The sequence below is a fragment of the Eubalaena glacialis genome, chromosome 12 (assembly GCF_028564815.1).
Source record: "Eubalaena glacialis isolate mEubGla1 chromosome 12, mEubGla1.1.hap2.+ XY, whole genome shotgun sequence".
Taxonomy (NCBI): Eukaryota; Metazoa; Chordata; class Mammalia; order Artiodactyla; family Balaenidae; genus Eubalaena; species Eubalaena glacialis.
Window position 1 is genome coordinate 30,533,489 of NC_083727.1, and position 72,089 is coordinate 30,605,577.

Genomic DNA, 72,089 nt, shown 5'->3' on the forward strand with positions numbered 1-72,089 from the left:
AAGTCAAAATATGGATATAACATGACCATTTAGCTTTCAGTTCTCTAACAATTCACATATCTTTTAGCATTTTGATCTCTGAAAAAAACATATATTTATTTTCCATAGTCTATGTTTCTATTAGCTGGGCTGAAGCAAGTGGCTGTAAATTGAGTTTTATATATTTGAAAAACATATCTCTTTCTTCTCCTACATGATATTTATCTCAACAAGTAGTAACACATTTTCTGAAGATTCAGCATTTTTAGTCTATCCATTTTTCTATTCTTCATGGCCATCTGGCTGGCTCACAGCCTTATCTGAGAAAGAAAGATTCCAGTCTCATTCTTCATTTCAGGCTGTGTGGAGAAAAGTCCTATTTTAATTGAAATTGAAATCCCACAGTTAGATTAGAAGAGCACTTTCTCAATGGATTTTTTGGAAGGTTATCTTTTTCTAAGTTGTATAACTAGGAAATGAAATAGATCATCTAGGAAACTCCTTAGGTCTTTTGCACTACCCATCAAGGAAATGTTTAGCTCATGCACCAATTCACTTTTTCCTTCTTTTCTCTCCTTTTTGAATTAATTGATTTTTATCTACAAAATAAGATGCCCTAGGGCACTACAAAATGACTTGTAAGTTGATAACAGAGAGTAAGAAAAAGAAGGAATTTTAAACAAGGTAAGTGTAGGAGACTGAATACCAATTCCTGAGTAAGGCACCTACATTTTACCCTACGTAGAAAATCAACAATGCGTGTGTTAAAAAAAAAAAAAAAAACTACCATATATTTAGTGAGTGTTTGGAAATGAAATGAGAATATTAAACTTTATAAAGTGTTTGGTTGGTTGCATTAGATGGGTACCACTACCTCATGAGATGGATTGATGAAACACCTTTATTGCTGTCAGAACTCAATACAACAGTTCTCATCGAGTAAAAAAACACTACAGAAGTATTGTTTGGCAAGAAATCTAAAGTCATGTTTCATATCAGTAGAAATTATGCCTAAGGGCTTGTGTGCATACGTGTTGACTATGTATTAACTACAAAACCGTGTTACGGTTCTACCCTGAAAAGACACTCAAAACCAGGATATTGCAACACTTGAATGTTCATGAGAATGTTAACATATAAATGACTCCCAACCTGAATGAGAAAGGGAATAATGTCTAGGCTTCCCGTAACATCCTGAGCACTTTCTAGGAAAGTACATGCTGTAATCTCTTTATTTGTCTGTCTCCTCTACTAAACTTTAAGTTCCTTTATATTAGGGGTTGTGTCTTTTTAAATTTCTATCCCTAGTGCTAGCATACTCCAAGACACATTGGGAATTTTAATCATGGTTTTGAAATAATGGAATGAGAAAATAAAAGGATTATATTTACTTGCATTAAAACCTTTCATAAATATAATCTGAAAAAGTATTATTATGGAATCTAATCCTCAGATTTGGGCTGAAACACTGGCTTTATGAGGTAATATCAACATGTATTCTATTTGCTTAGGGAATTTTCACAGTGTTATTGACATTGGCCATGGAAATTAGTCCCCTGGATAATTGCACAAGATTCAATTTTGTTTTGTTCAAGCAAATAATTAAATATATGAATTGAACAAAGTCATTACTTAAATTTCTTATCTCAGTTTATGAATCAGTAAGATTTGTGACTTGCAATAAGATATTTAGAGACAATAAATCATAGTAATTGGCCAACACAGATCATTGTCATTTAGAATTTATAAGAAATTCAAATTTTTAATTGGTATGTGGACAAATTAATGTTGCTATAAATTTTTATTAAAGAGATTTAACAACACTGTTTAAATTGTCATCTTAAATGCTATTTTTCCATCTTTTTTGATTTTTAATTTTGTGAAGAGTTACCTATTACATTTCTTGAAGCAAAAATGTATCATATTACACACACTGTGAAGAATTTCTGGTTCTCAAAAATATATAACAGAGTGTTAAATAATCTGCGTATTTTGCACCTGGAGGTCAAATTTGCTAATGACATCTGATTATTTCAATGCCAAACTTTCCTAAACTGAGCAAAACCAGTTTCCCTGCTGAATATGGTTCTGTTGCCTCTTCTTTCCAGATTTCCAAGGTTACCCAGTTATATAAGGGAAATTCTGATATGTTCTTCCCCAAATTGTTAAATGAATAGCCATAGGAAGTAAATAAGAGTCACTATACTATAGTTTTAATTGCCAAATGGCTGATCCCTGCCTACCCACCAGAATGTCCTTGTAAAGGATATGGCCTTGCTTCCAAGCTATTTGAGGGACTGGCCTGGGTGGCCTGGGTATCTTGAAATACCCTAATCAGCCCCAGTAATTGTATTGAGTGAGCACCTGATCCAAGGATAACCAAGCCACAAGCCTGTCAATGACATTTTGACAGGGTTTAGGTTGAAGAACAGATAACTTGGGTCAATGATTCCTTTTCTCCATGATCTTAAGAAGAAAATACCCAGAGAGCAGTAAGACCAGTTACCATAAATGCAGAAATGGCACCATGACGGCATGGGTCATGACTAACCAAAGCCATGGGCAAACCAAAGTAATGGCAGAGCACAACACATTAGCATTAAAAGGGAGAACAGAGTGGTTGCCCAGCAGGAGCAGAGATGCTCCAGTGAGGCTGTAAAGTCTGTGGGAAGCCTGAGGAGTCTCAGAATCCCTTTCTTTCCATCCCGCTTCATTCAGCTCCAGTTCCTGTACGTCCTCCCAACAGTTTCCCAGAAGGAAAATAGCTTTGCTGCTTTCCTAGCAGTAAAAATAAGATGTTGTAAAGCAAACAAAATATTTAAATACGATAAAGATTTTTTTAAAAAAAACCAGTGTAATGGTAATAATGTTTTGTTGAATAGCTATTAGACCTCTCTTCACACATATGAAAAGCATTCACATATGATTTTTCACGGCTGGTTTGTAGCTTGCATTTTTTTAACTTAAATGTCATGAACACATTTCCATGCTCATAAATATAACTTTGTAATATTCCTTCTAATGGCTCATAGTTTTCCATTGTATCCATGTAACATAAACTCTAACAGAAATGCCTTCATGATAGACATATTTGTTTCCAATTATACTCTATAATAAGTAATGTGGCAATAAATCTGCTTGAACATTCTAAGTATCTTGTAACATATTTTTATTTAATTGTATAAGTATTTTCTTAACTTAAGATTTTTAAAGTGGAATCATTAGAACCAATGGTATATGTTTTTATTTTTGATTCAGTAGTAGTATTAACAAATTACATTTCATAAGACACCAATTTTTCCCAAACCATTGTTAACAGAAAGCACTGATCTTTTCCTATCTCATTCCTGTTTTAATTTGCTTTTCCTTGATTATTACCGACATTTTTTGGCTGTTTGTATTTCTCCTCTTGAGAGATATTTGTTCTTAAACTTTTCCCACTTTGCTATTAAATTATTGATTTTTAAAATTGACTTGAACAGTCCTTTACATATTAAGATCATTAATACTTCACCTAGCATATATGTTGCAACTATTTTCCTAGTAAGTTGTTTGGCTTTTAAATTATTTACAGTCAAAAGTTTAAAACATTTTACAGTCAAGGTTATCAACATGTTCTTTTATGATTCCTGGTTCTCTTGTCATAGTTAAAATAGTCTTCCCAAGAATATAAAAATATTCATTTTAATTTTTGTTTAGGACCTTTATGGATTCATTATTTATATTTATATATTTGATCCATCTGGAATTTATTTGGGTGTGATTAAACTAAATACTCAACTGATAGAGTTATCCTAGCACCACTTATTGAATAACGTTTTGTTTTTCCTCTGGCTGACTTAAAATGCTACTTCTTATCGTGTACTAAATTCCATGAAGCACTGGAGAAACTGTGCACATAAGGGTAAAGCAGTTTGATGCTAGAATTATAAAGACTTATGTTCACACTGACTAACTGTATAACTCTGGACAAGTTACTAAATCTATCTGTCTAAGCTTCAGTTTCCTTTTCTAAAATGTGGAGATAATAATTCCTTCTAGGATCACATGAAGATTAAGTGATTAAAAAGTATACAGAACACTTATCCAGGCATCTGTCATTAAGGAAGTTTCAGTAAAAATAGTTACTAGCTGTTCTTGGGTTTACTACTGAATTTTCTTTTCAGTCCTATCAATCTTCTTATTCCTGTGCCAAAAACTTACTTTTAATGATTATGTCTTTATCATATAGTTTCATACCTATTAAGGCAAGTGTCCTGCACTACTTTTTTCTTAGAATCATCCTGCCTTTATTATATAATTATTCTTTAGAAAATAATTACCTTCCTTGAAGTAACTTGAGTGGTATAATTAAAACAATAGTAATGACTTAATCTCTCTGAGCTTTTGTTTAAACATATGCAAATTGGGTATAATACCTACTTCTTATAGTTTTTGTGAGGGTTGGGTATTAATGTAAATTAGTTGCCTAATACAGTGTCTGAAGCATAGAAGATGTTCCATAATTGGTAGTATTGTGATTACTGTAATCTTGACTTATTCTCTATCATGGAATTCAGGCAAATTATTACCACAAGAACTTTATGTTTTAGAAAGTGGCAAGCAGAATGCTAGATTGACAATGGCTATTGTACAAAAATAAATTCCAATAGTAAACTTAAACTGAACTAGACCAAAAGATTCCTGAAGTGCATACAACCAGAAATGCAGGGCTAGTACTACAGGGGCTGTTTTTTATACAGTAATTAGAAAAATATTGCTGGTGGAGGAGGAAAAGAATGGGCATTTCAACTTCCATTACTCCACTGGGCCCAAGACAAAATCAAAACTTGGTGATGCATTGCAAATCTCTAGGTAGTACTTTACAGACCTTGTACGCCAGGATACGTGAGTAGGGGTACAGATAAGGGATGCTGCGGAGGTTTGTTACTCTTTAGGATACTACATCTAAAAGGCAAATAAAAGTATGCACACCTTGAAGGATGCTGATGGACTCAAAATTGAAATGGCTTTGAGAAAACTGATCAATGAGCCATTTCCTGAGAGCAAGAAGAGATCTGGGGAATAATGAAAGTGACTGGATTTTCCTTGTTTCCTCCCTTCCTACCTTGATTTCTGCCTTCCTTCCCTCACTTATTCCTTTAACAAGCAGGTCCTCCTCTTACAACCCAGTATCTGTCATTAAGAAAAAAGAAAATGTTCACCATCCTCCTTTGCCTCTGACAGAAGAGAGAGCAGAGAATTTCAGAACTCTAGTCAAGATAAATATCAGATGTATTATTATTTTTAATGAGTCTTCCAGGGGAGGGGAGTTTCTCATCCTAACCACCCACGCAAAATACCTAAAGTACAGTATCTTCTCACGATGAGCATAAGTCAAAGAAGTAAAAAAGCAGAAATAAGAAACAAATGCCAAACTCCTTTTTTTTTTTGGTAATTTCCGATTTTTGCAAAGGCATTATAAACAGTTGATGTCAGAGTGTAAGAGTTTAGAATGTCTGTGATACACTGCATAATATGCCATCTGGGCGAGTCTGAATGTTGGAAGCAGTCACCTTACTTTTTGGTCTGAGGTTATGCTCACGAGGAGAACTGCAGTTGGTATCCCATTGCACAAGCTCCCGGAGCTTGGGGGAGAATAATGACAAGAATCAATAATGCTGTCTGGGAAATGGCTTAGAATAAAATATTACAGAAGGGCACGAACATCACCCAGGGGGAGACTTCAGCGTTGATTAAATATGGCTGCCTCAGCTCTCTTCCACGCAGTGACAGATGGAGAAGGAGTACTTACTTTGGCTTTTGCTGCGTTTTTTTTTTTGAACTAGGGTTACTCAGGTAGCATGAAAACGGGGCAGTGCATGCCACTTCAGTTAGCTTCTCTGCGCTTGGCTGCCCCCTGAAGGCCAAAACTGTACACACAGGCAAAGAATTCCCCCATCCCACCAACAAAATCCATAGCTGACTGTAAGTTTCAAACGCTGATTCCTTTCAAAGTAACCTTGTGAAAAGAAATTAATACACAAAATAAAACACTCACATAGAGTTCTCCTCTTCACCAACCCTTACACCCCAAAGGAAATAAAAGGGATAGTTCATTTGTCCAAGTTAACAAAGTATATTAAGTAGTACATGAAGAATTCACCAATTACTTGGAATAAAAATTAGAATTCAAAGTCTATCTAGATAAATGTCAATGTTAAATCACATTTGAATGCATGAAAAAAAAAAAGAATGAACACACATTTGCACCGCCAGTGTCAATAAATCTTTGTTATTTCCTCCATGTATAAACTACCAAGTTTTGAAAACGTACCATGCCATGCCACAAAAAAAGAAATGTAATATTCTCCCTCCATTCTAACCAACTCTACTATGAACTTATCATGCTAAAAAAAAAATTATCCTACCAACTCTTTATTTTGGCCTTTCATAGAGCCCAAATTTAAAAATAAAAACATTTTATCCCTGGAGTAAAAAGTGTGGGTGTCAGAGGCCTTCAGTAGTCTGGGCACTGAATTTCCTCTGTGTGTGAATGCCTGTGTCTCTGGGTGCCCTGAGATTGGAGACACAGGTCCAGAAATGCTTGCTGCCTACTCAGCTCTGTTATAAATTTGATTGAAACCATTAGCTAGAATGTAATGAATTCCATGTGTCCGTCTTCTTTGGCATTTTTTTTAAAAGATAGGATTTTTAGAACACATAATTGTGATAAATCCACTCTGGATAATTTATGTTTTTCTTTTTCTTTTTTTAACTAGGATTCCTTCCACATACAAATTTTAAACAACCAAGCATTTACATATTTACTGTTGGTTATAACTCCTGCTTTATAAATTACACTTTTGGCCACTTTTTCCAATATCTTACTCCTTGGGAATTATTAAAGTAGGAAAACAGATTAACTTTTTCAGGCTACTGAAACCTAAAAACATTTTGTTGATAATTAGTCATCCTTGAAACTCTTTCTCAAATATTGTATTCCTTGAAATTTTTATAATAAATAGAGAGCATTTGGGGCTATCAATCTAATTCCCAAAAACTCAAGCTTAATTAATGTGTTTTTTTAACATTTTTATGTCCTAAAAACTGTCTATTTAAATAAATTACCTTTATTCAAAAGTTTCTTTTAGCCAGTATCATAAATGAAAACCAAAGAACAATTTACCAGAATTTGAAAATACTGAAGGATCCTAAATCTAAATTAAATTGGCCACTCTCTAAAGCTGTGAATCCAAAAATTAGGTAAATATAGTAACTCGCATCTTTTAACAAAAGATTTTCTCCAAGGGTACAGTCATGTTCCTTTAAAATGTGTACATGCACAAATAAAAGGAAGTACCAATCTCTCTTGTATAACATGCGTTGTCCATTCTTGAGAATCAGACATTCTGAAAGAAAATAGTAACTAAAAGCCAATTTCCCATTATTTTAAATGGAAAAAATTAAAACGTGCTACATAATAACCCCCCAAACACCAACCAAATTATCAAAATGCATTGACCCCTATATATAAATAACAAATGAGTACGTTAGAATATAATATGCTGAAAACGTCACTTCTTAATTACTGAACAGTTAATTTTGCTGTTAACACACAGTTGCTTTGTGGAGTACCATGGCCTTCCTTAACCCCAGCAGCTTTTATACACCAATTATATTTGGAATATTACATGAGTCGTCTCCCACACATTTATGAGTTTGGGGGAACATTTTTTTTTTCCTTTACAAACGTCGTCTAAATACTGTTGTATCGAGGAGATATGCATGTTTTGTTATTGAAAGCCAGGAAGCGTTCTGGGAAAATGCTAATGGGAGAACTTGGGCAGAGTGACCCAATAACTCAATGGGCTGCCTCACCAGGCACTATTGTAATTTCCCTCTTACTGGAGAGCAGCAAGCCCAAGCTGGACGACTTTGTGATTGTGATAGCACATGGCCATTGCCATCTGTCTCAGTTTCCTGGAGCTGCCATAACAAACTACCACAAACTTGGTGGCTTAAAACAACAAAATGTTATTTTCTCACAGTTCTGGAGGCTTAGAGCGTGCCCTAATCCATAATGATCTTATCTTGAATTCCTTCACTTAATTACTTCTGCAAAGACCCTTTTCCCAAATAAGCTCAGATTCACAGATACCGGGTGGATATATCTTTCTTGGGCAGTGGGAGGCCCATTCAATCCACTGCACCCTCTGAACTTGAATTTGTAGGATAACATCTCAGCTCTACTGGAAAGGCAGCCAGTTTCCACAAGTCTTCATCCTCTTCAGCCTACATCATAAATTGTCATTTGCTGAATAAAAGGAGGGAACAGAACTCCGTTTACACCTTCACTACAGACCATCTGATGTAACTCATTCTGTAAGATTTCTTTATGCCACCACAGCCTACATGTCTAAAAATGATCTGAAAAAGTCAGGGGCCAGAGAGCCTTCCTAGGAGTAACCCCATGACAGGTACCAGGGAGGGTCTCTGTGGAAACGTGTCAAGAATTCCCGTGGTTCTTCTAACTTCCTCGCCTAGAAACTGCTTCTAATGCACCTTCATTAAAGTGCTCTAATAGAAATCATTCCAGCTGAGAAATCGCGTGTAGAGAAAAAAACAAGGAGCGATACAAAGAAATGGCACGTTTGATGGCTCACTAGATTTTGTCACTTGCAGCTAAGAGGAAAATTCAAGTCCTCAGGTCACAGCCCACCAAGAAATTGAGCTAACAGGCTTTGACCCACTTTTTATTCATGTGTAAAATAAAATTAATTCATGATGTTTGCAGATGTGGACAGATGGGGAGTTTATACAATTTTATAAGCATATATACTTGTTTGTATACTTCCTGTGTGTAACTTACAAACCAATATGCCTGGATGTCGTTGTCAAAGTGTTTGCTCTTATCAATTGACTTCACAGTTCTGCAGTTCCCCCACCCCCGTTCTTGCTTTTTCTTCTTTTTTATTTTTTTAAATAAAGTTTTCTTTCAAGTCCTCTACTGTTACCATGTTTTGGCCATCAAAGTCCCCTCCTAGCCATTTTCATTTACCTTGTGACTCTGACCCTTTGTGAAGCTGAGCATTTTCAGAGTAAGCCGATCCTGAGCGTCCCCAAGGATGTTATTCTCATTTATTCACTCAGCCCTTTGAGTGGAACAGACCTCACTTGGCAGCCATTCAGCAGACCAAGATTCAAAGAGCACACAATCCTTTTTCTTCCAAGGGCCTTTCAAAACCCCGGTCCAGGGTTTGTCGAGGAGCTTTAATGGATGTCAGTCATTTAGCATGTTACATTTCATTCATGGCTGCCAGGGAACGTGATGAGTAGAGAAGGAATAAAAGAAAACAGGCAGACAACAGGGGTAAGGGATAATTTTCTGAGCCTTTTGTGACGTGACATTATAGAGGGCATATTTGAGCTGCCCTTACTCATGGCGGGGAGTTAAAATAGAGCAGGTAACGTGCTCGCATTTAAAGGCCCACCAAAGCCTCCCAAACAACTTCAGAACCAGGATTTCAGGAAACCAGGGATCAATTTGAAATGTGGGTGCTGTGGATCTAAGACAGCTGTCCGGCGGGCCCTACATTCTCCCCAGGTGGGTAATGGAGGAATGGAGTCCTTTTTGTGCCATCTGCCTGGTCACCTCTGACAGCTGGCTCTCCTTTTCTGAACATCAAAATGTTCGGGGACAGTCTCTGGGGACACGGCAGTAAGAAAGGGAAGCTCTGTGAGCATCCCAGGGGGCAGGGAAGGGGGAAAGGAGGCAAAGGCTCAGGACTGCATACCTCTGTACCTGCCAACTGGTGTGTCACAGACGGGCTAAAATTACTGACTAGTCAATTATCTGATTAAAGAGACTCTTTCATTTGAGGCTTTTTTTTAACAATCCAGACTGAAATTTAAACCTTCTAGAAAGTTACCCCCCCTCCAATTTTTTTTAACTTGGGCATAATCAACATTTGAGGGGGAAATGATAAAAAGGTACAGGCAGAAACACTTTGTTACTGGCTACAGGCCATAAATTGTTCTGGGATTTTCTTTCTCTTCTTTTTTTTTTTTTTCCTCTTGGGTCCCACAGCCATGTTATGAACTTACTTGAAACTACTGGCATCAGATTTAATCTGACTTATCTTCACACACACACACACACACACACACACACACACACACAGCTACTAGGCTGATGGTATTTTTAAATGTGTAGCATCAAATGATTAAAAAAGTTACCAGTGTTCCCCCAAAGCATTTCATTTTTTATTCGTTTTACAATCGCCTTGAAATCCCTTTAAATTACAGAGTTCATGAATTATGCCTGTGTCAGGCAGCATCAGACCTATGTCTTTATGGCGCTTGCATTCCACAGAGGCTGCTGTGGTTTGAAAATAACAAGAACAATGTGCTGCTGGTTCACCTGCCGGTACATGACTTGCCCCGTGGTTAAAGGCCCCAAACCGCACAGCGCAAGCTGGGCTGAGCTACCCTGGCCAGGGCTGCCCAGCGGAACCACACAACAATAGGACAAACATTCCGCGTTCATTATTCAACACGTGCTGAGCCCACTTCTTGAAATTTTAGTAATAATTTCTCCGTAGTTTACGCTGTCCTGTTTGCTTTATAGAAAGAAAAATAATACACACCGTAAGGTTGTGGAGTCAGCAAAGAGCCATGCACAGGAAAAAGTTAAAAGGCCGGACCTAAACCCACAAAAAGCGCTCTTAATCTCTAGACTGAAGACCAGTGGGGGAAAGGGGCGGACGCTCAAAAAACAATTGTGCCCCTTTGTTAGAAGAAGAAAAAGAAGGAGCAGGAGGAAGAGGAGGAGAGGGAGGGAGGGAGAGCAGACCCAAGAGGAAATCTCACCTCCACAGTGTCTATTTCTCAATTCATCAATACATGACCTGCTCGTCACATTAAGCGTCAATGAAGGATTTACACTGAAGAATACAATAGTCACTAATACACATGGCCCCAGAGCCTTAGAGAACTGGGTGAAGACAGATGCTGGCCAAAGTACATTTTAGTCTTTTCATATGTTGTTCCTACCCTACAATCCCCAAGAAAATACACATCTGCAACTTTATTTTTTGTAATTTAAGGTCACACCTTCATGACTTCGTTATAGAACAAACGTTAATGTTTACATCTTACTCTGTCTCCGGCATCCCTTTTCCTACACAAAGTACAAGGCAAACAGCCTGCCTGATGTGCGCCACGCTGGATCTTGAACCATTGCAGTTAGAACCAGAAATACACCTGGGGAACATATTTCTGCTACAGTTGCTGAACATGACTTTGATGTAAGCGTATCCTACTGTTACTCATCTACCGACTTTGCCCCCCTTTTTAAAAACTAAGAGACGGCAAAGGAGGAAAGATGTAAAGTATAAGTGTAGAGTGGCGGTGTGTGTGTGGGTGTGTGTGTGTCCGTGTGTGTCGGAGGGAGCCTCGGCTTTAGGGAACCACTAAAAGTATCCTGAGTGGGTTATCACTGAAATGAAAATGGGCCTTCATTACTAAAGGAGAAAATTGTGCCGGAGACCCTGACTACGTTTCTTAGAGCAAGTAAACAAAAGTACCGTCCTAGATTCTACCTCTGCTCCAAAGGCCTTGGCAGCCCTGACCGTCTTTTTTACTGCTCTGACAGGTGGGCACACTGACCCTGCCCACACTCCCAGCAGCCAGCAACTGGCTGTTATTGTCACAGCCTGTGGATGATCATTTGAATTGTCAGGAAAGTAATTTCTTCTGTGAGCTCAAACCTACCACCCTGTGACTACCCCCATTCATTTTTAGTTCTGGAACGCTGCAGAAAAATCGACCTCATCTTCTGTAGAACAGCCTTTGACATTTTTAACACAACTTGTCATTTTCTCAGGTTAAATGAACACATTCCTCCAGGTATTCCTTACGTGATATAGTTTCCAGACCCTTCACCATCCCTCCTTTGAACAAAGTCCAGTTTGCTGTCAACTTCTCCCCTAAAATGTGGTGTCCAGGACTCCATACAGCACTTCCTGTGTGACTGGCAGCAAAGGAGGTTAGACTAATAACTACCTTGATGTGGATGCTATGTTGCAATTAATAGAGGATACGACTGAGCTAGTTAGGTGTTTAGCACACAGCCACACTCTTGGGTTACATGAACTTTCATTAAAACCTAAAATATTTTTACACTTACTAGCAAATGATTTGCACCATTGTCCACACAAGAAATTGATGATTTGAATCTAAATGTAAGGGGTTATTTTGTTTGTACCGTTGCATTTCAACTTCTTTGTTCCAACCAATCTTTCTACCTTATAAAATACGTTTGGTGCATTCTTTTTGTTTTCCAACTCTTTAGCTAATCTTTCTAATTTTGTGTCACTTGTCACTTTTGATAATACTTCCTTCTTTGTCCAAGGCATTGAACAATAGAGAAAAGAACGAGTGCCTTTACAGATGAAGGATTCACTGAAGTACTTGATACCTAACATTTTAGGTTAGTACCTGATAACTAACCTAAAAATGTTAGTTATTATCGTTAAAACTCTTCAGAGCCCTTCCTCTGGTGGGTATCAATTCCCTCTCTCATGACTGTAACTAATAAAGGCTTGTAAAAAAAAAAAAAGAAGGAAACACACACAGAAAACAGAAAAGCAGAAATATTATAGAGGAAAGAGAGAGACCATAATATGAAAATAAAGATGCACCCAATTCACTTACCTTGGGAAAGCCACATCCGTGTTCCCATGGCCGGTTCCTGGTAGCAGCAATTGCTTCTTTGCTTTATACCATTTCGGCTTAGGGAAGGTTTCAAATCAACGATACAGTTTCAAATAGTGGGGAAGTCTGTATTTATTTATGCTTTAGTAAATAACAGTATTTTTATTGTGGTGTGACAACAAACTACAGGATGTTTCCTGCTTCTTAAGTATTTGCATGTTAAGCATTTACTTGAAGCAAATTCCCTTCAGTACGATGTCAAACATTTAATACTGTACATTTTGGAAAATATTTTAAAATATTATCAAAACAAATGAAAACAACAGTTCTGAAATCTGGTAAATGCTGAAACTTTTTTATTATTTGTTCCTTCGATATGTCTGCTTTTATTTTTTATTTATACACAACGTGTATAAATTGCCTTTATAATGTGTGCTTCGGGTATGCATTAAATAAGTCCGAATAAAGGAGGGTTTTATAAACCAACGTACCATCTTTTCTTGTCTGTGTTCCCTAATTGCCTATATATGTTGTAGAGAGAGGTAAAGATAACATTCATTTTGTGAAAATTAGAATTCATAACATAGAAGGAATACAGATTTTATATTTATAAGCTTTAGACCTCTTTTTAAAAGTCTCAAATTATATAGCAAAACTAATTTAATCAGCACCCTAGAAGCAAACTGAGAGGGTAGATGATATTTAAGTATCCAAAAATAAATATAAAACTTACACTTCTACCAATTTCTTGTATTTTTCCACTGTTGTAAGGTACTCAAGAGCCTGATTTCTAAGAGGCTGATTTTCTGCCCATAACCATATTTTCCATATAAAAATAATTTTTATATAAAACAAGGCTCTAATTATGCAACATTTGAATTCATCAAAGTGGGTTCTTAGCTTAGGAGAAACATAAATGGACATGAATTCACACCCTCAGGTATAATAGAATAATATTAAAGATTAGTAAAAATACAGGGCTGTGATATTTTTCAAGAGTCCCACAGCTGAGAGATATGGTAGAAAGGGCTCTTTATTATATCATGGCCCCATGTCATCTATGTCATGGTGGAATCTCCACTTTTTCAATCACCTTAAGCAAGCCATGTACCTGTTCTCTGTGTACCTCTGTAGTTGGAGACTGACCAGGCTCCCGCTGTCACTGGAAGTTCGTTAATCCTGGACCACTGCCTTGTTCACCCACCCTGGGTCCTGAAATTGCTAAGGCTTGAGTAATGGCAGTGAGTGGAAAACAGGAGTCTTCACTGACCTAGGTTCTTCCCCTTCATGACAACTCCCTTCTGGGCCACCTTGGAGATAAAGCACATGGGGTCCCTCTGCTTCACTGTCTTCTGCCTTCACCTACTGATGTTTTTGTGACTCTGGTTATTTAACATGAGCTGACATTAGAACTTTTAATATCTGCCCACGCAATGATGGCTGAGAAAACCAATAAGATAGAAATTCTTCCCAGTTGAGATACCTGACAAAAAAAGAATAGTTTTAAGTAGATATCACTGCACTAGGGGACAGTTTTGATTTTGTAAACTCTTTGAGGGAACAGAGGGACCAGCCTTTGTTAACCCCACTTCTATAAATGTGCTTCAGCCTCATTGGTAAGTTATTTTTTTCTGACTTCTGTGTAAATACTTCCTGGAGAATTAATTATTTACATTTTTCTTTATGAAGATAAAAGGATCTGATTTGTTCATGACTTGATTTTTACTAATTCCTGTATTCTAAACATCTGTTAATCTAGAATTCAAAAATCTCTCCTATAATCCTTATAAATGTTTCCCATTTGCTTTTTTTTACTTTTATTCATTTGAATATTCCCTTATTTTCATTTGATAAAAAACAGTCAACCTACCCACCTCCAAAAACAGAATAAACAGGTTACTTTTTTGAGAGCTTACAGAGCACAGAAGTGAATATTTTCATTTATTACTAACAATCCTGTAACAAAGGTACTATGTTTATATTCCCATTACAGAATAGGATACTGTGCTTTTCTAAGATTGTATAGCTAAAACTTATGGTACTAGGAGACAAAGTATAGAGTTGTTTAGAGTAATACTGATTCCCTTCTATGTTTCCTTCCCTCAAACCAGCCTTTCAAACTCCAGCATGAACCCATATCTAACACTAGCCTTCTTTAGTGCATAAAGAAGTCCAATTCAACAGTCACAACCCTCAGTGACCATCCCCTATAGGAGACATGCCCGTACTTTCCACTGATGTGCTCAGGGGTGTGTGGTGTGTGTGTGTGTGTGTGTGTGTGTGTGTGCGTGTTGCAGAGACAGAGACAGAGAGACAGAGGGAGAGGGAACTTATTTTTATACTTTTCGAGTGTACAGGCAGGGATGGTTATTTGCATTTAAAAAGCACCAGAAGAGATGGGGGGGGAAAAAAGATCTCTTTTTCTTTACTGCCAGAAGAAAAAAAAAACATCCATGTTACCTTAAAGCCTCTATGAACATTACAATGTCAAACTCACCCTGCCCTTTTTCTAACATGCATTCCATTAGGCCATCTTAAAATTTATTCTAACTACAGCACTATACTTTTATGTATTATTGTGTATTTGTAATTAAAGGGTTTACTGCTTTGGCAATTATAGGGAGAATTTAAGCAAAAAACTAAAGTATATTCTACAGAGGACCCAAATTATAGTAGTGACCAGTTGTACATTGATTTAATCTAGACCTCAGGAACAGCAACAGACCTTAAAATATCAACCTTTTATTTGCATAGTAAGGAAGATCAAATATGCACTGTATACAATAAAATCTGAGAAGATGTTGGCATAATGTTGGCAAAATATAGTTATGACAGTGACAGGGTAAAGCAACTATTTAAAAGAATATGTCCTCTGAATGCTATTGGGTCTTATGCAGCTTGTCATCTGTAGAGTATGAGTAAATGGTAAGAAAATGATATCTTGCCATGTAATAAGGTGTCATTCTAAATTCTACTCATTGCTAGGTGGTGTTCTTTAGCAATAGAAGGCATTTAATAGCATCTCTTTGATCTGTACATAAAAAAACATGGCCTTGAGTGGCTCATCCAAGAAAACATAGATAACAAAGGTCTGAGCCAGACCTAAACGAGGACTTCTGATTCTAAATCCAGTGTGCTTTCCCACTGCAGCAGGCTCATGTAAAACTCCAAGACACACATTTCAAACAGGATATGCAATTTGGAAAATTTACTTTGAATTATAACCTGTGCTCTGATTATTTTCCATCAGTGTTTATCTTTGTATGTTTCTCTGTCCCAAGGGTTGTCTCTTTTGGATCACTGTTTTCTGATTTTTCTAAGCATTCCTGTGTGTCTTTCACTCTATCTCCATAACTCCTTTCCACTTTTAGACTTTTGTTTTATTCGAAGTGTTTTTTTCTTTTTTGATTTTCTGAAAATATAAAGTAACATGACTTCATTATCAAGAACTTGGATGCTTCTTATATATTCCAGATACTTATAGTTATCTTTGAATTTGATTTCCTCTTTATAATTTTTATCAAGTTACCTAAGCCCTTTCATCTTTTTGAATATCTGTTTTGAAATTTGCTTTATAGACTATGAGAATCCTGTAGATTAAAAAAAAAAAAATGGGATGAGTGTGGTTAGGATAAAAACAAGACTCTAGTGTGTAATCAATAGGATTAAGTGGATAAGTAGAATTTCCAATTGTTATATCAGTTTTAAGCCAAACTATGCATTTCCTAATTCTGGAAGCTTGATTCTTCCAACATGTTTGAACTATTCTCTAGCAGAGAATTAAGTGCTTTGAGAACAGAACAAAAACCAACAGTGTTTATGGTGTGGTGGTGTCTCAGATCTTCAGAGATTCTGACACAAACAGAGGGCACTTAAAAGGCAAAGGATTTGCTCCACTGGATATATTAATGCTTATAAATATACTATTACCATGCAAAGTTAGCCAGTGTTTTAGATTTTGATAATTTTACCTATTTCAGAATTAGGGACAGTGAAGAATTTTGAAAGAGACGAAGCTGAGTTCAAATTCTACTAGAGTCATCACTTACTAGCCTTGTGTCCTTCAAGCTTCATTTAACTTTCTGAGCCTCATCTGTAAACACTGCAGGGTTGTTTTGACAAAATAATATACACAAAGTGCCTGGCTCATAATGGGTTCCCAGTGAGTGATATGATGATTGATGATGACGATGACAATGACGATGATGACATTACTGAGATCTCTCATTGATTAAAGGAGGAGGAGGAGAAAACCAAACTTTGGGGTAAATCTTAATAGCAGATATAACTAATACAAAATAACATCTGTGAAAATTGTAAAGGGTAACAGCAATTTAGAAATGAGATTGGTGTTTCATTAAATAAGTTTTCTAAGGGAAAAAAAAAAAACTTTACTCTTAAAATAAGACCCACAGACACTAATCTGATAAATCTATAAATATGTATATCCAGCCTTGATGTAATAAATAATTTTAAAAAGCAATTTATGGAACTTTACAGAGATTTATTAGTTTGTTAAAATGTTTTCCCCAAAGTCTTTCATTCTGCACTACATTATTAAAAAAACATAAAATCTCTTTTTTAATAGTTCACCATTTGAAGTAAATGGGAATAAAGCAGAGAGTTTGAAGCATTTGAAATTTGCTGCACAATGTAGTTTCCAGAAAGTTATTTGTCAAGTTTCATTCTACCATGTTGTATTTGTTTCATGATTTTAAACAGTAGATACTCCAGGGAGAATCTGAGCACTGGTAAGAAAAGACACGCACATATTCTACATGTTATGGTCCATACATAGAAATGCTTATCCTCAGAGACAATTTTAGAATAAGCAAAAAATCAGACTAAGGCAAGCAGGATAGCAAGCTCTTGTGGGAGAGCAAACTGGTGAAACTATCCGGAAAAACTGTTTTAGATTTTTGGTTATCAAAGCAAAGTTCTCCATTGTTGCAACGGGTGCCTTGTTTTGTTTATTTTGTTTAGCTCTAAGCCAAAGGTAAAATTGCCAGCAGCCAGTCGTCTCTCTATGTGTTCAACTCTTTACTCGCTTTCCAGGAGAGAAGGGTCCTGGGACCAGGAAGTCACAGCTGGGAAATGGGGACCTTTTTGTGCCCCTCATTGATTCAACTCAGAATGGCTCTCCCTGAGGTTGACACTAAAAAGGACAATAGATGACCCCTTCTGTTTGCTAAACCTAATGCTGTTATTCCTATTATCCTATTTTTTTAATTTTAAAATTTTAAAATAATTATTCGAATCAAGCGACATATCCCTAAAACCGGAAGTAGGGGACATTTTAATACAAACTGCAGTAGAGACATTGTACTCTAGCTCCTTCACTTGGGTCTTAAGTGTTGAACAACAGCTTCCAAATAATTATTTCCTCTACCCCACGCGCTTCTCTCTCTTGGTGCGCTGCCCAGGTAGGCAGCCAGTACTAAGTATCTGATAACATGCCTTGTCGGGCCATGTAGAATAATATTTTGTTCCAAGCCCTGTAATCTTTCTCCTTCACATCTAAGGCTCCACGCCCAGCACATCTCGTCTCTTGGGAAAGCCACAGAGCCTCTGTGGCCAAGGGTTATGCTATTTCTACCTCTTCCAAACCAAGATGAAGATGATGTGAAATTTCTATTTGCTTATTGCCCACTGAACATATTCACACATTCCAGAAATTCTGAAGAAAATGCAAAGATGAAGTCTTCTCTGAATTAAAAGCCAAATGTCTCATCAAAGCTAAATTTTTTAACATCTTTATTGGAGTATAATTGCTTTTACAATGTTGTGTTAGTTTCTGCTGTATAACAAAGTGAATCAGCTATGTGTATACATATATCCCCATATCCACTCCCTGTTGCATCTCCCTCCCACCCTCCCTATCCCACCCCTCTAGGTGGTCACAAAGCACCCAGCTGATCTCCCTGTGCTATGCGGCTGCTTCCCACTAGCTATCTATTTTACATTTGGTAGTGTTTATATGTCCATGTCACTCTCTCACTTCGTCCCAGCTTACCCTTCCCCCTCCCCGTGTCCTCAAGTCCATTCTCTACGTCTGCATCTTTATTCCTGTCCTGCCCCTAGGTTCTTCAGAACCATTTTTTTTAGATTCCATATATATGTCTTAGCATACAGTATTTGTTTTTCTCTTTCTGACTTACTTCAGTCTGTGTGACAGACTCTAGGTCTAGCCACCTCACTACAAATAACTCAATTTCATTTCTTTTTATGGCTGAGTAATATTCCATTGTATATATGTGCCATATCTTCTTTATCCATTCATCTGTTGATAGACACTTAGGTTGCTTCCGTGTCCTGGCTATTGTAAATAGTGCTGTCATGAACATTGTAGTACATGTCTCTTTTTGAATTATGGTTTTCTCAGGATATATGCCCAGTAGTGGGATTGCTGGGTCATAGGGTAGTTCTATTTTTAGTTATTTAAGGAACCTCCATACTGTTCTCCATAGTGACTGTATCAATTTACATTCCCACCAAGAGTGCAAGAGGGTTCCCTTTTCTCCACACCCTCTCCAGCATTTATTGTTTGTAGATTTTTTGATGATGGCCATTCTGACAGATGTGAGGTGATACCTCATTGTGGTTTTGATTTGCATTTCTCTAGTGATTAGTGATGTTGAGCATCCTTTCATGTGTTTGTTGGCAATCTGTATATCTTCTTTGGAGAAATGTCTATTTAGGTCTTCTGCCCATTTTTGGATTGGGTTGTTTGTTTTTTTGATATTGAGCTGCATGAGTTGCTTGTATATTTTGGAGATGATTAATCCTTTGTCAGTTGCTTTGTTTGCAAATATCTTCTCCCATTCTGAGGGTTGTCTTTTCATCTTGTTATGGTTTCCTTTGCTGTGCAAAAGCTTTTAAGTTTCATTAGGTCCCATTTGTTTATTTTTGTTTTTATTTCCATTTTTCTAGGAGGTGGGGCAAAAAGGATTTGTGATTTATGTCATAGAGTCTCAAAGCTAATTTTACTGGGTTGTTATGTTACATGTGTTTGTAAAGACTGTATTATGGGAATTAATTTTACTCACCTCTGCTATCAAATTCAGTAGGTGTTATATTTCTTATATGGACAGATGCAGAACCTTAAATTTATTTGCATATTCTCTGCTAGGTATCTTGGTTTTACACATATATTGAATTCTCTTCTTTACATTTAGCCAGACACTTTTAGTCTTATTTTAGAGATGAAAACGGAAGTCCAGAAAAATGTTACTCATGTTAAAAATACAGTTTTGCTTGGATGCTAAGAATGATGCTTTAAATGTGATCTTTGATGATGTCTCACCCTAAAACTGCTTTTTTTGTTCTTTTTCTTCAATTGCCAGTGACTTCTCATAAGTGATACACAGGTAAAGGTCATGTTATTTGGATAACTGAGTTCTTGAGGGAAAGGTGGGCGACGGAAAAATACTGTGTTGCTTTCTTCTTCCTAGGCTAGCTGCAGAGTGAAAAAGGAGAAGTGAAAATTACCATTAGCTTGATATGCAAATCAGTATTTGATAGTTTCATGGTTCCACCGTACAGAATTCAGGGGAAACTGAGCATCTCAAGTACTGTTCCAACCAACTCAATATCTTCCCCACCTTTGTTCAACTGCTCTCTTTACGTCATTTACAAATTTATTTATAAAATTATTACTATATAAATTTATTTCCATATTCTCTTCTAGGTATCTTTATGCAAGGTATACCTTACTCTGTGACTTAGAGCAGCGGTCCCCGATATTTTTGGCACGAGGGACTGGTTTCATGGAAGACAATTTTTCCACAGACGGGGAGGATTGTTCAGGCGGTAATGCAAGCGATGGGGAGAGATGTGGGGCAGCAGATGAAGCTTCGCTCGCTAGCCCACTGTTCACCTCCTGCTGTGCAGCCGGGTTCCTAACAGGCTGTGGACCTGATCGGTCCACGGCCCAGGGGTTGGGGACCCCTGACTTAGAGTAGTCTGAGACAGACCTCCCTGCAGATTACATTTGTATGAACCAAATCACATTTATTATCCTGCAGCAAATACAACTTAAAAGGACGGATTCCTCAGCACTCTGATTAAGCATTCTCTAATTTACAAACATAATAAATCAAGATGTTGGTACAATTGATTGTCTTCTGGTGCAGAGCACATGTGTTTGCTTCCATCATGATCCAGTGTTTGAGAGATTAAGAAAAGACCAGAAGCCACTGAGAAGGCTCCTTGAGGAACTGCCCAAGTGAAGAGAAGACAGGCAGAGAGAGAGGATGGAGTGCTTGAGTGGCTGGAGGCCTGGGGGTCAGGAGGAGAAGGGGAAGGAGTCAGGGTTAGGACTTGGATAGAGTCCTGCTGCTATTCAGAAACAGTCTCCAACACATCCATTTTATCTCAGTCGAAATTTCTGAATCTCTGAGTTTCCTAAGTCACCGGTGGATGAAATGAAGATAGATAGTAGACAAACTAGGGTGAGAAATAATCTTTAAAGTTTCTTTCAACCTAGGAGCAGGACAGGAGTAAAGATGCAGACGTAGAGAACGGACATGAGGACACGGGGAGGGGGAAGGGTAAGCTGGGACGAAGTGAGAGAGTGGCATGGACATATAAACATTACCAAATATAAAATAGATAGCTAGTGGGAAGCAGCCGCATAGCACAGGGAGATCAGCTGGGTGCTTTGTGACCACCTAGAGGGGTGGGATAGGGAGGGTGGGAGGGAGACGCAAGAGGGAGTGGATATGGGGATATATGTACATGTATAGCTGATTCACTTTGTTATAAAGCAGAAACTAACACACCATTGTAAAGCAATTATACTCCAATAAAGATGTTAAACTAAATAATAAAGTTTCTTTCAATTTTTGCAAATTTTAGATATCCATAATCTTTTTCTGCCCCCATTCAACTCAATAAACACCGTGTCTCCCAGATGACGTATGTAAATCACATTCATGATGCCCCCAAACGTTTATATATAACAGGCCTCCAGTTTGACAGCCAGTAGTGAAGTTGACAGTAAAAGGTTGGTTTTATTTCTCTGCTCCTGATTCAAGGCTGTGTGAGGTGATGACTCCTTATCCCATCCTCCTTCAGCTTCCAGGAATGCAAGGATAGCAGAGCTGACTTCAGTACACTGACCACTGGAAGTTACCTGTGGGGAAGTAGAGGGCTGGGAGAGGAGACAGGAAAGGCAGTGAATGGCTCTCCTGTCCCACAGTCTACACCCTAACTTTTAGGGAAAGGCCTTTGCAGTCAGTCTCCTAGCGCATTGCTTAATTCCTCTGCCCAGTTTCAATTGTTCGCGGGTCAGCAATTGACCTTCTCTGCACAAAACAGGATTGAGAAATCACCTTCTGAGAGGCAGACTGGGCAAGGCTCCATATCCATGGTCCTGTCCTGGAGCAGTGGGACACAGGGAGAGGGACAGAAAACTCAAGTCACTGGTTCCAGGTCACTAAGACCATCGTGACTTCCGCATATCTTGAGAATCAGAAAGTCTGCATAGTTTTTTATTGATGGGAGGAGCTCTCAAGTTTGCCAGTAAAATAAATACAATTTTTCTACTTTCCAGTTGTCTACAGCAAAGTAAGAATTTTCCATTTCTAGGACCAAAGTATGGAAATGGCATCTGATGTAAGACTTCTTTATTTTTCTGCAACTTTTAATTCAGAAGCTCAACTCGTTTCAAACGATTTTAAGACTAAAACAATACAGCAGTTACAGCCCTCTGACATATTGTTTGTAACCAGAAAAATCAGCAAAGCCAGAAGCTTTCTGCTGTGAGCACTTTTGTTTCTCCTCTTTTGTTTTATTAACCTCTCCACAGCTGGTGCAGTTGAAAACGCTCTTTCATCACATACTTAGCAGAAGTTCAAGTGTAGCTGAGAATGCAGCCAAGAATCTGTCTGCTGGATTCACTGTCAGAATGTCATGTTTCACTTCTAACCTAACTCCTATCTGATACAGCTGACGGAAACAGACAAAGAAAACCTGCAACAGGAAAAGCTCTCCGTGGACCCTCTCAAACTGATTATTCCCGAGAAATTGAGGACAAGTTAAGTCTAGCAAAGTAGTAATATTTTCACATTCATATATGAATTCAGGATTCACAGGGTTTTTTGCTTGTCCACTCTTTTATTGATGTAGTAAATAGTCTACAAATCACAGAGCTGCTGGATTATGAAGCAATAATGCACTCTTGTCTGATACTACTTAGAATTTACAAAACAAAATAAAAATTAAAATAGAATAAAAAGTTTACCAGATTTCTTCTTTCTGCTTTATTTTAATAAAGTACTTTATATTCCTAATCTTTATCCCTAAATATCTTTTTGTAATCTAGGGAGTATTCATGATGATTGAATAATTTAGGTAAATACATTTGTTATTGCCGCAAGGTGATTATATTGGCTGCTAGAATGTTTTCTATAAAATGAGATAAGTACTCAAGTTCCTTTTCTTGGAGAAAGGATACATTTTCAGCAGCATTTCCCAAACTGCATAATTCAGGTAAAAAATTGTTTCTGTTATAAGAGAAGTATTTTACATTCTTCTCTAATGTCTTTATAGTTTTTTAAATACTTCAATTTTAGTGAATTATTGAAGGGATCACCTCCCTAATCTAGGTACATATACTTCTTCTGTTGTGATATTCATAAGTACAATGATAGAAATTAAATACCTCCTAGACTTCCCTGGTGGTCCAGTTGTTAAGACTCTGCGCTTCCAATGCAAGAGGTGTGGGTTCAATCCCTGGTCAGGGAACAAAGATCCCACATGCTATGTGGCACGCTCAAAAAAAAAAAAAAAATAGTGAGAGAAATTAAATATCTCCTAACACTTGAGAAATGGTGATACCAAAGTGAAGAATCATAACACTCTGGCTTATGATGCTTATCTGGTTTATTCATTCAATCAAAAGATAAATATTTGTTAAAAGCCTACTATGTGCTGGGCACTGTTCTAGGGGGTCCTGGGGATACTGTTATGAATAAGGGAGATAAATCTCCAGTGTTCTGCTTAATTTAAGTGGGAAGAGTGAGACAGAAGCTAAAAATACAAACACAATTTGTAGCAAGGAGTTCCAGGCAGAGAATTAAAATAGGGAGGTGAGAGGGAGAATGGCTGGCAAAGCTCCTTAATGTTGAGCGGTCAAAAGAGTTGCCCTCTACAAAGGAGTGCGATTACAGCTCAGTTCTTCCCCAAGATAAGAAAAAAGCAGCCACATGAGGATTAGAGAAGAAATATCTAGTTCAAAGACTTTGAGTCAGGAATCCAAAAAGATCTGGAAGGCTGAAAAGTTTTGGGTTTTATTATAAGGGTAATGGGAAGTCCTTTGGGGCATTCCAAATAAGGGAATAACATGATTTGATTATTGTATTTAAATCATCACTCTAGAAATTAGGCAGATAGCGGAAACTAATAGGCCCTGGGAGCAATGATGGTAGCTTAGACTAAGTGGCAGCTGATATTTGGCTGTCGCACACAGATAAAGTCATGATACAATGTGCGGTTGTTAAGATATGGAAATATTTCCCTATGGGTTGATAAGTAGCCTTTGTCCTGTGTCCCCTGAATGCTGCCACCTTCCTGTCGCAAACTTTCTATCCTCTCTCTCAGGACCTCCAAACTGCCTCATGATGGAGTAATGGAAGAATGAAGATCTGGCATAGCAGAGAACTTACAGACTTCAGTATTCCTGCTGATGGTCCAAACTCCTGCCATATATATTGTTAAATATTTTGAATATAACTGCTTGTGTAGGAATGGAAACACTCATTTTACAAGTATTTGTTGAGCACCTACGAAATAATAGATAATCTCCTAGGCCCTAGGAATGCTAGCCCTAAATGAAATAACCAAAATGTTTATACTGTAAAAAAGTTGACAGATTCTGGTTGTTTTAGAAATAAAGTCATCAGGACTTGCCAATGAATTTGATGTGGGGAAAAGAAAAGGAGAGAAATCCTTCCAGGTTTGTTCCTCAGGCAACTGGTAGATGATGGTGCTGTTTATTTAGATGGGGAAAGTGAGAAGGACAAGGTTTAAGAAGAAAAACCATTTCTCATGCTTCAGAGCAGACCTAAATTCACAGAACATATATGGAAAGGCCAATGGGAAATCTTTGAAAAGAACATTTGATCACTTATCCGGCTATGTTCTAATTCTTCATCTGTAAACCTGGAACACTAACATCTACCACACATACATACTTCAGAGGGTTGTGATAATGATCCAACATGTTAAAAGATATGAAGGTTTTTATTTTCTCCAGAAAACTGTGGATCACTATCACTAAAACATCATTAAGAACTTCACACAGATTTCTGAGAATCACCATTCTTGGTTTTTCCATTCTCTCCCCAGATAGGAATGTAGGAGACAGGAGACTCCAAGGATGGGCATAGAAGAGCTGGAACACTGGTAGGTAAGACCAGCAATTAAAAGCTCCTAAAAGTTAAGAGATGGTCTGTATATTAATTTTTACCACTTCAGGAGTGGTTTCTCAATGAATCATTTTCTTATCATAATGAAAAACTCTACCAATTTTGATCTCATTTTATATTGGATAAATAACATTCATTGCAATTAAACACTCTTATCTGATGTAGTTATAAAAATCAAGATGAGGACAGAAAGAAGTAATGTAATTCACATGCTTCATTCATGCTTTGTACATTTTACATCTGCATCTGTAAGACATGGATCATCTATGCTCTACTTACCTTCCAGAGTTGTGGAAGGAATCAAATGAAATAGTGCATGTGAGTATGCTCTTCAAATGTTTGTTGTTACCAGACCAACAGGACATATAGTATATAGTGGAAAAACTATTTGCAGGCTACAAAGAGTTGGTTATTTGTTTTATATCTTCTTACCTCACCCCATGGAAACCACAGCATCTTGTATTTATTCCAAAGCATATACTATCCTTCACTGGATTAAATGAATTATTATTGAAGACAGCAGATGACAAGAATATCATGTGTCTAATTTACTGTACTTAGAGGTTTAAGTTCAAAGCTTTGGCACAATTCCTAAGGTACTCTGCACCCTCCACACCAAACCAAACAGCCCTTAAAATTTCAGTAGTTCAAATTCTCTGCCAGTATTTCTCAGCTGCTTCTTTTTCCCTCTCTTAGGAAATGAATAACATAACTTTCTGAAGCTTAAAAAAAAATAGATAATATGGTATCATAGTGCTTAAAAACACAAAAATTGGAGTCAGGCTACTGGGGGTTGGAAACCTAGTTATGTGACTGACCTTGGACAAATTATTTAAGCATTTTTGTGCCCATGCAAGATGGGAAAATTGATAATACCCATCTCTAGGGTTGTCACGAGGAATAAATAAGTTGTTAGATGTAAACTTCTTAGAACAGTGTTTGGCCATAGTATGAATTCAATGAATGTTATATATTATTATGACCTCAGAATATGACATGGCATCTACAATAGCAAAAGAGAAAAATAAAAAAGAAATTGGGGTAGAAATATCCATGTAACCATATCTTAATACTAGTGTGTAGAAAAATACTATAAAGGATTTTTGTCACTAAATCAATCAAGATCTAGAGCTTGATTAGAAAGCTGATGTATAAAACCCGTTGATGAAACAAACATTGTGAGATGTGCACCGTGTACCAGGTACTGTGGTCACGCAGGGAGTATAAATGCAAACATACGCACACCCTTCCTCAAGTAATTCACACTGTGGTGAGAAGATCTGATTAAAAGTGAGTGAGGACATCATTTGTTGATGCCCACCTAGTTCCCTAGTTCCAAACTTCAGTATATAACAACACAATGTGAAAGGTGCTAGAACAGAGAGAAGCACAGAGTATACTGTTGTGGAATTGTGAGCAGGTTGTATAGCTGGGCGGAGCCTTTGTACAGGGCCCTGAAAAAAGGAGGGGCTTGAAACTGACTTGTGATAGCAGACAAAATAGATCAGAAAGCACTTCTAAGAAGATGTGATGCTAGGTCTGAGTCAAAGGTTAAGAAGGAGCTAACTAGGTAGACAGAATTGGGGAGGAAGGGATAGGTATTTTCAGGCGCATAAAGTAGATACATGGAAGCATGAGATAGCATGACCTAATCTGGGAATTTGTGTAATTAAATATGGCCAAAATGAAGAGCGTTTCTGGTGGCATTGAAGGAGTTGAGAATGGAGAGTTTGTCAAGGGTCAAACCTTACAGGGTGCGGTGTATGAGGCTTGGAAGTGCGATCTTGGTGCTGAAGGTAATGGCGTGGCTTTGAAGGGTTTGAACAAAGGAACATCAAAATCAGATGTGTTTTCAAAATATCTGACTGACAACATCCCCATCTCACCCCCAGCATTCCTATTCCTTTGCCCTCCATGGCGCTTATCACCACCTGACATATTATTTGATTTGTGGGTTGTCAGTCTCCCCCTGCCATAATGTAAGCTCCATAAGGACAGATAGATAAGTTCCTGTCTTGCCTTAAACATTCATTAAATAAATAGCAGATGGAGCAAACTTCATACAACTTCTCACTTTCAGACTCATGCATTTATTTGGTTGCCTTTTCTTCGAGAACCTCTTTTGGTGGAGTAGCCAACATCCTATAAAAATGAGGATTAAAAAATTTAATAAAGATTCTCCTTGTGCTTCCTTTCAGTTGGCATGAAGGAAAGCCACTTAAACACTAGTGATCCATTCCGACTTCTTTTTCAATTAAAGAGGCTTAGCATCTTGAATTATGCAAAATAGATGTCCAAGTCCAAGTGCTTTTATAAACAGGTAGAAATAGCACAATAAAATAGCTTTATTTGACAACATTTTATTTACCGCCCAAAAATAATACTTATGAAAGCTTATCTTTTCTATGAATATTTTTTTAGTTTAATGAGTTCAGGAAGAAATGTAACACAATGAATACTAAATTAGTACATCTTACAATAAGAGTGTTTTAATGGTCTATAACTTTAATTCCTTAAATTTATATTAAACTCTTTAAAACAGATGAATATTTGCATATTCAAATAATTAGTAAATTATACTTAGTAAAGTGTTAACCTGGGCAATTCAGGGGGTCCAACCAAGACCCACCAAGTTTTCCAGAATTAGGCATGCTCTCACTTGTTTCATCAATGTTTCCTTACCAGTTGGGAAACAATTAGTTGGGTTTCACTGTGTATCATGGGTCCGAGCTGCATTGGGACCTTTATTTACTTCCTGCCTTTGATCACCACTCTTATCTCCTGACTCATTTTGAGTTGGAAATTTCCATGCTTGATTCTGTCAACCCACATCCTGCTGTCTAAAAACACAGGATGTAGTTTTCTCTTGCCGTCTCAGAGCATTTTATTCTGCTCATGTCTCTCACTCTTTGATGGCTTCCAAGACCCTCTCTTTGGTTGTATCCTTTGAAAGAATACATCTGGGCCCTCCCTGACCAGCCACGTTGACTGATCCTGGTGTCCATTGTACCTGTACCTACTAGGTTTCATTTTCCCAAGTCGAAATTTGGTAAACCACAGTGAGCTGCTCTCCATCATCAGTTCAAAGCGATCCCCTATTAGTTATTGCTGTCATTGGCTTAATATTTAGGGAGGTACATGGGCTTCTATTCCTTGGGAAATATCTTGGCTGGAATGTGATCTTCAGAGTTTAAAATTCAATCCATTGTTTACTGTGACTCAGAAGCAATTACTATTCCCACCCAAAAGAAAACTCTTCTGAAATAACTATCCTTTAAAAAAAAAAAACAAATTTAGGAAAAGTTGTTATTTTTAAAAGCCAAACATTTAAACATTATTACTGAAGGACTTTAAAACATATTATATGTCTTAAATGTTGAATGAGATAATTAAGTGCTTAAATTCCATCCTGCAAACTAAAAATGATGAAAGAAAAAAAAAAGAAAAAGAAGAGAAAAGAGAAAAAGGAAAAGATTAGGGTTAAAAGTAGAATTCCAAAAAATAAATGAAGAGTGCTTTGTATCTTAAACGATATTAAATGGCTGTGCTGATGTCACCTTTTGAAATGTCAGGAATTGTGAAAAGTCTGAGACGTTTACTTGTAAGTTAACGGGTTAGCGGGTCACAGTTTTGTATATGCTGTCAGAAGACATGAGACTCCTGGGTGAAAGACAAAAGACTTCATTACTCAGAGCACAGCAGGTAGCATAAATCTCATGTTCATGTTAGTTCACCTTTTGCCCTAAGTCCCATGGAGTGATGTAGGTGGGTCTAGGTGGGTGCTGCATGCATAGTGAGCGTGTATCACCACTGAGGAATTCTAAGCTTAGGAAAACCCCAGACTTATAAGGAGTTGCTAACAAATCTACCTAACCTTTTCTAGAGGGAGCTCTTATCTTTATTATCCTAGTTAGAAAACAAATCTGCCCTCTATTCCAAAAGGATGTCTCTTTGTTCACGGCAAATTGCCTTGAAAAGATAGTATGGAACAAAAGCTGTCACAAGACTTGTAGAAATGCCATGGAGAGTTGACCTGAACAATATCCATCCCTTGATGTAGTCTTTAAAAATATAAACATTTTTAAGGACTATCACTCAACTCTATAAAACATATTGCAGAGTTCAGCAACAAACACAACCACTATTAATTCAACAAATATTTTGACCTCAAAACCAGCAAATAGTCATTATCAGCAATAAAAAGTTTGACATGTTAAGCACTGTTTTGCATATGCCACAATGTAAATTTGTTCCATAAGACAAGATGTTCAAGTAGTTTATATGATTTTACATCAAGGTAAAGCATTCCTATGGATGGATATAAAGTAAATAAATAATAATGACAATAGTGAAGATTTTACAATTATATAAATTTCTAGGAGTCAGTGTTTTTTTATCTTTATACAGGAAATTGAAGGGAAAAATGATTACATTAAAAATGTAAACCAGAATATGTAATGACTGTCTTATATCTTTCCTTTTTCCTTATAATTCAAATACCATCTGCTTGCTCCTCACTCTTCGCTAACTATTCTCTTATTTCACAGAGAAATAGAACCAATGACAAGAAAATTATCTCATTTACAGCCACCAAATTTACCAACCTACTTATTCATGCCCGTCCTCTTTGTCTTCCCTCCTGTTAAACTGAATTAACTCTTCCTTTTTTTCTTCTAAGACTATTTTTCACCCCGGATTTTTCCTCTTCCAGCTTCTTCAGATTTTTTTTCTTGCAATTTTCCCCTTTCTCTATCCTGTACCATGAATACACTTCTTGCTATTGGCTTATTCTTATCAGCATGTGAAACATGCTTCAAAAAACTCTTACGAAAAACCTCCCTGGACCTCATGTCCTCCTTCAGTTGTCTCCCTATTCCCCCACTTCCTCAAAAGAGGTCTCTAAGTAGTCTTTGTCTCCACTTCCTCACTTTCCTGTCTCCTCAGCCAATCATCCTTTCCTCCCCACCACTCCACTGAGACAGCTATTGTCTAGGTCAACATTTGTAGGTACCATATAGATACAATTTCAATTCATGATGCTAGATTAATATTAAGTAGACAAAATTCTACTTAAAAACACAACAATCAGCTGCCTAATTTGTGAAATGCAAACAATATCTGTCTTCCCTACCTCACAGGGTTGTTGTGAATCAAATGACAAAACGCAAGTGAATATTTCTGTAAGCCACAATGCGTCACACACGTACGTATGATTTTCTAGGCTATGAATCAAAGGCATGGTTTTTGGTAGTTTTTATCTAGCCTTAGTGAAACTCAAAGAACTAGAATATAGTAGATTGTCCACAGTCATTTGTTGAACAAATAAATGCATGAACAAATGAATAAATGAAAATGCTTGGTTTGGTGGAGACTCTGGCTGGAAATGAGTGGAAGCACCCAGCTAGAGTGGTACTAAAGGACAGAGCAGGGTCTAGAAAATATAAGCAGAAAAGTCATTCCTGGAAAAAAAAATATATATATGTTCATATATATATATGGATCACTTTGCTGTACACCAGAAACGAACACAACATTGTAAAACAAGTATACTTCAATAAAAGGAAAATCATTCCTTCCATAATGACATGCAGAATCCCATCTTCCACCAAAATTATCTAAGAGCTTGAAAAACTATTAAGGCTTCATTTTGTTCAAGAAGTTATCTGACCTTTCAAAGGATCCTTCTTGTCTAAGTTTGTGTTTAGCTGAGGAGCTATCTCATACAGCCACACACAAATAAAGAAAACAAATATATACATATAAAACATGCCTTTTCTGCTTAGCCAAGACTCAAACATCAAGACTAATCAACACCATCAATTAAAATGTAAAATGTGACAAATGATAAAAATATATATTTTTTATCATCTGGAGAACCATTGCTTTAGGATACAGTTAAAATAAGCTAATGAAGACATTGAGACCCTGAGCTAGACAAACAAGAGCCAACTTTGCAAAGTAACACTTAAATTATGATGGTCTCCTCTCTAGAAAATGTTTAAATTTTGGCGACCCAGGTTATAATTTCTCCCAGATTTTGAAAGCTTTTCCACACAGTCTAAGGAGGAACTTTGAGGCATGACTCATCAATATTAAATCAAAAATAAATGTGCTGTTTTCAGATATTTCCTTCGGGGTTGGCCAAAATCATTCTACCATGTAACAGTTTATGGGGGAAAGCAAGAAAGCTTGACTTACGTACAGCGCTGCCACCAGAATAAACAGTGCCTCAAACCAAGGAAATTTAAAGCACATGCCTTATTGTCAGGTTTAACTTGCTTTACAAACCTGAACAGCCATCCCTGTTATAAAAACCCATTTCTGCTTTGATAACTAACATTTAATCATAAAAACGAAATAAATATATTTGTGCACATAAACATATGGTAATTATAATTTTTGCCAAAGAACTCAACTTTCCAATGTCCCATATGGGAAATCATTGAGGAAGTGATGATCATGACAGAGAACCATCATAGAGAAATGTTAACAAAGCAGTATCAGTAAAGAACTAAGACACATGCTACTTTCTAGACTAGAGATACACATATATGGACCTGAAATATAAGGTGATGTTGTTTTGTCAACATATTTGTTCTTTCTACATATCTTATATACTGCCCTCCTAACTTACACTGTACAAATCTTTGGCTGAATACAGACTTGGAGCATCAAGGAGACTTGGATTCAAATCTTAAATCTGCCACTTGCTAAAAGACATGTTCTCTCGCAGGAATGTTTTGAAGATGGCGTCTGGCATTCTTGGAACTCCTGCCACCCAATCTCTTGGTTCTGACTTTATCCTATCAGGGTGCTATCAAGTTGAATGGCTGTTGGTGGTGTAATTGTCTTTGGACATTAGGCTGCAAGCTGTGTAAGGGCAGGAAGCCTGTCTATCTTGCGCAACACCATGTCCTCAACATCTGTATAATCCCTGGCTCTTTCTAGCCACTTACTTGTTGAATGAATTAATGGATGAATGAGTGACACATAGCACTGCTTCTCAGCCTTTTCATTCCTTTCAAGCCCACTTAAAATCATCTTTACATGAATTTTTTTCTATACTGACATTTCCACTGTATTTTATTGTTCCAAATTACTTGGAGCTCGTTATTGGATTATCGATTTGGACCCTTGGTCCTATCCATGTTAATCATCCTACTTGAGTAGGAAAATCAGGTTTTATAAACTTATTTCCTATTGACCTTGAAAATAAGGGGCAGAGCATTTAAAATGACATGCAAAAAAAAAAAAAATCATTTCACTAGCAAGTCAGGAAAAAAAACTGAAAAAAGATAGTATTTTACTCCCAGACATTTTCAAAGTTCTTCTTCTTGAATTTAATGTCAATCTCCAGTGTGGCTGAGGATGTGAAGAAATAACACCTTGATCCACCCTGGACGGAGTCCATGAGTGTGATAATTATGGTAAGCAACTCTGTAATCTCTACTAAAAGCCTTACCAATGTTCACCCTCTTTACCCAGCAATGTCACTTCCTTGAATTATCCTAAGAAAATAATCAGAGATGCACCAAAGACTTCTGTGTGGGGATGTTATATGTAAGAGTGTTAATTGAAAATAAAGTAAAAGTATAATAACATGGGGGGGTTGACTTAGTACAATGGAATGCCAGGCATTTATCAAAATTCATGTTACAGAGGGATAATTATACCTGAAAATTATCAAAGAGAAAAAAAAATCACAAAGAAACAGGTTAAGTGAAAATTACCCTAATTATAAATATACATTTGTATAGAAATGTACATATTTTAAATAATATATTTATATTTTATTCATTATTCATACATATGTATATAAAAAGACTAGAATAAAATATACTATACATTAGATTTTATGAGGTTATGCTGCAGTAACAAATAATCCTAAAATTTAGTGGCATAACAATAAAGGTGGGACTTCCCTGGTGGTCCAGTGATTAAGACTTAGCCTTCCAATGCAGGGGATGCAGGTTCGATGCCTGGTCAGGGAGCTAAGATCCCACATGCCTCGCAGCCAAAAAACCAAAACATAAAACAGAAGCAATATTGTAACAAATTCAATAAAGACTAAAAATAAGGTCTACATTTAAAAAAAAATTTTTTTTTAAACAATAAAGGTTAAATTTCATGCCAGCAGAGAGTCAGTATAGCTCTCCTTCATGTGTCCTCTTTGTCCTACTATTTATTCTTAAAGAACATCCCTTCTTTAGTACTTTGTTTTTCTCGTGGCAGAGAGAAAAGGGCCAAGGAGAAACCATGTGATAATTTTAAAGATTGTACCTAGAAGTAGCTCATATTTCATCGGCCAAAACAAGCCCTATGGACAAGACTGGCTTCACTGAGGCCAGAGGAATAATCTCTCTCAAAGACCCTGCACATCACATGGGAAAGCAGTGAACGTTAGAAAAAATATATAATTTACCAAAATAACCATTGTCTCCTGGTGGTGATAATAGGGCTAATTTTTGTTTTCTTCTTCATACTCCTATATATTTTTTTTTTTTCAAAAACGGACTCATGTGTTACTTTTAAAAGCAGAAAATAAGTCACACACAGAAAGAAATCTGTTGTATCATACCACCTCCCACTTCACTGCCTCCTGATTGAGTTATATACCGTCATCTGTGGTCAAGTGAGTTCTGATGTATTATTGGCTATGGGTGTTGATCTGGTTGGTCTGCCATTCTTTCTCAATGAGTCATATGTAGACTTCCTTTCAACACATTATGGCCCTATAAAATATATCTATAAACAATATCAATTACAGTACTGAAGAGTGACTATTGGTATGGTATGTAACCCAGTGGTTCTCAGCCAGGAACAATCCTGCCCCCCAGAGGATATTTGGCAATGTCAGAAGACATTTTTGGTTGCCACAACTTGGTGGGGTCAGGGGGAGGGTGGTCTTCTGGCATCTAGTGGGTGGTGGCGAGGGATGTTGCTAAGAGAAGTCCCCTTCACCCCCCCAAAAAAATTATCTGGCTCAAAATGTTAATAAGTACCAAGATTGAGAAACCTTGTGATCCCATGATTCATACTTAAAGGGAGGACTGGGAACCTTGCAAATGCTTTGATATGTAAGTCTTACAGCTCAGCCTTCAGACATGGATGGTGGTTTCTTATGGGTTGACAATCACATAAATGTAATCTATGATTGATGATAGTGCTGTGAATCAGGTTTATTGACCAATCAACATACACATTCATGTATCTTACCATCAGAACTTATGGTCTAAATTAATATTTACGATAACTTCAAAATAATGTCTGGGTGATGACTGTGAGCCTGAGTCTTGGGAGAAATTGTTCTGGTATTTTGCACAGGAAATTGTTGCTGACTTGAGGAGGAGTATTTGGAAAAAAAGCAAGGAATGTTGTGATGGTTTGTCAGTCATGAGTAACTTCAACTCCTACAGTTATTACCATCATTTGTGTACATGTCTGTCACTTTACCTTCATCTGTTATGTATTTGGGAGATGAAGGAGAACAAGAGTGACATCACCACAATATTCAGAAATATCTTGTAACATTTGTCTTACACATTCTGTTGTCAAGGGTTATTAATTGACTACAATCTTTTTTGGGGGGGGCGGGATTTTAAAAACTGTTTATTGCTCTGTGACTTCGTCTGGAAGCTGTTAACAAGACCCATGACAGCCAAGGGCCAGGTGTGCATCTAGATCAGCTAGATTCACGTGTCCACCTCCTGATCCATACAAACTTGGCACTCAGGGGCCCTGTGCAGTCAAAGGCAGGCTTCCTGGCAAATTGGTTAAATCCCAACAAGGAGAAATGATGTTGCAGATCATTTCCACCTCCCCAAATCCCATGTCCTAGATAATAAAGGAAAACGCCACAAGTACTGCTCCAAAATAAAACCGGCCCCGGTCCCTTATGTCTGACAGAGGAGCCAGGAGCACCGAGGCTCTGCAGAAGCCAGGAACCCAGCACCAGAAGGCACCCGTCCCTCCCTCACTGTTCAGTGACCTCCCCAAAGGAGTCCCCAGCCCCAAGGGTGCACTCCGGCCACACTGCAGGAAGACCAAGGCAGGGAGCCAAGGCTAAGGGAGCCCAGGGTTTCCAATCGGAGCTGTAGTTGGTCCCGCTGGGTATGGCGGAGCCCCAGCAGCTGTGGCCCTCACAGACTCTTCTGGAAGACCCGGTGCAGGCTCTGGGCCAGGACGTCAGTCTCCTCATAGCCCTCACAGCTTTGCTGCCAGCTCTCTGGCACCTGTTCCATGCCATAGTAGGCGCCAGCAATGGCCCCAGCCATGGTGGCAATGGTGTCTGTGTCCCCACCAAGTGAGATGGAATAGATGAGAGTCCTTTGGAGGCTGTTGAAGGCAGAGGGGATCTTGGGGTCGGGCTCCATGCAGCGCAGGAAGCAATAGATGGCGGTGGGCACAGATTCAAAGGCAGCGATGCCATTCCCTAGCTGGGACACCACCTCCTCTCTGGTCACTGAGTTCTGCTCTAGAAGCTCCCCAATCTTCTTCAGTTGGCTGGAGTACGACGCTCCTCCATGCCCAACTCCCGGGCATCTGACACGGACTGGGTATCACTCCCCAGCTCCTCCATGTGGCCCAGGAGTTGTTCAAGGAAGTGCTCACTGGACGACTCACCCTGCAAAGCCAGGTGCACAGCCAGGGCCTGCAGGATGGCACCCTTGTAACCCAGGGAGGAGGCGTGCGTCAGCTGGGCCGAGAGCCGGGCAAGCTTCTGCACATCCTGGACGCTGCTATAGGCCAGGGAGATGCTGGCCCCCCCGCACGGCGCCCCCGTTGCCGTAGGAGCCTTTGCCATTAAACTGCGCCGGGACGGCTCAAAGCCATCACGGCACTTGGGGCTCAGGAGCTTCCTGAAGACGGTGATCACTCCAGCACCATAACCCCCGTCAGGGTCTTTCTTGTTCTCCTGAGCAAACCTGTGAGCCATGTCCACATCGTCGAAGGCCTCCCTGGCCAGCAGGGACTGCACCAGCGCCCTGGCCATGGCGCTGTCGTCGGGGTAGCACAAGTGCTTCTGGCCGCGCGCTCCCCGGCGAGCTGGGGTCCGGCTCCCGGTCCTGGACCTGACGCAGGACTGAAGTCAGGTCGGCGGTGTCGCGCGCCTCGTCGACGGCGCGCACGCAGTAGTCCCCGAGCAGCGCGCCCGCCAGGCAGCCTCGGAAGCGGCAGAGGGAGCGGGCCGCGCCGTCATCACCGCCGCCGCCGCCGCCATCCGCGCGGACCGGCCGCAGTCTGACTACAATCTTGATTCTGAATTTAAAACAAATGTTACACGAAGATCTCAGTTTAAGAGATGATTTAATAAAAAGGTTTCACGTATAAAATTATTTTTAAATAATTAAGATACGACCTGTGCTATCTTTACTTCATCTTGCCACATCTTTCCCTATTCCTTATCCTAGAAATTTCATCCCACCAAAACTCAGAGCCTTCTTTTTGCCATCTGCCTTATGCTAGACTTCCAAATCCTCACAAAACAGTCACTCCTTCCTCCCTAGTATGTGTATCAGCCCTGCCGTCCCTGCAACACCTCCCATCACATCACAGTGTTTAAGCTTGCCTTTCAACTAAATGATGGGCTTCTAAAAACAAAGCAAAGAGAGATTGCTTACATCTATCTTTGTAACCAAGAGATTTACATAATGTCCAGTTCATGGCAGGTGTCAATCAACAGTAATGTGTTAATGAATTCCCCCAGTGACCAGGTTTAATTATAGAGAGGGAAGAATATATTAGGGCTATTTTTATATTAAGGGATGAATGACTAGCTTTTCAAAAGAGCACATAGGCGACTCAAAGGAATGACTATCTGGTGGTGACATTGTGCTAGGGAGACAGTAGAATAGAAGAGATATTTTGAGGCAAGAGAGGCTTCCTAGGTTCCTCAATTCATTACTCAACGGCAATGACCTACTCCAACATGACCAGGTCCTGCTGTGCTCTAAAGAAAGAAAGTACATCTAGGACATGGTCCTTGACGATGTGAGTCCTTCAAACTGAATAATATTTTTCTTAAAATTATTGCTGATGAAATTCTAACACATGTTGCAATCACATGGCTGAAAAAATATTTGACCACATGTTAACAATACCAGTTTGATTTAAGAAATTATTGTTGATACTTTTAGCATAGACCTGTAGCTATAGAACCTAATTACCAAACATAGGGTGAGAATTCTGCTAAATTTCAGTTTATTAAGTTATAGTTTTAAAAATACTATAAAATACTGATTGTCCCTTTTATTTTTTTTCAGGTCCAACATTCCTTTAACTCCCAAAAAATACATATTCTGGCAATAATTTCTATCTTTGTCCCTTGTTGCTCTTAGATCTTAATGGCTACACTGTATACTTGGAGTTCTTGGTAGTATTCGATTTAGTGTTTTATTATACTCTTCCTTCTATTGATCACTAATACTTTCTTATATATGCCAGATCTCCCAATGAAAGTTCCTTGAAAGAGGGGTTGAGTTGCAGACAGCCATTCTTAATTTACAAATGGGTTGTATTCCCAAAGTCATACATGTTTTCAACATATATTTATTGATCACCTATTCCCATGCCAGACTCTGTGTTAAATGTAGGGAATAAACACAGCCTACTCAATTGGAAGTTGATTTTTTTTAAATTTAGAATGCATTAGTCCACAGAAGCGGTACTTTTAAAGGAGGTTAGCTTCGCAGATGAACCCCACAAATCAATTTATATATCTTATTGTTCTATTACTTTTATTCTTTGTTCCCCGTTCCCAATCCTATACTGCAAAAGTACTAACTTCCCAGTACTAACTTCATTCTCTCCAATAAGAATAAAATTTAAGTTGTGGCACACAAGAATATTTTCCACAAATGGCAGCAAACAAATAGTATTTCAATACTGCAATGAACAAAACAGGAGCTGAGACTCAGCCCAGCTCCTAGGGTAGATCTCAACTACTCGAAGTCCCTGAGCACGTGACTTTCTCCTGACTCTTCCTATGGAGTCAAAAGTGTAGCCAGACTGAAGGGAAAGATCCTTACCCTGTTTGAAAGAGAGGATTTTTTTTGTCTCTCTGCCACTGGAAGTGACCCAGGAAGGGATAGTCCTGACTACCCCGGCTGTTCTCTCACACCCGGGAGAGGAAACAGCCCGGATGGTCCCAGGCAGAGCGTGACAGTGCAAAGAACTCTGGCCCCAATGCCGTCTCCAAGTTACTAAACTAGCCAGACCTGAAGTCTCACTTACTTCAGGGATTTCTAGGATGTAATATTATAATTTTCTTTTATCTGAAACCAGTTTAGGTCAGGTTTGTATTACTTGCAGCCAAAACAATTCTAAACAACCCAGTATCAAACATTTTGGATTAGAGAACACTGTAATCTTCTATTCCTCTTATTCTAATCCTAGCAAAGAGTCCATCTATCATTTCCTAGACCTGATTTTTCTGAGGTGTACTGGACAGATATCCCTTGCTCATAGAGGAACAATTTTTTGTTATGATTAGAGTCCTCAGTGCCTCACTTTTTTCCCAAACCAGAAAAAAAAAAAAAAAATCTTCAGTTACCAAAGGAAGAAAATGGCAGGAAGCCCCAAAACAAGCTATTTTTCTTTTTCCACTTCAAATGATGCTCAAATCTTAGCCAGTTTCTTTTCAACAGTTCACCACCACCTCTAAAAATCTATGTGTGTGCTGCATTGGTAGCTGCCCTGAATTCCAAATTACCCTGCACACCCGTTCCTAATCATGGAGATCTTGATTGGAACTAAATTTGTTCTCTGTGCAGAAATCACTCATGTTCCAAGAGCAGTTTCTCCTCTGGTCAAATTAGCTGTGTAAATATGACGAATAAAAATATATGTAGGGGCAAGTGGATTACAAAAAGGCATTTCCTTATAAATGATCCATGTGACCCCCAAATTAGAATGTGTCTTAAAAATAGGGAGAGCCTGGGAAAGATTAGTAGACCAAAACAAATGGTGCCCATAAACTGCCCCAGACTTGTAGACCAAATTCTCAACAGTGTAAAGCTTGAAAAAAAAAAAAAAAAAAAAAAGGGAAGAAACATGGGAAAGAGGGAGAGAGGAAAGTTTTAGGTATAATACTTTTAAATCCTAAAATACAAGCTGGATTTTGAAAAACAAGGCTGAGGTAGATTGGGCAGTATGTGCAGATAGAGGCTTTCTTTGGCTTTTTCCAAATTTCTGTCTTTAAGATGTTTCCATCCTATTGAAAATGATTTAATTCATCCTTTCAGAATTTTTTTAAACACATCACGTATTTAGATTTGTATAGTACTTAGAAAGGGAATAAACAAAACACACCCAACATCTTTTATTATTATATAAAGCCTGGAGAGGTTCTGTCTTCTCCTAGGAAGAGTGTGGTGCTGTCTTCTCTTACGAAGATAATCAACCACATTATACAAGGCTTAAGGGCATAAAAATACACATTTGTAACACCAAAACATTCTGCTGCTTTCCTTGGGAAAATCATATTTATCCTTGAACATCCCATCTTAATACAGGGGGAAAGGTCAGCAGCAGAATATTGTTACTCATTTTCTCTTGTCTCCTTCTATTATACCATTCGCTTGGAATTTGTTTATTTGCTCTTCATCTGAGAAGCAGAAGTAAACAAATCTTGCTAACTGTTCAGTCTGTTTCAAAACCAGCTAGCACTGCTTATCCAGTGCTGGAATCTTAGGCAACGATGATTATACTTTGATGCCATAATGTTCAGGAATCCTGTGGGCCAAAGGAAAAATATATGTACATATATAATTTTGCCAGAAAAAGTTTCTTCTTGGAAAATTACCAAACATATGCCTTATTCCATTTGTATATTTTGAAAATAAAACTACTACCATGAACGGTAGTTAATGAGTGACAAGTGATGAGTTGATTGTGGTTCAGAATGAACCATCTTATTAGAAAAAATATAGATACAAATTATACTTCAACACATACCCGAAATAGTTTCTAAATCCATACATCTAGTCCCCTGGGTTTAACTCTTATGCAAATCAATAGCTGAGTTTCTCAATTATCACATAATAAAATCATGCTAGTTCAAATTTAAATATTAATTACTGAAATATGCATCCTACTTAATTAGATACTGTTAAAAATTACTCTTCTTATGAAACTGCTTGAAAAGGAAGGGCTCTGTGTGTGTATGTGTGTTTGCTTTTCAAAAAGATGAGGTATCTATTAGATAAGTGTGAAAAGAAAAGATATTCCTTCTTGGCCATATTACATAACGTCTTCATTTTTCTTTTTATTTAAGTATTTTATTTCAACATTTAAATTCAAGTCTAAATTCATCTGCCTTCACGTCAAATGTACTACCACTCTCCCACTAATCCAATGGGTTTCCCACTAATCCCAAACAATCCCCTTCCCTCCAGACCAGTCTTTTAATTTATCCTTCCAGATGTCTCGCTCAGTTTTGCCATTCTTATTATTATGACTTTGTTCCTGCTTGTGAAAAGCTGCAACATTTAGGACCACCCCACCACCACTTCTGTTTTACTTGTCCTGTTTCTTTGCATTTTAACTGCCTCTTCTTATATAAACAACTTTTTGGCAATCAAGCCTAACTGATATATCTCACATGTCTTCATTACCAAACCACACATAAAGTCATCCCTGGCAATTCAGCTCTTAATTGTTCTGATTCACTAACATTAGTGCTTTTTTCCTAACCACACTATAGACCTACAGAGAGCAAATAATTTGATCCTCTCGTAACATAGCAACTTGAGCTACCGTACCTTGTACATTGATTGATTCTTCATAATTATATTTTCTGAAAATTCTAGCTACAGAAACTTGTCCCACAATATACTTTAATGGAAAAAAAACAAGTAGCAAAATAGGATATATATTTTAATTCGTGTTAAAAAATGGTATATTTTTACATTTCCAGAGGCTGGAAAAGTTCTGGGAAGATACTAGACCCCCAAACTTCACAGTAACTACCTCTGAAGAATAAATAAGTAAGCAGGACTTTGGCAAGATGGCGAGAAGTGATGGGAACTATAAGAGGCTTTAATTTTCCTTTGAAAAAATATTATAATGTTTGTTTTTATTTTATAGAATGAACATTATTATTTTCATAATTTCAAAACTAGCAAAAAAGGACAGAATTAATAGGTATTGTATGATTAACTTCCATTTTTATGAATACTCCATGTTTCTAGAGGAGCTGCTCAGCAATTCTAAATCACAAGGTCTGACCTTTCCCCCAGGAGACCTCTGGGCGTGGCAGTTAAGCCAGTTCAGCCAGTTCAGCCACAGCTAATACATACGCACTGAAAAGCTCACCAGATCATAGCAAACTGTTCCCTCTTTGAAGAAAAAGTACCATATGGAGATAAATGTATTGATGATTCATAAAATTTGTATAACTTCTCTGTTTGTTTGAATCAATACCTTGTAATGCAGGGGAATATAGAAATTGATCAGTGATACTTCCTTCATCTGGTAATTTTTTTTTTTTACATTTCTTTTTAACTTATGTCTCATTAAATGTGTTTGTTGTTTACAGCATTGTCTTTTTGATTTCCAGCTTACTTCCTGAAAAGCAGACCCTGTGACTCAGATTTGGGTGCAGCTGGTTTATTTGGGAAAGTGAGGCCAGGAAACTTACATGAGAAAATCAGAGACGTGAGATGGGAGAAAAGTCAGTGAAGTTTGTGCAAATAGTCAAATAACCCCAGTAGAAAACTGGGGCTCAGTTGCCCTGAAGATGCTCTGAGAAATATTTTCCTTGGGGCTGGGGAGGCTGGAAGATTTGTACAATGATTTCATGCTTTTTTTGTTTGTTTATTTTTATTTTTTTAGATTTTTTTTTTTTTTTTTTGATGCGGACAATTTTTTAAAGTCTTTATTGAATTTGTTACAATACAACTTCTGTTTTATGTTCTGGTTTTTTGGCCATAAGGCATGTGGGATCTTAGCTCCCCGACCAAGGATAGACCCTCACCCCCTGCATTGGAAAGCGAAGTCTTAACCACTGGACCACCAGGGAAGTCCGTGGTAATTTTTTTTTTAACATCCTGATTGGAGTATAATTGCTTTAAAATGTTGTGTTAGTTTCTGCTTTATAACATAGTGAATCAGCTCTATGTATACATATATCCCAATACCCCCTCCCTCTTGCGTCTCCCTCCCACCCTCCCTATCCCACCCTTCTAGGGGGTCACAAAGCACCAAGCCGATCTCCCTGTGCTATGCAGCTGCTTCCCACTAGCTATCTGTTTTACATTTGGTAGTGTATATATGTCTATGCCACTCTCTCACTTCATCCCAGCTTACACTTCCTCTTCCCCATGTCCTCAAGTCCATTCTCTACATCTGTGTCTTTATTCCTGTCCTGCCGCTAGGTTCATCAAAACCATTTTTTTATAGATTCCATATGTGTGTGTTAGCATACGGTATTTGTTTTTCTCTTTCTGACTTACTTCATTCTGTATGACAGACTCTAGGTCTAGCCACCTCACTACAAACAACTCAATTTCGTTTCTTTTTATGGCTGAATAATATTCCATTGTATATATGTGCCACATCTTCTTTATCCATTCATCTGTTGATGGACACCTAGGTTGCTTCCATGTCCTGGCTATTGTAAATAGTGCTGCAATGAATATTATGGTACATGTGTCTTTTTGAATTATGGTTTTCTCAGGGTATGTGCCCAATAGTGGGATTCCTGGGTCATATGGTAGTTCTATTTTTAGTTTTTTAAGGAACCTGCATACTGTTCTCCATAGTGACTGTATCAATTTACATTCCCACCAAGAGTGCAAGAGGGTTCCCTTTTCTCCACACCCTCTCCAGCATTTATTGTTTGTAGATTTTTTGATGATGGCCATCCTGACCGGTATGAGGTGATACCTCATTGTAGTTTTGATTTGCATTTCTCTAATGATTAGTGATGTTGAGCATTCTTTCATGTGTTTGTTGGCAATCTGTATATCTTCTTTGGAGAAATGTCTGTGTAGGCCTTTTGCCATTTTTGGATTGGGTTGTTTGTTTTTTTGATATTGAGCTGCATGAGCTCCTTGTATATTTTGGAGATTAATCCTTTGTCAGTTGCTTCATTTGCAAATATTTTCTCCCATTCTGAGGGTTGTCTTGTTTATGGTTTCCTTTGCTGTGCAAAAGTGTTTAAGTTTCATTAGGTCCCGTTTGTTTATTTTTGTTTTTATTTCCATTTCTCTAGGAGATGTGTCAAAAAGGATCTTGCTGTGATTTATGTCATAGAGTGTTCTGCCTATGTTTTCCTCTAAGAGTTTTATACTGTCTGGCCTTACATTTAGGTCTTTAATCCATTTTGAGTTTATTTTTGTGTATGGTGTTAGGAAGTGTTCTAATCTCATTCTTTTACATGTAGCTTTCCCAGCACCACCTATTGAAGAGGATGTCTTTTCTCCAATGTATATTTTTGCCTCCTTTATCAAAGATAAGGTGACCATATGTGCGTGGGTTTATCTCTGGGCTTTCTATCCTGTCCCATTGATCTATATTTCTGTTTTTGTGCCAGTATAATACTGTCTTGATTACTGTAGCTTTGTAGTATAGTCTGAAGCCAGGGAGCCTGATTCCTCCAGCTCCATTTTTCTTTCTCAAGATTGCTTTGGCTATTCAAGGTCTTTTATGTTTCCATACAAATTGTGAAATGTTTTGTTCTAGTTCTGTGAAAAATGCCAGTGGTAGTTTGATAGGGATTGCATTGAATCTGTAGATTGCTTTGGGTAGTATAGTCATTTTCACAATGTTAATTCTTCCAATCTAAGAACATGGTATATCTCTCCAGCTGTTTGTATCATCTTTAATTCTTTCATCAGTGTCTTATAGTTTTCTGCATACAGGTCTTTTGTCTCCTTAGGTAGGTTTACTCCTAAGTATTTTATTCTTTTTGTTGCAGTAGTAAATGGGAATGTTTCCTTAATTTCTCTTTCAGGTTTTTCATCATTAGTGTATAGGAATGCAAGAGATTTCTGTGCATTAATTTTGTATCCTGCTACTTTACCAAATTCATTGATTAGCTCTAGTAGTTTTCTGGTAGCATCTTTAGGATTCTCTATGTATAGTATCATGTCATCTGCAAACAGTGACAGTTTTACTTCTTCTTTTCTGATTTGGATTCCTTTTATTTCTTTTTCTTCTCTGATTGTTGTGGCTAAAACTTCCAAATCTATGTTGAATAATGGTGGTGAGAGTGGGCATCTGTGTCTTGTTCCTGATTTTAGAGGAAATGGTTTCAATTTTTCACCATTGAGAATGATGTTGGCTGTGGGTTTATCATATATGGCCTTTATTATGTTGAGGTAAGTTCCCTCTGTGCCTACTTTCTGGAGAGTTTTTATCATAAATGCGTGTTGAATTTTGTCGAAAGCTTTTTCTGCATCTATTGAGATTATCCGATGGTTTTTAACCTTCAATTTTTTAATATGGTGTATCACATTGATTGATTTGTGAATATTGAAGAATCCTTGCATTCCTGGGATAAACCCCACTTGATCATGGTGTATGATCCTTTTAATATGCTGTAGGATTCTGTTTGCTCATATTTTTTGAGGATTTTTGCATCTATGTTCAACAGTGATATTGGCCTGTCATTCTCTTTTCTTGTGACATCTTTGTCTGGTTTTGGTATCAGGGTGATGGTGGCCTCATAGAATGAGTTTGGGAGTGTTCCTCCCTCTGCTATATTTTGGAAGAGTTTGAGAAAGATAGGTGTTAGCTCTTCTCTAAAAGTTTGATAGAATTCGCCTGTGAAGCCATCTGGTCCTGGGCTTTTGTTTGTTGGAAGATTTTTAATCACAGTTTCAATTTCATTACTTGTGATTGGTCTGTTCATATTTTCTATTTCTTCCTGGTTCAGTCTCGGAACATTGTGCTTTTCTAAGAATTTGTCTATTTCTTCCAGGTTGTCCATTTTATTGGCATATAGTTGCTTGTAGTAATCCCTCATGATTCTTTGTATTTCTGCAGGGTCAGTTGTTACTTCTCCTTTTTCATTTCTAATTCTGTTGATTTGAGTCTTCTCCCTTTTTTTCTTGATGAGTCTGGCTAGCGGTTTATCAATTTTGTTTATCTTCTCAAAGAACCAGCTTTTAGTTTTATTGATCTTTGCTATTGATTCCTTCATTTCTTTTTCATTTATTTCTGATCTCATCTTTATGATTTCTTTCCTTCTGCTAGCTTTGGGGTTTTTTTGTTCTTCTTTCTCTAATTGCTTTAGGTGTAAGTTTAGGTTGTTTATTTGATATTTTTCTTGTTTCTTGAGGTAGGATTGTATTGCTATAAACTTTCCTAAGTGGTATTTTTTTATACCATAGCCTGGAACAATTCCTTCTGAGAGATCAGGCCTATGAATAATCATTCTGGGTGAGAGAATGTTTGACTCAGTACCATCGTCATTGGGTAATTTTAGATTTGTTCTAGGGCAGTGGTTCTCCAACTTTTTTATCGAGCATCAGAATCACCGGCAGGCCTTACTAAAAAGATTATTGGCCCCTCCCCCAGAGTTTGTATTGTCATAGATGAATCTGCATTTCTTACAAGTCCATAGGTGATGGTGATGCGGAGGCTGCTGGTCCAGGACCACTATTCCGTGGGTACTGAGGTTAATTTTTGTCCCTAATTTTTCAAGTCTTTTGTTCTTTATTTTTCAAAGTCCAGTCTTTCCCAATTTAAAGCCTATGCCTTTTTGATTCAAATGAAATTGATATAAAGTAAATCAGCCAATTAAAATTTCAATACTACAGTAGAATCTCTGGAGCCTGGTAGTCCCTGGGATTTATTTTCTTTCTTTACTTTGATAAATTTCTCTGCCTTAGCACAACAGAATTTCTAAATTACCATTTACCTCCTCAGTACCTCCAATTTCTTACTAATTAACCAAAAGCAAAAATCCTTGAAATCATATGAGTAGGTTAAAAAAGGAAAAAACAAAAAACAAAATCTCCTAAAAAAAAAGTCATCATCATCACCATTCTCATCTACCTGGAAGCATAGATATCTCTCATGAATGGAAATGCCGAAACCCAGACAATTTTCCCCACAGCATTTAAAGCCTTTGGCATGTTTCATGATCAATGATAGAACAGTTTTATTTCAAATGAATTGGAGCTCATTTGGTTGATGAAGTAATTGGCAGCAACATGAAAGTTGCATATTCTTGCTACGATCTTTAGAAGATTTTGTTTACTTGAATATTTGTTGAGTTAGCAGTCATAAGATGCCTCCTGTCCGTAAGATAGAAATATACGAGTTGCTCAGGAGGACAGCCTTCCCTGGCCTAGGCTTAACAGAAATATCTCTTTGGGGACTCATAAAGAAGACACTGATAAACAACACACTTAAGAACATTGATTCAATAAAAACTACAGGGACTTCCCTGGTGGCACAATAGATAAGAATCTGCCTGCCAATGCAAAGGACAAGGGTTCGAGCCCTGGTCCGAGAAGATCCCACATGCCTTGGAGCAACTAACCCTGTGTGCCCCAACTACTGAAGCCCGCGCGCCACAGCTACTGAAGCCCGCGTGCCTAGAGCAAGTGTTCCACAACAAGAGAAGCCACCGCAATGAGAAGCCTGCGCACCGCAACGAAGAGTAGTCCCCGCTCACTGCAACCAGAGAAAGCCCACGCAGAGCAACAAAGACCCAACGCAGCCAAAGATAAAATTTAAAAAAATTTTTTTAATTAAAAAAAAAAAAAGACTACAATCATTTCCTATGAATGCTTCTCCTCACCTGCCTCAGTGCTTACTGAGGGCATGATGCCAAATGCAGTTCAGTAAATTCCACTGGGTGACAAAACAGTTTGGTAAAGTATACAACTGTCTGGTAGACTGGCAAATGTTAGAAAAATTGAAGACATGGATAAAATGCATATCCTTTGGGTGTTATTCTCCAAATATTATTTCTTGAGACAAAAATCTATGATAAGAATTGGGCAGCTGGAGAGGAAGAGGGGAGGCAGCGATAATCGCAGCAAGAGACTAGGGGTGTGCACCTTCCTGCCGGTGCTGCTGCCCTGGTGGTGGGTGTTGTTATCACTGTTGTGGGAGGTGTTGCAGTAGGTGGCAGCTTGGAGTGAGAGAAGAAGTGATTTATTCCTCGACTCTTCATCACGGTGCAAATGAGCAGGCAACCCTGGCCTTGTTTGGAGCCACCCTCGGTCTTTTGGCGCCAGCTGTGTGTACTCTCCACGGGAGAATTGTTAAGTTCAAAGCCTGCTGGATAGGGCTCCAGCTGATTAAATGGCAGATTTTCTGTTGACCTACATGCTAAGCCCAGGTCCACTCCTGGGAAAAGCTTTTGCCAGGTAAAACTCATGAACGGCAAGGTACCTAAAAGGGCATCTTGCATGGGCTGTCCAGGGGCAATTTCAACCTCTTTGTATTGACCTTTACAGAGATGCCTGAAGACCTGCTCCAAACACATTTAAATACCACCATATATATTCTGAGAAACATAAAGAGGAAAGAAAGAAATGCCATATTCTGCCATTGTTTATGTACACTCTTAAACAATTTGTGTGTTGTGGAGTAGAGAGGTGGGAGCATGTCCAAAAAGGACTATGTGTCTTTGTAAATAGAATATAAATGGATCCAGAAATGTCTGTGAAGAGGGCCCAAGAACACAGTACTTCCAAATAGTGCATCCTAAAAACAAAATTTTTGCTACCTTCTCAATTCTTCCCTCTCAGCCATATGGCTCCAAAGAGGAAAATGTATTTTCAATAAGTAGGGGTATGTGGTTATCAAGAATGCCAACCAAGGGAATTCCCTGGTGGTCCAGTGGTTAGGACTCCACGCTTCCACTGCAGGGGCCACGGGTTCGATCCCTGGTCCAGGAACTAAGATGCCATGTGGTGCAGCCAGAAAAATAATAATAATAAAATAAAACTTCATTTAAAAGAATGCCAACCTAGTCCTTTTATTGGCATGTAAACAGAGGACTCAAATGCCCAACCCGATTGCTGGTGTCTTAAATATTCCTTTTCCTTTGGGACAGCTAACTGAAGAGTTTCTTTAGGGTCTGATTTTCTTTCCAATTTCTACTTAATAGCTACCCTTTTTTTCTAAGATAATAAAGAAATAGGAATTTCTTAATTTTTTATTTGGGGAATTTAAAAACCTAATTTGAGTTTGACAACTTTCAATCGGATTAACACTGTAGTCCAGAAAAAGAGAGAGAGAGAAAGAAAGAAAGAAAAAGAAAGAAAGAAAGAGAGAAAGAAAGAAAGAAAGAAAGAAAGAAAGAAAGAAAGAAAGAAAGAAAGAAAGAAAGAAAGAAAGAAAGAAAGAAAGAAAGAAAGAAAGAAAGAAAGAAAGAAAGAAAGAAAGGGCAAACAACTTATTGCTCTGGAAAGATCAAAGTAAGAATAGATTTTTGTCTCTTTAAATTGTGTTCCTATGAGTACTATTTTTGGTTGAGATGAAATATAGACATTTATTGTTCACACTATTTAGACATGGAAAGTAGACACCAAATTGAGTTTTTAAATGATATTATAAAACTCTGTGCAGAGAAAGTCAAACATGTTAACTTTTGAGTTGACGTATCATGTCAGTCCCACTATATATTGTGTGGTAAAAACATCAAGCAAGATAATAGAACATTTAGTATTCAATTATCCGTTTTATGAAGCTTATATCTCTTAAACATTTCAAATAAAATATTGTTAACTAGAAATTCTGTTTAAGCAGCATACATTTCTGGAAGTTAGGAAATTTAACCCATTCTTATTTGCATCTTACACAAACCTGGCACAAAACCCAAACTTTAGAGCCAAACTGCCTATGATTTATTCCTGTCTATGCCATTCTCTTGTTGTTGGAGCAAACGAGCTGAGTTCTTTATGCCTCAGTTTCCTCCGCAATAGGTAAAGATAATTTTAGTTACTACCTCACAGATCAGTCAGTGGGAGAATTAAATGTGTTAACTCATGGAAAGATATTAGCACAATGTATAGCACATGCTCAAAATTTTCTTACAGTAGTACTTTCTTATTTCATAATAGTAGTACTTTATGAAATGTATATTCCTTAGACTCTGTATCTTTTTTTAATACTTTGTCTGAATGCTTTTTTAACCCCACAATCTTCTTATTTGCTCACAAATTTTTATTATGCCTAAGACTGTAATACTTAGACCAGATGAAAAAATAATTTATGAAAAATCAGGAGTCTTAGTTTACTGATAGCAAATTTGCATTTCCCAGAGGACTTGACCTTAGTTCTTGGGTCCTGAAGGTGTCCAAAATATATCTTTGATCCTTAACACAGAAGGAACCATATATGTTTGTATAAACAGAGAAAGGAAAGTAGACATTTCCAAATGGGCAAACTTTTCAAGAATCTTGTTCACAGTCACAAAATGCCCTTAAATTGCCCTCTAACCCCTAAAAGCATGCCTGTTTGAACAGAAAAGAAATGCAAAAATAAGAATTCCAATTGAAAAGTGAAAGGAAAAGAGGGGAACTCTTCTGATTACTTCCACTAGTTATTAGACATTCATGTCAATATTACTGCTGTCCCCTGCCCTCCCACCTCAAAAGAGGAAAGAAAAAGTTACCACAGGTAGAAAATTGCTTCTGGCATTAATCCCTCTAGCTGAGATCAAGAATATGAATATCAGTAATCTCTTCTGGAATCACCATCATTATTCATTTCAGTACCATGATGAAAATGCAAGGGGAAAAAAAGGCTTGTGGGCCACTTTCAGAGAGAAACTCACAGAAGAAATAAAATGAATGAACATCTATGCCTACTAAAACCCCAATTTCATCCAACTAGATTAGGAAGCAGAAGCAAGGCCCCCTTTTCTTAGACTATTTATTCCCTTGAGGGTTTTGCCAGAAGGCAGACTCTAAGTTATCAAACTCAGAATTGTCCTCAATTCCTTCTTTTTCCAGTTAGCTTCTTGCGGTTAACTCCATTACTAACTTATAGCGATAAACACCTGGAGTCTATCAAAAACAAAGAGAGGTTTATTCAGTGGGTACAGCCCTGCCTGGTGAACACCCTGAGCAGAAACAAACTACATAATATAAGACTTGAGCAGGAATATGTTTTTTATGATGTGCCAGCATAAGGGGGATCAAAGGCTAAAGCCAAATAAATAGCAACTGGGCACCAGCAGAGGAAACATATTTAGACTTTAAAATAATCAAAAACAAACCCAAAGAACACTAACACCTTCCACATTCAGCAGTCATATTTTCCCTCTTTTTATACAGGGCTTAAACCTGTCAAGAGTTTTTGAAGCTAATCACTGAAACTAAAGTAGAATCCTGCCTTTCACTGAGGTTGTGACAATAACCAAAAAGACTGGGCACGAATAGATGGACCCTTCCCCCAACCCCACCCCAGCCTCTTCAAGCCAACCCCCCCCCCTTCCCTATTGGCCCATTATTGAATTTACCTTGGCCATACTATGGAATTTGCCGGCTGACATTAATCCATTTATTGAGCTTGACTCCTCCTTATCTAAAACATCTCTAGGCAAACTGAAACAATCTGTCTGCCATCCACTGATTGGCAGGGCCAATTTTTCCAGGTGGTACGGCCACCTCCCCTCAAATGACTTGCCAACCTTATTTCAGTCTGGCAGAATGATGAAAACAAGATCAGGGCAACCATTGTTCACTACCATGTTTAGTACCTGCAATGTATTTACATAAACAATTTTAAAAGATTAGTCTTCTTGAAAAAAAAAAACAAACGTTGAGGATGGGGTGCCCAAGCCAAGAGGAGGAGGTCGATGTGAGAGCAGAGAATTGACAGGCTCAACCCTGAGGGCAAAAAGCTACATCTGTATTTGATTTGTCAGGGATTTACATTAGTGAAACTTTAACTCTGCAGATGATACATAAGATTACACTTACAGAACAAGCTTATGCAAATACAGCTTAAACGCCATGGTATGTGGCCCAGACAGTGAATTTGGCAGATTTCATTGAGTCTGGTGGCTGGATCTAATAAATTCATTTACATGAAGGATTAGAACATCTGGAAAAGTAGCATGGCGGTTTATTGAAACATAAATAACATTAATTGAAAGGTTACAGGTATGCAAAACATTTCATGCAGGCGATGCAAAATGTTATAAAGCTGTTTCCCTATTCCACTAAAGAAAAGAGAAAAATATCTCGCTACTATAAACAGAAAGGGGAATTTCCAGGATCTAATTTAAATGTCCCTTCAGATAGTAAGGGTGAGAGAGGCAGCCCACTTCTTCATCCTACTTTGTAATGAGCCCTCTTTTCCACCTCGGGTCTGTGCTGCCCTCCTGATACACATCTCAGGCACTAATTAGCAGCAGCAAGGTAGTGACATAATTAAATTTATTTTCAGTTACAAATCCCCAAACTGTCATGCCATTTTGCAGACGGAAAAGCATGGTTGAGGTCTCCAGCTATTTCTTCAATGAGTTTATTTTTATTTTAGCACTGTAATGTATACTCACTGGTAATGTGGATTGCCGGTTAATGTCTCGTGGAGTTGGTTACCATAAGCATAATAACAAATTACCCAGAGGAAAATGAGCAAAGATTGATATCATATGATTTAAAAGCTGAGAGGAAAGCTCAGGTGGTTTACAATCAGTTGAGTACCTCAAGATTAATTTATAACTTGGTAACCCATTCAAATTCCCCTTCATCATTTATTCTCAAATAGAAAGATGGCTTAAGCTGTTCAGTCACCCAAAATGCCTCCTGCCCATAGCAATAGCAAGACATTCCTTTTAAAAGGATCGTTTTCATTATAAGTCATTAGCAAAATGCTGACTTTGAGAACTCATGTAAATGAGGAAGCAGGAAATCTAGTATTCTCTCAGGTATGGAGACAGCCTGGAGCCCACTTCAGAAACTCTATGTGGATTTGACCTAAAGCAATCAAATACAGAGTTGTTTGACCAAAATTGAAAGAGAACACCTGGCAATTTTTTTTTAATGAAAAATAAGATTTAATGCAGTGATTGATATACTTTGGAGAATCATAAGATTTAAAAAAGAGAGAGAAAAATATTCTAGATGATCTTGTTTCCGATAATAATACGAAAGTGGACCACATGATTTTTGCCTTTAAAGCAGCTGATAGAATCAGAAAATAGAAGAAATCTTTACCGACCATTCACATTTCAACTCCCACCATCAGAAATACAACTCATAGAATATATAGAATTTTGATACTGTTCTTGAAAGGGTTTCTCTCATAACCAGTAACTGAAATTGGTCAAGTGCAATGTATTGGCACAGTAAGTTTATTTTTGTATGTAGATGTTTTTTAAAAAAAGACATTAAAAAGCAAAGATTTTTCTTAAATAGCTAAGCATAATAGACACATGGCAAAAAAAAAAAAGTCGTTTATTAATTACCATGACTCTCCAAAAAATAGTAAATTTGCTATTTCCAAATTTTCACACAGAAATATCATTTGGCTGCACAGTGATAGAATATGAAATATTCATCAGGGAATATATTTTAAACAGATTGTCCTTATCAATGTAGTTCATCCAACAGGCTGTCTCACTGCTGCTCTTCACATGGGACAGCTGGCCAACAGTACTGCAGGGATATCAGGAAGCACATCTTTATGTACACTGGTATAGGGGGAAAAAGTATTACTTATAAATGAATCCCATGCTTAAAAGAGAGGTTGTGGCCACCTAACAAAAAGAAGTATAATCTTCATAATACTGATCAGGCCTTAGTGGTCATAGTAATTTATGCTGTAATCAGAATGACCAATAATGCCCTACCCATCCAATTAAATCCTCAGGATAATTCAGAAGGATAGTTTCTGTAGATACTTTTAGAAAAGTGTCTTAGACAACAAACATCACGATGTTCATCAATGTTTTTGCGTATTTTTGACACTGGGAAGGCAGAATTAACAGGAAGTGCTCACTGACTTCCTCTAAATCATTGAATGAGGTTTCAATAAGAGTTCCTCAGCCACATGGGATTTTAGGAGAAAAAGCCACAGATGATGAGCATACAAGGAGCTCACAGAGGTCAAATTCAAGGACTTGTTTCCTATGACAAGTCATCCATAGTATTTGTGAGTTTGACCTAGGTAAATGAGACTACCTACTGCATTTATGTGATTGTGACATTATCTAGATTTTAGAAAAGGTGCCAAGCACCCACAGTACTTAAAATTTAACAGTGCTGCATGTTTGCAAGACACTATGATTGAACAAGGACAACTTATGGGTACCAAAGTGATGAAGCAAAAGACAGGTTTGGTGTACAGAGAGGAATCTGGTTGTTGACTGTTCACTAGTTTGGAGACCTTGGACATCATATTCAATGTGTCTTACTTTCCTCAGCTGTAAAGTGGGAATAATAATAATACCTACCTGATGGTACTGCAGTAAGTATCAAGTGATATATATATATATATATATATATATATATCACCCTTAAAGTTGTGCTTGGAACATATACAAGTCTTTGTTTACTGCTGCTATCGCTACTGCAACCTATGTGCCCAGTGGAGCACAGCATATAATAGCTACAACTTTCCTATAACTTCTACTGTCATTTCTATAAGGAGCTGAATAATGGCGAAAGGTTGCAGAGAATTCTTCGACAATGTAAACTCATTTAATTCCAAAACAAGTAGTAGTAACCAGAGGCCTGTGGACAGCTCACCAATATGGAAGAAGGAAAGAAGCATTTCTTAAAGAGAAATCTTAAGATGACTAAGAATGACTGGTTTCCGAGACATACAACAGAGTGAGAAAAGCCTTAGACTAAAGATAATCATTCGTAAGAGTCAAGAGAATGAAAAGAAAGAGAAAATTGAAAGAAAAAAAAAATGTTTGTCAAGGGAACAAGGTAAGAACGGGTGAAGCACCATTGAACCCGGAGATTAAAAGGAGAGTATATAACCATTAAAAGGGCGTGACTTCCCCAAACCATCTTCAATAGAGTTATCGGGAAGCAAGGTTCTGAGAAGTACCGATATATTGTCAAATCAACCAAATTGTACAGAATCTATTTAAAACTCAATTTTAAGTCCAGAAAGATATGTAAAATACACAAGCATTATCTTAAATAGAATGAAGGAGTTAAGTTCAAAATATTTTTGAAAGAAAAGAATGTTAAAAGATATCTGTTTCCACGACTTCAACAGGTACTGCCCTACATGCACACAAACTTCATCGTGACCTCTCCTGGGCATCTGACCCATAACAATACCTGGACGTACTTCAGACTCCTCAGGCATCACTAGCCCATCGTCTCTTTCACTGCCCACTCCTCCAAAAATCTCCCCCTTGTTTGTCTGCAAATGACATCACCATAGTACCAAGTGTCCAAACTCAATGCCTCCCTTTCTCTCTTTCAGTCTCCTCCTTAAACAATAAAACAGTAAATTCTGTTGACTCTGCCTCCTCCATTTCTGTCACATCTATATAGCCCATCCCCTCCTAGCCACTGCCTTGTCCAAGACATACGATCATTTCATCCACCTGCTTAAAGTCACCCACTCCTTTGCCTGTAAGTGGAAGTTCAAACTCCTTGGTACAGCATATGTGGTTCTTTACAGTACCCAAGACAGGCATGGGGGATTCTTCCTGGGGCTGATGTTTTGCTCGTCTGTGATGAAGAGTGCTTTACTTCTCTGGAATTTGTTCTTCTCAGTCTAGATCAGAAAAAAAATGACAAGAGAAAGAGCACCTCACCAATCACATTGCTCCCCACTGAGTCAGTTCATCAAACTTCTCTCTATCACACAATATACCATGAATTTTTCACAACTCTGGACATTTGAACATGTTATTTCCTCTGTCTCCAACTAGCAGGCTCCCACCCATCCATCAGGATTCATCTCAAATGTCACCTGCTCTATGCAGCTTTCCTCAACTTCCCAAGGCAAAGCTTATTCCTCTTCACTGTGTTCCCACAGCACTGTTGGACCTCTCTCATGAAATATATTTTTCATTTAAAATCTCAGTAGCCAGGATCTCTAAGGCCAAGTACAATTCACAGGATATACTTAATATATGTCTAACGGACAACTGAATCTAGAGGTGTCTAAAATGACAGTTCCATCAGAAGCAGGTAACAAAGCAAATGTATCAATTAAAATAATTCCTTACTGGTGGATGGAAATCAGTTAAACGGAAAAAGATTCCCAGAAAATATGGTTGGCACAAAACACAGTTAAAAATTAGCCTTAAATAGTCTCAGAAGAAAAATTTATATTTCAAATCATTATTTACTTTTGGTTTTAACCTTGAGAACAATTTAGGTGGATGAATGTATTCAGACTTGTGGCGGAAAATCTAAGTTTTTCATTGTCTGGTATAAACCAAAGAGTACACCAACTACCCCTTACCTTACCCAAACATTCCCCAGTCACTTTTTTAGTCTTCGATCTGGTCCAAAAATGTGTCCATTGTCAACCTTTCACCCTACTTCCAAATCCCCTGTTTCTCTCCACATTCGTGGGCAAAAGTGGGTGGCAGTGACTACTTGGCACTATCACAAAACTAGAGTAGAAAAAAGGAATGAGAGGCCAGTTCCTGAGGGCCCAGCCAGTTGAGGACATTTCTGTGACCTAGCTGGGATATTGGGAGGGCAGTTACTTTCAGGGCTTCAGCAACAGATTACCTTCCTTGCCCCCATATTTAACTTCCAGCCATGCTAAACAATTCCAGTGATTTGTTTCACCCTTTCTTACTTTAACCTGAATGCTGTCTATGTGAAGACTACACTCATCTGTACACATAGGCTGGGCCTACCATCAGGAGAGCCACTTATATTTCCAGCCCCAAACATCACTAACATTCATTCTAGTCATTTCCATAAGACAGTTCTATAGTTTGACACCTGTCCTGAGGTTCTGTGATTGACTGTAAAGAAGGCTGGTAAGTCAATTTTAAAACATGGCCTCAAAATTCTTGACATTCTCCTGTTGAGAAGTGGGTCTATGTTCCTCTCTCTTGAATCTAGTCTGTGTGATTGCCTGACCCACAGCCAGAGGAAATGCTGCTGTGCTTTTGTGCTCAGACCTTAAGAAACTGGCAATTTCTACTTCCTGTCTCTTGGGACTCTTGCTCTTGGAACATAGCCACCATGCCCCTAGGAAGCTCAAGTAGCTCATATAGAGAGGAACCAAGGCCCCCAGCTCACAGCCCTGGTTGAACTCTTAAACTGACAGCCAGCACGATCTTACCAGCTGACAAAGATTCTTTGCTTGAACAAACTTTAGTCAGGCTCCTGAACCTTTTCCTGGGTCTGTCTGTGCACTTCCTTGTAAAATCTAGTTTTAGGAAGGACCCTGCTAAGTCAGTTTAACCAGAACTCCTCTACCCCTGATATCTGATCACCCTTGATATCTGATCAGGTTTCTCATCTGCCATGATCCCCCAGGTGATGTCTGATCACTCTGGCCTGTCTTCAGTGGGAATCCTGTTAGGTTAGTTTAGCCAGTATCCCCCTTACCACTGATGTTTCCTCTTAGTAAATTTCCATCCACTGCCCTCAACCCTGCTCCTTGGCTACAAATTTCCACTTGCCTGTGCTGTATTCGGAGTTGAGCCCAAACTTTCTCCCCCACTGTTAAAGGCCACTGCAGAGGTGCCTATCCTTATGGTGATAGTCCTGAATAAACTATGCCTTACCAACATTAACAAATGTCACTGAATATTTTTTTCTTTAACACAGCCAATATGAATGAGTCATCTTGAAAGTAAATCCTTCAGACCCCAGCTAACTTCCCCATCAGATGTTGCATGGAACAAAAAAGAGCTGTCCCTGCTAGCCTTGCCCACATTGCAGATTGGGGACCAAAATAAATGACTGTTGTTATTTTAAGCCTCTAAGTTTTACAGTGGTTTGGGAAAGAGCATATGTAACTGATAGAGCAAGTAATTGACTAATGAATGACAAGTGCTCAATTCCAGACCAAGTTTTCATATAAGAAAACCATACTGGACTATTTAGGTATTTTGCTAAAAAAAAAACAGTTATTTTTTTACTTTTTATTCTGGAAAAGTCTAAATCATACAAAAATAGTGAAATGAGTCTATCTATCATGCATGTACCCAAGACCCAGCTTAAATAATTATCAACTCATGGTAAATCCACCATGAATTTTAAAGCAAATCCAAGACGTATCATTTCATTTTTAAATACTTCAGAGTGTGTCTCTAAAAGACAGCAGTTCTTTTTAAAACATGACAATACATTTTCACATCTAAAAGAAAAATTCACAATAATCTTTAACATTTCCTTAATATTACCAAATATCCTATCACTATTCAAACCTCCCCCATTGTCACTAAAGTGTTTTCTTTTGTTTCAGTTTGTATCTTAGGATCTACACAGAGCATTTAGTTTGATTCATCACTTGTGTCATTTAAAAATCTATAGGTTCTGGAGATTGGTTCAAGATGGTGGAGTAGAAGGACATGGGCTCACTCCCTCTTGTGAGAGCACCAGAATCACAACTAACTGCCTGAACTATCATCAACAGGAAGACACTGGAACTCACCAGAAAAGATACCCCACATCCAAAGACAAAGGAGAAGCCACAATGAGATGGTAGGAGGGGCACAATCACGATAAAATCAAAAGCCATAACCACTGGGTGGGTGACTCACATACTGGAGAACAATTATAGCACAGAAGTCCACCCACTGGAGTGAAGGTTCTGAGCCCCACATAAGGCTTCCCAACCTGGAAGTCTGGCAACAGGAGGAGGAATTCCCAGAGAATCAAACTGTTTGCAGGACTTTGACAGGACTGGGGGAAACAGAGACTCCACTCTTGGAAGGCAAACACAAAATACTGTGCACATAAGGACCCAGGGGGAAGGAGCAGTGATCCCATATGAGACTGAGCCAGACCTCCCTGCTAGTGTTGGAGGATCTCCTGAAGAGGCGGGGGATGGCTGTGGCTCACCGTTGGGACAAGGACACTGACAGCAGAAGCTCTGGGAGGTACTCCTTGATGTAAGCCCTCCCTGAGTTCGCCAGTAGTCTGACCAAAGAGCCTGTAGGCTTCAGTGCTGGGTCACCTCAGGCCAAACAACCAACAGCAAGGGAGCTCAGCCCCACCCATCAGCAGACAAGTGGATTAAAGTTTTACTGAGCTCTGCTGACCAGAGCAACACCCAGCTCTACCCACCACCACTCCCTCCCATCAGGAAGCTTGCACATGCCGCTTAGATAGCCTCATCAACCAGAGGGCAGACAGCAGAAGCAAGAAGAACTACAATCCTGCAGCCTGTGGAACGAAAACCACATTCACAGAAAGATAGACAAAACGAAAAGGCAGAGGACTATGTACCAGATGAAGGAACAAGATAAAACTCCAGAAAAACAACTAAATGAAGTGGAGATAGACAACCTTCCAGGAAAAGAATTCAGAATAATGATAGTGAAGATGATCCAGGACCTCAGAAAAAGAATGGAAGTAAAGATCAAGAAGATGCAAGAAATGTTTAACAAAGACCTAGAAAAATTAAAGAACAAACAAACAGAGATGAACAATACAATAACTGAAATGAAAAATACACTAGTAGGAATCAATAGCAGAATAATTGAGGCAGAATCAATAGCAGAATAACTGAGGCAGAAGAACAGATAAGTGACCTAGAAGACAGAATGGTGGAAATCACTGCCATGGAACAGAATAAAGAAAAAGGAATGCAAAGAAATGAAGACAGCTTAAGAGACCTCTGGGACAACAATAAACACACCAACATTCGCATTATAGGGGTCCCAGAAGGAGAAGAAAGAGAGAAAGGACCCGAGAAAATATTTGAAGAGATTATAGTCAAAAACTTCCCTAACATGGGAAAGGAAATAGCCACCTAAGTCCAGGAAGCGCAGAGAGTACCATACAGGATAAAACCAAGGAGAAACATGCCGAGACACATAGTAAGCAAATAGACAAAAATTAAAGACAAACAAAAATTATTAAAAGCAACATGGGAAAAATGACAAATAACATACAAGGGAACTCCCATAAGGTTAACAGCTGCTTTCTCAGCAGAAACTCTACAAGCCAGAAGGGAGTGGCATGGTCTATTAAAGGTGATGAAAGGGAAGAACCTAGAACTAAGATTACTCCACCCGGCAAGGATCAATTTCAGATTTGACAGAGAAATCAAAAGCTTTACAGACAAGCAAAAGCTAAGAGAATTCAGCACCACCAAACCAGCTCTACAACAAATGCTAAAAGACCTTCTTTAAGTGGGAAACACAAGAGATGAAAAGGACCTACAAAAACAAAACAATTAAGAAAATGGTAATAGGAACACACATATTGATAATTACCTTAAATGTGAATGGATTAAATGTTCCAACCAAAAGACACAGGCTTGCTGAATGGATACAAAAACAAGACCCAGACCCTTGTCTACAAGGGGCCCACTTCAGACCTAGGGACACATACAGACTGAAAGTGAGGGGATGGAAAAAAATATTCATGCAAATGGAAGTCAAAAGAAAGCTGGAGTAGCAATACTCATATCAGATGAAATAGACTTTAAAATAAAGAAGGTTACAAGAGACAAGCAGGACACTACATAATGATCAAGGGATCAATACAAAAAGAAGACATAATGATTATAAATAGATATGCACCCAACATAGGAGCACCTCAATACATAAGGCAAATGCTAACAGCTATAAAAGTGGAAATTGGCAGTAACACAATAATAGTGGGGGACCTTAACACCTCACTTACACCAATGGACAGATCATCCAGACAGAAAATTAATAAGGAAACGCAAGCTTTAAATGACACAACAGACCAGATGGATTTAATTGATATTTATAGGACATTCCATCCGAAAACAGCAGATTACACTTTCTTCTCAAGTGTAAACAGAACATTCTCCAGGATAGATCATATCTTGGGTCACAAATCAAACCTTGGTAAATTTAAGAAAATTGAAATCATATCAAGCATATTTTACGACCACAGCGCTAGGAGATTAGAAATCAATTACAGGGAAAAAAAACGTAAAAAACACAAACACATGGAGGCTAAACAATACATTACTAGATAACCAATAGATCACTGAAGAAATCAAAGGGAAATCAAAAAATACCTAGAGACAAATGACAACAAAAACATGATGATCCAAAACCTAGGGGATGCAGCAAAAGCAGTTCTAAAAGGGAAGTTTATAGCAATACAATCTTACCTCAAGAAACAAGAAAAATCTCAAATAAACAATCTAACCTTACACCTAAAGGAAGTAGAGAAAAAAGGACAAACAAAACCCAAAGTTAGTAGGAGGAAAGAAATCATAAAGATCAGAGCAGAAATAAATGAAATAGAAACAAAGAAAACAATAGCAAAGATCAATAAAACTAAAAGCTGGTTCTTTGAGAAGATAAACAAAATTGATAAACTTTTAGCCAGACTCATCAAGAAAAAGAAGGAGAGGACTCAAATCAATAAAATTAGAAATGAAAAAGGAGAAGTTACAATGGATACCACATAAATACAAAGCATCCTAAGAGACTACTACAAGCCAAGTTATGCCAATAAAATGGACAACCTGGAAGAAATGGACAATTTCTTAGAAAGCTTTAACCTTTCAAGACTGAACCAGGAGCAAAAGGAAAATATCAACAGACCAATCACAAGTAATGAAATTGAAACTGTGATAAAAATCTTCAACAAACAAAGGTCCAGGACCAGATGGCTTCACAGGTGAATTCTATCAAACATTTAGAGAAGAGCTAACACCCATCCTTCTCAAAATCTTCCAAAAACTTGCAGAGGAAGGAACACTCCCAAACTCATTCTACAAGGCTACCATCACCCTCATACCAAAACCAGACAAAGATACTACAAAAAAAGAAAATTACAGACATATATCACTGATGAATATAGATGTAAAAATCCACAGCAAAATACTAGCAAACAGAATCCTACAGCACATTAAAAGGATCATACACCATGATCAAGTGGGATTTATCCCAGGGATGCAAATCATTTACACAAATCAATCAATGTGATACACCATATTAACAAACTGAAGGATAAAAATCATATGATCATCTCAATAGATGCAGAAAAAGTTTTTGACAAAATTCAACACCCATTTATGATAAAAACTTTCCAGAGAATGGGCATAGAGGGTACCTACCTCAGCATAATAAAGGCCATATATGACATACCCACAGGAAACATCATTCTGAATGGTAAAAAACTGAAAGCATTCCCTCTAAGATCAGAATCAAGACAAGGATGTGCACTCTCACCACTCTTATTCAACATAGTTTTGGAAGTCCTGACCACGACAATCAGAGAAGAAAAAGAAATAAAAGGAATACAAATTGGAAAAGAAGAAGTAAAACTGCCACTGTGTGCAGATGACATGATACTATACATAGATAATCCTAACGATGCCACCAGAAAACTACTAAAGCTAATCCATGAATTTGGTAAATTTGCAGGATACAAAATTAATGTGCAGAAATCTCTTGCATTCCTATACACTAACAACAAAAGATCAGATAGAGAAATTAAGGAAACAATCCCCTTCACCATCGCAACAAAAAGAATAAAATACCTAGGAATAAACCTACCTCAGGAGGTAAAAGACCTGTACTCAGAAAACTATAAGATACTGATGAAAGAAATCAAAGATGACACAAACAGGTGGAGAAATATACCATATTCTTGGATTGGAAAAATCAGTATTGTGAAAATGACTATTCTACCCAAAGCAATCTACAGATTCAATGCAATCCCTATCAAGTCACCAATGGCATTTTTTACAAAACTAGAGCAAAAAATCTTAAAATTTGTTTAGAGACACAAACGACCCCGAACAGCCAAAGCAATCTTGAAGGGAGAAAAACGGAGCTGGAGGAATCAGACTCCCTGACTTCAGATTATACTGCAAAGCTACAGTAATCAAGACAATATTGTACTGGCACAAAAACAGAAATATAGATCAATGGAACAGGATAGAAAGCCCAGAGAGAAATGCATGCACCTATGGTCAACTAATTTATGACAAAGGAGGCAAGGATATACAATGGAGAAAAGACAGTCTCTTCAATAAGTGGTGTGAGGAAAACTAGACAGCTACATGTAAAAGAATGAAATTAGAACACTCCCTTACACAATACACAAAAGTAAACTCAAAATGGATTGAAGACTTAAATGTAAGACCAGACACTATAAAACTCTTAGAGGAAAACATAGGAAGAACACTCTTTGACATAAATCACAGCAAGATCTTTTTGACCCACCTCCTAGAGTAATGGAAATAAAAACAAAAATAAACAAATGGGACCTAATGAAACTTAAAAGCTTTTGCACAGCAATGGAAACTATAAACAAGACGAGAAGACAACTCTCAGAATGGCAGAAAATATTTGCAAATGAATCAACGGACAAAGGATTAACCTCCAGAATATATAAACAGCTCATGCAGCTCAATATTAAAAAACAAACAACCCAATCCAAAAATGGGCAGAAGACCTAAATAGACATTTCTCCAAAGAAGACATACAGATGGCCAAGAGACACATGAAAAGCTGCTCAACATCACTAATTATTAGAGAAATGCAAATCAAAACTACAATGAAGTATCACCTCACACCGGTCAGAATGGCCATCATCAGAAAATCTACAGACAAATGCTGGAGAGCGTGTGGAGAGAAGGGAACCCTCTTGCACTGTTGGTGGGAATGTAAATTGATACAGCCACTATGGAGAACAGTATGGAGGGTCCTTAAAAAACTAAAAATAAAATTACCATATAACCCGGCAATCTCACTACTGGGCATATACCCAGAGAAAACCATAATTCAAAAAGACACATGCACCCCAATGTTTATTACAGCACTATTTGCAATAACCAGGTCATGGAAGCAACCTAAATGCCCATTGACAGACGAATGGGTAAAGAAGATGTGGTACATATATATACAATGGAATATTAATCAGTCATAAAAAGGAAAAAAACTGGGTCATTTAGAGAAGTGGATGGACCTAGAGACTGTCATACAGAGTGAAGTAAGTCAGAAAGAGAAAAACAAATATCGTATATTAACGCATATATGTGGAATCTAGAAAAATGGTACAGATGAACCGGTTTGCAAGGCAGAAATAGAGACACAGATGTAGAGAACAAACATATGGACACCAAGGGGGAAAGTGTGGGTGGGTGAGGGGTGGTGGGATGAATTGGGAGATTGGGATTGACATATATACACTAATATGTATAAAATAAATAACTAATAAGTACCTGCTGTATAAAATAAATAAATAAAATTTTAAAAATAAAATTTAAAAAATAAATCAAATAAAAATCTATAGGTTCTCCTTCTAGTTTTATTTTTCCCTTTATTTTATTTATTGAAGAGCCCTAGTCACTTGTCCTGCCCAGTGTCTCATATGCTGGATATTGCTGACTGTATCTCTATGGTGGTTTAAGTTCCTCTGTCCCCTGTGTTTGGGTGGTTGTATTCAGGAACTTGGTATACTCTGGTTAGATTTTTTAATTTTTAATTTGCTAAAGATAGGTGCTTTGAAGATTTTTTCAAAACTTATGTTTGGGTCTTGAAAGGTACATTATATGTTTGTCTTATTACTTTGAGAGCAAAGCCCAGCTCAGACTTGGTTATGAAACCATTTACAAAACAGCTCCAGGGGTCCTGTGACAGCAACATAGGCTCCTTAGACACGGGTCAGATCTTTTAGGTAACTCTGACCTTTCCCGCTGGCTGGCTTCCACAAAACAAATGATGTGAACAGTAAACAAGGATAAATACAGTAAAATAGCTGTCTTCAAGAAGATCCTACACCAGTGGGATAGAAATGTAAAATTTACAGAATGATGTGGCAACTGTAATAACAGAGATAAACAGTGCTGTGGGGATACCTTCCTGAGGTTTCATCTCCTTTAACAGTGAATGAAGCATTCCCTAGGTCATGGGCAGAGGGGTGTTTAGAGTGGTGGCTGACAGCATGGATTTTGGTACAAGCTACTCTCTGGTTTCAAATTCCAGCAACTCCAGTTCAAGTCATCAAACCTCTGCTTGCCATGGCTTCTTTATCTATGAAATAGGGATAGTAGAATAATAACAGTAGATTATTGTAAGGATTAGCAAAATTAATGCATGTAAAACACTTAAATCAATGCCTATGATACCCTAGATATTTATTTTTATTTAAGTTATCATGAAAGCATGTGGATCTAATAAAATGTTCTAAGTCTCTGTTGAGATGCTAGACTACTAGATCCATACCAAAGACTCCTGTTTATTGGGAAAGTCTTCGTCTTGGCTGCAAAAGGCATAAGTCTGGTGTAGATTTCTCCATACTATTACAGAATATCTAGACACAGGGCCAGCCCCATCCACAGGCAGAGTAAGAAGTTGCTGATTCAGAATTGTTTAAGGAACTTGCCCCTACTCCAAACAAACTCTCTTCCTACTTGCCCACTGGAATGGCTCTGGATTGAGAATTTCAGGATACATAGACTCATATGGCTGGGACGGGGTAATAACCCGAAATCATTACCGTGGCAGAGATTCATTTCTCAGATTAGTCATTTCTTATTCCTCAAGACCTTCTTTGAGTAATCAGATGCAGAAGTCAATTTGATTTTAGGAGGAGGTCATGAGTGTTCCAGGGCTTGAAATGTGCCAGCAAAACAGATCCAGGGACTTCCCTGGTGGCCTAGTGGTTAAGAATCCACCTGCCAGTGCAGGGGACATGGGTTTGAGCCCTGGTCCAGGAAGGTCTCACATGCCGCGAAGCAACTAAGCCCGTGCGCCACAACTACTGAGCCTGCGTTCTAGAGCTCGCAAGCCACAACTACTGCGCCCATGTGCCACAACTACTGAAGTCCACGTTCCTAGAGCCTGTGCTCCACAACAAGAGAAGACACTGCAATGAGAAGCCTGCACACCGCAACGAAGAGTAGCCCCCACTCGCTGCAACTAGAGAAAGATCGCATGCAGCAATGAAGACCCAACGCAGCCCCCCAAAAATAATAAATAAAATTAATTTATTAAAAAAAAAACAACAGATCCATGTGATGCAGTAAAATAAAAGGCAATCAGCACCCAATGGGTAAATTGAGATGAGGTATCTCAGAGAGGTGTGAGCAAGTACACTGAAGATGACCTTCACAGCATAGTTTGTGAAGGCTAAGTCTTCCTGCAACTTTTGCTTCCCTTCATGCCATCCCCTTCATACGTGTCCCATCATGTATCTAATGTCCCTTTGTACAGCTAGTAACTTTTTCCTTAGCAAAAACTATACTCAGAAAAAGCATCTGCAAGTAGATGCAAACTACTTATCCCTTGATTTTTAAGCCTTCTTTTAATTCTAGAGTGAAAATACTTACTTCTCATTAAAGAAGTTCCAAGCATTTTGGAAGGAGTTAGGCTTGTTTTTACCTTGAAGTCTTCCTCATGCCCTTGGTGGCACAGGCTGTGTTATCTGGGATATTCAAACTTTTTTTAAAAAAAATCTGTGTGTCCTGATGAGACAGGATATGTTACATGGGTATTTAATCACTTAAGAAAGATGTCCAGGCTTAAAAATAGAAACAACAATATGATCAACCTGAAGACAGGTCTCTCTGCCTTAGGAAGCTGTAGACTTTGGCCTTGGGCTCTCACCTGCAGTACAAACGCTTGCAATTAGCTCTCAGCTTTCTCTGTTGCTTTGGGTTCCTCATATATCAAATAGCTTCACCAAAGTAAAAGAGAAAGAGTGATCTGGTTTAGAGAGACCCTCTCCCCCCCCAAAAAGATTTAATCTAGTTTAGTCTTGTTCCCTGATTGGGGGAGGTGGTTAGGGAATGGGGAATTGAAAATAAGGAACTAAACCATGTTTGGACAAAAAAAGTTTTCTTATATAAACAAAAAATGTATACATATGTATAATTGAATCACTTTGCTGTATAGCAGAAATTAACACAACATTGTAAATCAACTATACTTCAATAAAAAAAGTTTTCTGATTGTTTTGTTTTTTAGATCATAAAATCTACTAAAGAAAAAGAGATGTTATTAGTGTCTGCTTTGGATTTTTTAACCTGGGTTAAACAAATTTTTAAACACAATTTTGAAATATTCTTTAAAAATTTCCATAGTCAATCATTTTACTGGCATCTCCTAAATACGGGGAAAATTTTTTGTGCAACGAATTATAATACCTAACAATTCCTGGAATTATTTTAATGACAATTAGCCATTCAAATGTTGGTAGTTATCTCCACATGGAACTCTTTGCTTAGTTCTTTCTTGTCTGTCAACAAGAAAATAATTTTTAAAATAAAAATGTCTACTTTTGACAGTCTATGTATTTTGTTTAAACTCTTTTTAAAAAAGAGTAGGGCTTCTTCCTCAGTTCCCTGGCATCCTTTGGAGTGATGTTGAAAAATAACATTTATTTTTCTTATTTGTTTTTAGGTATCTAAACTACTAATGAAGAAACAGTGACATGCTTGGAGCAAATCATTTTTAACACCTCCCCCATCAACAAAATTATCCCCAGTTGTAATCATGTAATGAAACAAAAATATGGTCAGAGAAAAAAATGTAAGTAGTGAATTTTTCTTTTATTGAAATTTGTATATATATTCATGCTATTTTTTAAAATTAAAAATAAAATAAATATTAAATTTCAAAATATGGGAAAATGTAATGAATTAAAATTTTTATACATTAAGTGTATATTTATAAATTAATGTATTTTTTTGAAAAGGAGAAAAAAGTTTACACCTGCATATTAGTCAATTACAATACTGAATAATAAACAGCACATTTTCTGTTTTGGAAGCTTAACTTCTGTAAACTTGTAAATAATTTTATCAGAATTGACCTTTGCATAATCATAAGGAACGTAGTTAGATTTTTTTAATCTATCTTTGCTTGGAGTTGATTAAAGAACAATTTTATTAATTTTAACTTTGGAAAGTATCTTTCACATAAAGAAACAAATATACAAATAGGAAAATTCTTAACCATAAGGGTAAGTGTGACAAAGAATCATAAAAATCCCATTTCACAATAAATTCCAGAAACTGCAGTTCTGCTTTTGTTTCTTTGGAATCAGGTTTAGAGGCTTTCAAATGTTTCCACAGGTTGAAAAATTTAAATATAAATAAAAACTCTAAGTGAATACACAGAATGACAGAATTAAAGTAATTCAAGTTCTATTTCTTCCTCTTAGCCATCACCATCCTCTCATCATTTATTTCTAATCCAGTACTTTAAAAACAAGAGTACATAGTATCACAGGAATTGTGAACACAAACTGTGCCCAAAGTGAGCTAGAAGGATTTGGAACCCTTAAGAACTTGCTCTAAAAATGAATGTGTGTAGATGAGTCTCTGTGTCTTAGGATTGGACTATAAAACTGGAAGTTTTCCAAATGAGCTTTCATGTAGAAAATGATGTTTATCAAAGAATAAGTAATTAAAATGTGCTAATTTGAAGCTCACACACGTATGTAATTACAACTGAACATTAACCGTATCAATTGTTTAAATTTAGACAAAAGTTTTTTTTGAGGAGTACTTTATAGCTAACTCTATTTAGGATTGCTAGCAAGTGGTGACAATAAAAACCAGATTGACTAAAAGTTGGTTGTATTATTATTTTTAAATTTTCTAAGGGCAGCACAGCCCTGTCTGCCTTCCCTCAAAGCAGACTGCTCCCACCACCCTGGTTTTGATACGCCACTGAGGAAAGAATAGTAAGTAGAGATTAATCTGCATTTTGTTCTTACGATTGCTATATAAGAGAATAATGATAATATTTGTTTAAAACTATCAAATGTTCAATAATACTACAATTGTCTCTAATGTTTTTTCATATTTGTGCTCAGTGGACTTAATGGTAATAGATTAGTGTTAAATCAGAGAGTAACAGGTCAAAATTTTGACACTTCTTAGAAATAACTGAATATTATCACATGACCATTAGAAAATGTCTTAATGGTGTATGGAGGGTTAACAAATAGTAAGCACCCAATAAACAGGGTTGAATAAATGAATGAATTGTGCAAACACACTGCTGCCAACAGTGATGGAAAAAGTTGGAAAGATAGATAAAGGACATCTCATGCACGCTAAGGTTTGTAAACTCATCCAAACTTCCTGTCTCTTGATTTTTCTTTTCTCTAGTGACCACAGATGACCCTCTTCTTGGTTCTGCATCACATGCAGAAGGTCAGATCAAAAAAGTATGTAGTGGCGGGAACCTACAAGATGGCAGAGGAGTAAGACGGGGAGATCACCTTCCTCCCCATAAATACATCAAAAATACATCTACATGTGGAACAACTCCTATGGAACACCTACTGAACGCTGGCAGAAGACCTCAGACTTCCCAAAAGGCAAGAAAATCCCCACGTACCTGGGTAGGGCAAAAGAAAAAAAGAAAAAACAGAGACAAAAGAATAGGGACAGGACCTGCACCTCTGGGAGGGAGCTGTGAAGGAGGAAAAGTTTCCACACACTAGGAAGCCCCTTCACTGGTGGAGACGGGGGATGGGCCGGGGGGGGTGAAGCTTCGGAGCCATGGAGGAGAGTGCAGCAACAGGGGTGCAGAGGGCAAAGCGGAGAGATTCCCGCACAGAGGATCGGTGCCGACCAGCACTCACCAGCCTGAGAGGCTTGTCTGCTCACCAGCCGGTACGGGTGGAGGCTGGGAGCTAAGGCTCAGGCTTCGGAGGTCAGACCCCAGGGAGAGGACTGGGGTTGGCTGTGTGAACACAGCCTGAAGGGGCTAGTGCGCCACAGCTAGCCGGGAGGGAGTCTGGGGAAAAGTCTGGACCTGCCTAAGAGGCAAGAGACCATTGTTTCAGGGTGCACAAGGAGCGGGGATTCCTTCCCTTCTGCCCACAGAAGGCAGAGCACCACCTAAATGAGCTTCAGAGATGGGCGAGAGCCACGACTATCTGCTCAGACCCCACAGATGGGCATGAAACACTAACGCTGCTGCTGCAGCCACCAAGAATCCTGTGTGCAAGCACAGGTCACTATCCACACTCCCCCCCCGCCCCCCGGGAGCCTGTGCAGCCCACCACTGTCGGGGTCCCGTGATCCAAGGACAACTTCCCCGGGAAAACATACGGCGAGCCTCAGGCTGTTGCAATGTCATGCCGGCCTCCGCTGCCACAGGCTCGCTCCACATTCCAATTATAACTACTGTACCCTTCCCTCCCCCAGGCCTGAATGAGCAAGAGCCCCCGAATCAGCCACTGCTTTAACCCCCTCCTGTCTGGGAGGGAACAGATCCCTGAGGGCGACCTACCCGCAGAGGTGGTAGGGCCAAAATGAAAACTGAACACCAGGAGCTGTGCAAAAAAAGAGCAGAAAGGGAAATTTCTCTGTGCAGCCTCAGGAGCAGTGGATTAAATCCCCACAATCCACTTGTTGTACCCTGCATCTGTGGAATACCTGAATAGACAACAAATCATCCCAAAACAAAGTTGGTGGACTTCGGGAGCAACTGTAGACTTGGGGTTGGTTGTCTGCAACTGATTTGTTTCTGATTTTTATGTTTATCTTAGTTTAGTGTTTAGCACTTGTGATCATTGGTGTATTTGTTTATTGGTTTTGTTGCTGTCTTTTTTTTTAATTTAATGCTTTTTTTAATCTTTTTATTTATAGTTTCTTTTTCTTTCTTTCTTTTTTTTCCCCTTTTGTTCTGAGCCATGTGGCTGACAGTGTCTTGGTGCTCTAGCCTGGTGTCAGGCCTGAGCCTCAGAAGTGGGAGAGCCAAGTTCAGGACATTGCACCACCAGAGACATCCCAGCCCCACATAATATCAATTAGGTGAGAGCTCTACCAGAGATATCCATCTCAACCCTAAGATCTACCTCCACCCAAGAGCAAGCAAATTCCAGTACTGCACGCACCATGCCAAACAACTAGCAAGACAGGAACACAACACCACCGATTAGCAGAGAGGCTGCCTAAAATCATACTAAGTTCACAGACACCCCAAAACACACCACTAGACGCAGCCCTGTCCACCAGAAAGACAAGATCCACCCCCCACCAGAACACAGGAACCAGTCCTCTCCACCAGGAAGCCTACACAAACAACTAAACCAACATTACCCACTGGGGGCACACACCAAAAACAATGGGAACTACTAACTTGCAGCCTGTGAAAAGGAGACCCCAAACACAGTAAGTTAAACAAAATGAGAAGACAGAGAAATATGCAGCAGATGAAGGAGCAAGGGAAAAACCCACCAGACCAAACAAATGAAGAGAAAATAGGCAGTCTACCCGAAAAAGAATTCAGAGTAATGATAGTAAAGATGATCCAAAATCTTGGAAATAGAATGCAGAAAATACAAGAAACGTTTAACAAGGACCTCGAAGAACTAAATAGCAAACAAACAATGATGAACAACAAATAAATGAAATTAAAATTTCTCTAGAAGGAATCAATAACAGAATAACTGAGACAGAAGAATGGATTAGTGGCCTTGAAGATAAAAGAGTGGAAACAACTACCACAGAGCAGAAAAAAGAAAAAAGAATGAAAAGAATTAAGGACAGTATCAGAGACCTCAGGGACAACATTAAACGCACCACCATTCAAATAATGGGGGTCCCAGAAGAAGACGAGAAAAAGAAAGGGTCTGAGAAAATATTTGAAGAAGATTATACTTGAAAACTTCCCTAACACGGGAAAGGAAATAGTCAATCAAGTCTGGGAAGCACAGAGAGTCCCATAGAGGATAAATCCAAGGAGAAACACGCCAAGAGGCATATTAATCAAACTATCAAAAATTCCATACAAAGAAAACATATTAAAAGCAGCAAGAAAAAAGCAACAAATAACATACAAGGGAATCCCCATAAGGTTAACAGCTGATCTTTCAGCAGAAACTCTGCAAGCCAGAAGGGGGTGGCAGGACATATTTAAAGTGATGAAAGGGGAAATCCTACAACCAAGACTACTCTACCCAGCAAGGATCTCATTCAGATTTGACAGAGAAATTAAAACCTTTACAGACAAGCAACACCTAAGAGAATTCAGCACCACCAAACCAGCTTTACAAAAAATGCTAAAGGAACTTCCCTAGGCGGGAGACACAAGAGAAGGAAAAGACCTACAAAAACAAACCCAGAACAATTAAGAAAATGGTAACAGGAACATACATATTGATAATTATCTTAAATGTAAATGGATAAAATGCTCCAACCAAAAGACATAGATTGGCTGAATGAATACAAAAACAAGACCCATATATATGCTGTCTACAAGAGACCCACTTCAGACCTAGGGACACATACAGACTGAAAGTGAGGGGATGGAAAAAGATATTCCACGCAAATGGAAATCAAAAGAAAGCTGGAGTAGCAATACTCATATCAGACAAAATAGACTTTAAAATAAAGACTTTGACAAGAGACAAGAAATAATAATCAAGGGATCAATCCAAGAAGAAGATATAACAATTGTAAATATTTATGCACCCAAATAAGAGCACCTCAATACATAAGACAAATGCTAACACCCATAAAAGGGAAAATTGACAGTAATAAAATAATAGTAGGGGACTTTAACACCCCACTTTCACCAATGGACAGATCCTCCAAAATGAAAATAAATAAGGAAACAGAAGCTTTAAATGACACATTAAACAAGATGGACTTAATTGATATTTATAGGACATTCCATCCAAAAACAACTGACTACACTTTCTCCTCAAGTGCTCATGGAACATTCTCCAGGAGAGATCATATCTTGGGTCATAAATCAAGCCTCAGCAAATTTAAGAAAATTGAAATTGTATCAATTATCTTTACCGACCACAACACTATGAGACTAGATATCAATTACAGGAAAAAAACTGTAAAAAATACAAACACATGGAGGCTAAACAATATGCTACTAAGTAACCAAGAGATCACTGAAGAAATCAAAAAATACCTAGAAAAAAAAAAGACAATGAAAACATGACAACTCAAAACCTATGGGATGCAGCAAAA

At 38.0% G+C, this 72,089-nt stretch overlaps 1 pseudogene; it reads right to left on the bottom strand.

The window, feature by feature from the left end:
- Positions 1 to 32,933: 32,933 nt before the first annotated feature.
- Positions 32,934 to 36,356, bottom strand: LOC133102008 (ADP-ribosylhydrolase ARH3-like; annotated as a pseudogene).
- Between the last annotated feature and the right edge of the window lie 35,733 nt (positions 36,357 to 72,089).